This window comes from Amblyomma maculatum, chromosome 10 (assembly GCF_055883805.1).
Source record: "Amblyomma maculatum isolate TAMU_Amacu chromosome 10, ASM5588380v1, whole genome shotgun sequence".
NCBI lineage: Eukaryota > Metazoa > Arthropoda > Arachnida > Ixodida > Ixodidae > Amblyomma > Amblyomma maculatum.
The window spans coordinates 95,478,052-95,550,140 of NC_139353.1; the positions used below are offsets into that span (position 1 = coordinate 95,478,052).

At 44.7% G+C, this 72,089-nt stretch overlaps 1 protein-coding gene across 1 annotated transcript; it reads left to right on the forward strand.

The window, feature by feature from the left end:
* Nucleotides 1–12,160: 12,160 nt before the first annotated feature.
* Nucleotides 12,161–41,127, forward strand: LOC146177041 (monocarboxylate transporter 12-like). Its single transcript, XM_084581080.1, has 6 exons — nucleotides 12,161–12,379; nucleotides 13,226–13,335; nucleotides 27,717–27,957; nucleotides 29,797–29,940; nucleotides 36,443–37,420; nucleotides 40,975–41,127. Exons 3-6 carry the CDS (start codon nucleotides 27,735–27,737, stop codon nucleotides 41,094–41,096), a joined length of 1,467 nt encoding a protein of 488 aa, XP_084437206.1. The 5' UTR covers nucleotides 12,161–12,379; nucleotides 13,226–13,335; nucleotides 27,717–27,734; the 3' UTR covers nucleotides 41,097–41,127.
* Nucleotides 41,128–72,089: the final 30,962 nt, after the last annotated feature.

Sequence of the window (72,089 nt, forward strand, 5' to 3'; positions counted from 1 at the left end):
ATATAATAATTATCTTCACTGTGAATCGAACCGCATTCGTGTTGTCATTGCTGATTGCATGTCCTTATTGTACTCAGCTGAATACGTGTCATCCCCTCCCCCCCCTGAAGATGAAATAGGTTTGCAATAAGTGAATAATCACTCATTTCAGTCTATACAAGAGCAGTCATGTAGCTACAAAAGCAAGCTATACAGCTTTCTCAGAAAAATCGTACCTTAAGAAAAATTCGCCCTGCTCAAGAGACAGATCATCCGGTGATACAGGTGGGAAGATCACCAAGGATTTTGACATGAGCAAGAATGGTGAGGTTTATTAACAATTTTTGCCGCTATGGTGGAGCAATTAAGCAAGGCTAGTCCAACCTCTATGATGCTACCTCAACGTTTTTCTGTTACAATAAAAACAGTTGTTGACGCATCGAAATGCATTGGGTTTTAAAGGTGAAAATTTGAAAGGTGACAGCAATTACAGAGCAACTTCTTTCAGCCCAATTACTTTGATAGCAGTTACACTGCAAAGAGTTAGACTGAACAGGAAGAAAAGTGTGCATTCATCTGAAAATAGAAGATTATTTCTCGCCTACATTCACACGGAGTGGTGAGTAAGAGCAGATCGTAAAATTGTGTGGTATTGTTTTGTTGGCCATCTTGGCAACGTTACCCAGTAAGGCTCACAAAGGCTTCTACGCAGATTTCACCGGTGTATTAAGTGTATAGGCGCTACGCTGAAGCTCATCATCTGCGCATTCGCATTTATGTCCTCCCAAGCTCGTCGGTTATGCTTAGGGGCTACGTGCGCTCAGCTAAAGCTCTCTATTAGCTAGCGCAGTAAAATCGTTTAGCAGGTCACAACTTTTTCTGCGAATAGATCACGATCTCCATGACTATATTTGGACACAACTGAAGGCTCCACAAACCGTCACAAGCAAATTGCGCCCTGACAAAAGGTAGACTACGTTTAAACGTTTCGTTGTCTTAAATAAAAGCTAAGCATCCGACGAAATTAAAAGCTCGCGCCTTTTGATGCCCAAGACATGCTCGGTACAGTCGAATTTAAAATACTGCTCTCTTTTACTGTTCGGAGAGTAATGTCATACCGCGTACCAATGCCCGCAATTAAAACTGCTCTTTTTCTTTAGTTGCATCTTGCTATGCATATCAATTGACGGAACACAACAGAGCGTTGTTTTATATCAAACGTTTAGCGCTACTAGCCAAATGACGGGTAGAATTGAGAGGCATTACTGCAAAGAGTGCTTTCTGATCTTTTTCTAGACGGTGGGGGATAATTGTATTACCAGTGTTACGAGTACGAATGTTTCTTTTAAAATCAGAGCTAACCGCACCTTGAGTCATGCACAATCTTTGGCGTCACCAACTCTGTCGTTACCCGTATTTGTTAGAAAGACTGGTAGAGCTCAGTTCATGTCCATTTTTAAGAAAGTTGAGGAAACGTGCTAGGCTCAGCGGATAACAATTTTCGAAAATAAGTAGAGAGCTTATGTGTGCTCAAAATCGCATTGACGACTCACATTCGTCTCTAGCCTGATACCTTCCGTCGCTCAACATCATCTATAACGAGTATCAGGCGTACTACGGAGACAGCTCAATTGAGGAATATCACGTTGTTTATGTCAGCTCTGAAGACAGCATCTAATCACAATCCTGATCACTTCCCAACCTTCAGTAGTATTGTGCTTAGTTCCTTAATCAGCTTTCGAAGGCTCCTGATCCTGCCATTTGGAAAACTCCGCTTCGAAAAGGGACTAGCTTCAGCATGCATTTTTGGGGTGCTTATGAAGTGCGCCGCCATCTTGAAGCGACCAATAAAAGCTGTCTACTATTGCCGTATTGGCCTTGTGAAGTACGCTTTGTTTACTTTTTCTTTTCCCTTAGTCACCTCAACAACCCTTGTGCCTGTGAATTTCTACTATTGCACCTCTTCAGCTGATTTTATTTCTCAGGTGGATATGCGTTTGTCAACAATGTGAAAACTTATTACTTAGACAAAGCTAGTTTAACCATGGGCGCCGCGCCACTATCCGGGTACATTAAAATCTCCTTTTTTTATGCCTCGGCTCTATGTGAAGTTCCGCACTCGTAATAATAAAAGGCTCTGTTCGAATGTGGAACAGTTTCCCCTAAGACCGTAAAGTTTTTGTCTTAAGTGGGGGTAAAGTCCACATCAGATGCGAGTGGCCCGGATGTTCGACCCGTTCTTTTATTCTTCTTACACGCCTGTGATAAGGCACTGCTGATAAGAGAGTCCCACGTGCTTAGCCTCTTCGCTGGACAGCGGGTACCTGAAGAGGTGAGTTGGGAAACTGGGGCCAGTGACCTCTTTGAGGTGTTGGTGCTCTAAAAAAACATTTGCTTTGCGATATAGCCGCTTGCTTTCACGGTCAGCGAGGCTTCTGCCCTGTGCCTTGAGAGCACTCGCAAACGTCTATAGCCGAGAGGATGCCCACCAGTGAACCAACGTTCTACGCTGCGTTGTGTGAGTTTTATGTCCGACAATTCTGTAGGGGAACCGACGTATCACCGCATGTTGTTGAAGTCTGTCTTGCCTTTATATTCAGTTACTGCGTGGTTATGCATCTACCATTTCACCTCTAGAGGAACTACTCTTGCTTGTAGAGGCATTAAGTGGCGCTCATATCTCGTGTTCCTAAAAAACAACAGCTGATTTCTGAGATTAAAAACATGCGCAACCTTCTTTAGCAATACAATAGCCTATTATTATATCAAACAACATTTCTTCTCCGCATGCGAATGACTTGATTTAACGTAATCCCTGCAGCCATTTGTATGCAAGGTAGACGGAGAAAAGGAACTCGTGTTTTCATCTGTCCACCGCAGTCTGCGAAGTCTAATGACGCGAGAAAAGTTATTGAACTTTTCACAACATACCAGTAGAAAATAAAAATTGTCCAAATAATTCAACTCACAGGAAATAACATTTCTTTTTAGAAATACTTATAAGGCATTACAAGTTCATATAATTACTCTTCACACAATGCATCAATGCATAACACTCGCAAGCATGATGGGCATAGGCGGGGTTCTGAAAACCATCTAGAGAGAAAGCCGGTAACATTGGTTGCTTAAGTCTTTTCAAATTGTACTGTAGTGTCTCACTGTCATCAACCGACTCACCGATTTATGGTTAGATCAACTTTGGCCCAATGCCTTCGCTCCATAGGCGGACCGTACGAATCATATTCTAGATCTAGAGAAGCTTTTCTTCAGCAGTAAAGTGCTTGCTAAAGCTGTATAGTCTTTTCTCGTAGTCGGGAGGTTAACTTTGAGGTGCACGTTGATCATTTCGTGCGCCTTTATTACAAGTTTACTCCACACGCAGCCCCTAAGTTGTACGCATAGCTTCGTTCATATAGCTTCTACTGTCGAAAAAAAATTGAATTACGAACTAATTTCACATTCGAGCTCCTAACAGGCTCGCAAACCTTTATCAAATAATGAATATTTTCGGCTAAAACAAACAAGAAGCAACCTTGCTGTGCGTATAAGGTGCTTGGAATTTACCCGCTTATTATCAACTACAATGTTAATTTAAAATTCGCACGAAAGACATAGCCTACGTCGTTGCGTCCCTGTTGCAATAAAACTTTGCGAACTCCTGTTTTGCGCAAAACGAAATCATAGTGCTTCTGCCATTTACCATGTAGTATTCGACTACAACGCTTTTTTTTAGAAATGACACAGCATTTCGCCAAGTAATAAAATATCTCGCCGATGTTTTTTTTGCAATTCTGCTCTTTAGTTTGATACTTAATATCAACCTCACCCACAATGAGCTGATAGCTTTTTTTTTTACACTATGGAAAAATGTCTTCACAATATTGCCGGCCGAGGTGGCTCAGTGATGAAGACCCTCGGATGCCGAACTCAGATACATGAGTTCGCGGCGACCGCTCAATGCAGGCGAGACGCAAGGCCCGTATGGGTGCCGTGCGATTTCAGTGACCGTTAAAGATTCCCTGGTGGCCGTAATTATTCTGTGGCTGTCCAATATGGCATCCCTTTCTTTCACTCCTATCTTCCTCCCTTCACTTAAAGTACAATTAGGTGTCCATCAGTGAGAGTGACCAATACTGCGACTAAGACGGAAAAGCAATCGTTGCGCAGGCAAGGGCATTCCCATAATTCTCGCTTCTAAAGCGAGCGTCGTCTCGAAGACTAATCTGAAAAATTGCAACGTCTCTTAAAGGGTCATCCAATATATTATAGCTTTGTAGACTGGCAGATAATACTGGACCCTATTATTATATTTGTGAAATTTGAGAGCCCTAGACGCACTCCTTATTTCGAAGTGGCTGAAGTTGACACCGCGAACCTCCTCCCACCGACAGCGATCACCATCTTGAAAGCCTTATTGACGTCACCGAGCGGCATCGACCACCGCATCGTCTGCTGCTGCGCCGGCGCCGATAAGCTGCCGATACACTGTACTGTGTTCGTGTTTCCTAACATGACTCCCAATAGCGTGCTAAGCATGTTTCTGAAAGTAGAACACAAACTGTAGTGAAGCGCGATTTAGTTCTTTCCCAGGCATCCACCTTCGGCGCGACCGCCGCCAACGTCGAATGGCAGCACAGCCCCTTCCGCGCAAACCATCCGCACCAGCGATACGATGCATCCCTTACCCCAGTGTCTGAAAAGCATGCTAACATTTGGTTTTCTGATAATAATAATAGGTCCTCTAAAAAAGATTTAAAAAAATGATTTCTTGTGAAAGTTTGACCAATACGGTGGGCGTTTTTGCTCACAGCCGGTGCGGTGCCTGTTTTCTTGTACGCTAGCTTCGTTGCTAAGGCGTAGTCGAGAATAATTTCCTTTACTACGAAACAGTGGGGTTAAGAGTAATGTTTCATAATTTAGTGGTCACCTCACTAAAACCTCGCCGATATAATAAAAAGTGCTGTCCGCTGTGGCTTCAATGCGAAGTAATTTAGGCCTAGCGATAATTAGGGACAAGCAGAAAACCAGAGCACCGTCGTCTTTCGCACTCGCGGGCGACGCTGCTGCAAGCCTGCGGCATCCGGTGCTGTAAGCCTCATCACCTTATCGTCTACTTTCATGGTGCGGCTAGGGCCAGATTCGGGCCTGACAATGAGCATCGTGAACAATGCTCATTGATGCTTATACCATGCCGGGGTACTGATGCTAAAACGATGCTCAAACGATAACGTGTTATTGGGTGCCTCGGTGTAGTGCGCCGCGCCCTATATACATTACGCATGCTGCGCTGTGTAGTGGTACTCGCAGATTCTACAAAGGCGTCGGACGGCACTGCAACATTACGCGTTTTATGTATTGCTTTTCAGACGTTTTTCAGTGTACAATGTGCACGCTGTTCGAACGAATAAGCTTATGCGTCTTTCGTACTCGGGCGCCGACGTACACCTGAATCCAGCCCACAGATGCCGCTATTGCCTAGGTTAAACGGGCTAACAGAGGTCCACGAAAAGCTCATTTTGCTGTAGCCACGGTAAGCGGCATGCCTGCTGTTTGGCCGACATTACCCAGGCTTCACCTAACCGCGGTTGACGCTGATGGTGCGCAGAATATGGAGCAGAGACGCGAAGTCAGACTATGTCGTCACCGGCGGCGCCGGTTGCCAAATCAGCAAGCTCTTCACGAAGAGACGGAAATGCCAGCTTAAAAAATATCTGAAGCTCCGAAGCAGCCGAAACCTTGAGCTTTAGCTGCTTGGCAAGTCAGGAATACGATGCAATAAACTGTTTATGTTCCAAAATTAGTGTCATGGACTCATGGCCCGTTTATGATACCTCTTAATAGGTGAACGGCGGAAGTCTATAGTTAGCAGTAATAGTCATTAGCAGTCATTTAATAATTACTGCATATTACTAAGTATTTTAGTCATTCTTATTTAATTGTAGTCGCTAAAACATTTCGTTAGACACATTGGTCATTACAAATCATTAGTGGTCATTTATTCATTACTGCTCATAACTAAGCATTTTAATCTATACAATCAATGTAGTCGCTAAGTAGTCATTAGACATATTGGTCATCACAAGTGATTAGTATCCATTACAAGTCATTATAGTCATTTCAGTCATTACAACTCATTACTAAGTATTTTAGTCATTGCAATTTGTTGTAGTCGTTACAAGTTGTCATTATACATATTGGTCACTACAAGTAATTAGTAGTCATTACCAGTCCTTAGTAGTCACTTTAGTCATAGCTACTCATTACTTAGGCCACTTCTAATGAATTGCAGTCGTTACAAGTCGTCGTTGGACCTACTGGCCATTACAAGACATTAGTAGCCATTTTAATAATTACTACTCAATACTAAGCATTATCTGTCATTTCTAATCAAGTGTAGTCGTTACAAGTCGTCGTCATACATATTTGTCATTACAAGTTGCTAGTACTCAAAGCCAGATAGTATTGCTTATAAGTCATTAGCAGGTCATTTTAGTCATTACCACTCATTAGTGAGCATTTCAGTAATTTGTAATCAATTGTAGTTGTTACAAGTTGTCTTTGGGCACATTAGTTATTTTTTAAAGTCTTTGCAAGTATTAGCCATTACAAGTCATTAGTAGGTAAATTCAGTCATAAGCAATTTACTCCTTTCATATCAATTGTACTCACGGGTCATTACATGTCATTAGCAGTCATTATAAGTCATTACAAACTAAACCAATCTCTAATATAACCTATAATAATCACTATCACAATCAATCGTTTCTCCTTTTATCTGTCTTCATACGGCGTATATTTCCTGGTCACGTGCCCGGCGGTGACGTCCGGCAGTCACTTTCTGCCGACGAACCATGAGCCTAGAAAAGCATTCGACTTAATTAAAAGCCACCCCCGTGAGTCATCCCATGTATCAAGGTGCCAAAGACAATCTTGCTTAGGTGTCACAAAAAACTGCAACTCTTGTCATGCGCTGTATATAATTCGAATGATACTCTTGCAAGAAAGAGCATACATTTGTTATGATTATCCTAGCATCTCCGTGAAAGCTCTTGTAATTTCTAACTGCGCAGCGTGCTTACAAAGCACTCTCTTTAAAAATGCTATGATTAACCAATTAAGCACCGACTGCTCTTCAGCAACCATACAATCCCAGCGTTACGGTTAGAACAAAATGCTATATAGTTTTCACACTAGCTTCGTACTTAACCAAACATTAGTTATAATCTGGTGTTCTAACACCTATATTATGGTGAGGGAACAGCGCAGGGGACTGGACACAGTACACAAGGAAGCACAAACACTAACGCTATGTATTTGTGCTTCTTCGTGTCACTGTGTACCGTCTCTTGCGCTGTTCCCTCGCCCTGCAAAACCACTATCCCGCCAGCTCGCTCTTATAAAGCTATACTAGAAGACAAGCATATGAAATGGTGTCGCGAGAGCGAGTTGACCAATAAATCGAGTTAGGAGCAGAGTTCCAAATATGAAAGGGTTATGTTCTTTGAGCAATTTGTTTTTGTTATGTTATGAAAAGGCGAATGAAAATTGTCCCACTTAAAAAGCTTGATCTCTTACTGAAAATTTTCATTTAGTTCTAAGGTAGCTATGTGCTTTTGTCTACTCACTGCCATGTACCAGTTAAAACAAAGCATGCTTGTGCAGCTAAGGGTCATTAGAGTATGCGTAACAAGTCAATATCAAATGAATTTTATTATCTCTAATACTCCAGTATGTACACCTATTAAATAAAGTGTACCGGTGCAACTATCATTGAGCTAAGTTTATAAAGAGTTAGCCATCGGCAGCAGCCTCCGCCGCTGGTGCCGCTTTCATCATCGCTCGCTTCCGCGCTTGGTAATCTTCTTGGTAACAGGCTTTTCTTGCTGCTCGTTGTTCGATGGTCCCGGCAGCCTGTCTGACGTTCCTGCAGGTCTTTGAGTTTAACCACATGGCGCATATGTATGGCGTATTTACCTAGGTTGAAGGAAAGAGGGGAACAGTTGGAACTTCATGAAGACAAGGATCTTTGATGCACAGGGCTAGAGGGTGTTGAAGTTTTACACAAGGCGTGGTTGGCTTCAGCGACAGCATAGCACTGGCATTCCTGGGCGCAGCGATGAAGACGACGATGTTTGCTACACAGTGTCAGACGAAACAACATGCAATGTACTAGAGGTACTATATAGGCTATAAAGTAACTCTACGGTAAATGAGTACGTAGCGCCATCTGTCGAAGCATGTGGCAGGGGGATCAACATAACGCTAAATGCGCAAATAAAAGCAGTAAACGTAATGTCTTAAAGGCATTTTCCTAGATCGATGCCTCATCCAGCGCAATTTCATATGTGGTGCGTCGTTCAGTCCCTGATACCAGAATAAGTACATCCCCATTCATTGAAATATATCGAATAAAGCCCAGAGGTAGCTTTTTTCTCAATATAGTTACGTACGCTACTTTTATTGTTGATGCAAGAACAGAAAATACAAATGTGCACAGAACCAACGTGTTACGAAAAATATTGTGCTGAAAAAAACACGAATGAAAATTATAAATAGGTTCGATGAATTAACTCGGTGATTGCAGTGAAAACAGGGCCCGCTTGCACAAAACATTCTTAAGACTGTCTTAGCTAAGTCCAGACTTAACTGGAGTCTAAAGAATAGGCCACTAGCATGGACGCTTAAGACTGGAGTCAAGACTGGGCTTCAGTCGTGACTTGAATAAGTCGCTTGTATGATTACGACTCTAATGCTGTCATGGTTAAGACACAAGGACGCCAGGTGTCTAAGTAGAGAAATTAGGGAAATACAGGGATGCGCTGGCACTGTCCCTGCTGTAAGATGTACACATTCCGTCAATTTTGCGTTGTGCAAAATCCGTGCCATTGCTTTTTGCGGCTTAAGATTGTGTTACGAGGAAAAATTCCCCAAGTGGTTGCTGAGGCCGTTCTGGGAAGCCACTCTGGTGAACATGAACCCGAAGCGTTCGACGTTCGGAACACGAGCCGTCTTAAATAAGCTTGGTCTTTCTAAAGACACCATTTAAGTCTGGACTTAGCTCGGACTTTATCGTGCAAGCCGGTCCAGTTCTTCACTTTCACCTCATAAAAGCACAATGAAGCGAAACCGGTCTCGAGAAATCGAAGCGCAGTCCGATGGCTTGCACAAACATAATTGCTGGCCACGCCTTATTTTTACGCAATAGGAAATAGCAAATAGGTCTAACTTGCACCCCTCGCAAGCCACCCGAGGGCTTTAACAGAGTTTGTATTATTCCCATGCCCCCTTAATCTGATTTCTTACCACTGAAAGAGCAATCATGAAGGTTACTCAGTCTTCTCAGGGTACTTAACTGTTTACAACCCATTTCTACTTCCCAACATGCGTGTTGCATTCAGATAATTCACCAACTGTAACAGATGTATAATTGAGGACTAACTACTCTTGACCGTTATCCCAAAAGCAGCCGCACGAACCTAAGCATATGATACATCCCTCTCACCAGGAGCAGTATCATTGCACATTGCCGCTTCTTCTCTCGACTTTTGTCTCACTTCGCCTCGAAATCACTATAGCTGGTCATAGACCCACGCCTATTATGATTAACTATCCTGAAGAGTGTTGTAAAAGAATGTTGATATTTGTCGCAATTATATTGTAACAGTACAGAAGAAGATGAAGTTTAGAACACAAGTGAAGGAGAAAGACGTTGGAAAAAGACTCTCGTGCCGGACGCGCTGCCGTTGACCAACTGAGCTCCCTACCCTATCGTCTTGTTGTTCAGCGCTTCGACGTCTTACCCCCTTCGTAACAATATATTGTTACGAAGGGGGTAACAATATAACATTCGTATGTATACAATATATTGTTACATAGGGGGTAACAATATATTGTAACATTCGTAACAATATATTGTTACGAATGTGATGAGTTTATTCACAGATAAGGGGAGATTAACTCGAGGCAGAGCAGGTAGCCAGTCCAATGTTCTTCGCACTTCGTCAGCCTCCTCCTCTGAACCACACAGTCAGTTTCACTTCTTTTACATCAGTTCCCTCGTAGTGCATGACAATTTAATAAGTATAATATTGTAAGAGAATTTTAATACGATGAAAATTCTGAATAGGTTTCTAAAAGAAATCGATTTCCACCATGAATATATATTAGGTAATCCCCCTAACAAAATCACATAATCAACATCATCACAACATATAGTCGAATATTTTTGATTAAATAAGCGATCTTATCGGCGTAATGGCATTGTGTCACAAGGAATCCATCCTCGTACATAAAATTTAAAAAATGTTCTATTTTATTGTTGAAAAAACATTGACAAATTCCCCTGAACTATGGCAAATTTTTTTATTTATTGCATGGTATCGAGGGCATAATACACAAGCACTGATGGAAAGTTTGAATACTTCAACTAGCTCTGATCTACATGTGACCTCGAAAGTTTCAACCCAATTAGCTGTACATGAGTTGAAGTAATAGAACAACTAAACGTTTCCCTTAACCCACTATCCTCTGTTGTACCTCTAGCAGATGTTGTCTACGGGGTTGCGGTTAGGGCATTCAACTGCTGCACCCATCGATATGCTGCGAATCTCGTCTGGGATAGCCAGCTTCCATGCAAGCGAAGCTGAAAACGTGCTCTTCGATTTGAGTGCACTTCAGAAGCAAAAATATCCGGAGCCCTTCATTACAGTGTCCCACAAAGATGGCGTCACTTTGGTGTGTTAAGCCTCACAGACCTAACTGGCAGCTGGTGACACTTATTGGACAATTTATGTACTGCACATATCATATTCTTCAGTTAGCTTAGTTTAGTTTATGGGCTTTAACGTCACAACGCGGCTGTGGCTATGAGATACTCCGAAGACTCCGAAGTTTGACCATCATCTACAAATTGTGGGTGCGACGAGTCTATAGGCCATATTCTTTGTGGGTGCCCCATTTACAGTGAGGAAAGACAGTGACTATGCCGTGCGCTGGAGGATCTAGATGGACGCCCATTGAATGAAATTAAGATTCCTGGCCACGGCGATCGTTTGCGGTGAAGGCCTCCCAGGCACTGCTCCACTTTATGAAAAGCACAGGCTTCATCGAAAGACTATTATTTTGCTTTTATGTTACGTGATATGACTATGACGTGATGTGATGTGACATGTATGTATGTGACTGTACTAACTTCACCCATCCCTCTCTCACACCTTTTATATTCACTCACCCCTTTCGCCCAGTGCAGGGTAGCAAACCGGTTTCTTTTACGGGTTAACCTCCCTGCCTTTCCTCCTCATCTTCCTCCTCCTTCTGACCAACCCGGATTATTTAAACTGCCCTAAAGTTGTACAGCAGACGGGTGCCTTGCTTATCGCCGCCGTCAAAAAGCGGCCGGAATTCGGTCCCGCATCCTTGGGCATAGCTGTCGAACGCCGTAGCTACACCACCACCACGGCGAGGCTATCGTCTTTCCATATATTGCCATACGGTGTGCGAAATAACAGGTCGGGGCAGGGCCTTGAGGTGTTGCAAAAATATTCGGAATACACATCGTTATTATCTTATCTGCCACAAGCAAAGACCTTCATTGACACATTAATACGTCAATGAAGGGAGTATGAAACTCCAAAGATGCTGCGTGGAGGCTCCGCCGGTATGAACATCACACAAAGCGCCACTTGAATGCCCCTGCAGAGGATCTCGTCATACTGCACTTTAAATGTACAGTGCTATGTCCTCCATCTGGCACTGATAAACATTTCAAGATCTGCTATCAAATTTGGTGAATTCGCTAGATAGGTAATACCTGCCCAATAACTTTCTTGCATGGCTTCATGTCTGTGTACTAGCTTTCTACCAAGAAGATGCTTTAGCAGTAGGGCGAACCGACAGATGGAGATATGCAATTCTCATTCAGCCTTCTAGAGGAAATTGAACTAAAATACGAGAAGTGAGGAAGACGATTGTTTTAAAGTCAAAACAAAAACGTTCATAGACTTTGCTCTTCGTAGGCTACAGTTTCTTTCTCTAAAAGTATGCATCAATCCGCTCGCTCCAATATCTCCGTAACCCTCGCGCTCGCGTTGTTCTTATCTCCGCCTCTTTCGCACCACTCCTCTGTACGAACGCTAGAAGCTCCTCCATGCCGCCAAAAGCAGGACGCACACGTGTATCTTGAGTGCTTGATAGGCCAGCTGACGCATCCACGCGTTTTTCATTTGTTGTTTAGCCAGGTTATTTCTCCTGCGTCCACAACACTCGGGTGTTACTGCTTGCTTCGCATCAAGCGTCCATCACCTTCTGGGAGCGGCTGTTGCGTCCGTTCAAGAGGCACACTTTCAGAGACATCCCTGTATATTCGGAGCGCACTAAAACTCAGAAGCTACTGTCCGTTTAGGTGAGCCCGTGCTTAAATGTGTAGTTGTATTATTGCCTAGTCAGCTTCTGTTTTCCTGACGCACTTTGACTGCGTAGCTCTTTTTATTACGTTTCTTATCAGACGTGCTTGGAGGATGCTTGAAGGCATTACGTTTATCATGTTATCAAAAGAATAGCATTTCTGTGTTTATATACTGAGGTTGGTCGTAAATGTCCTTTCTGCAGCAGTAGTTTCGTCATATTTGTTTTTCTCTTGATACTTCGCTTAGTTAGGCACGTACTGTTTTTCTTAAAAACGTTCTTGGTAAACCAGGTGACGCTTTTATTTCCGCTCAACGCTGAGCCTAAGTATTACACTTTATAAATGCGAAAAGAATAATTTAATTAGTTATTGGCATAGAAAGGCACAAGGCGTTTGCATATAGAAATTCTTTAAGAGGCTCAGACGTGCAATAGATATATTCCGGAAAGGCCACTGCACACATTTGCCTTAACCTAAAGAATAAGTTCCATGATGCAATTCTCTCGTACCGGTTTTGTGATGCAAACAACTTATGTTATCGTAAAACTGTAATATAAAATGTATGACCAGATTATGACATTGTGCAACGTTCGGGCAGTATATTTTATAATGTTTATAATATAGTTCTGATATACCCTTTGTGGGGTATTGCGTTATAGGCCTTATTCAGTAGGACAGGTATGATGAACTACAGTCTCTGCCATGATTGCACTCCTTGGTATGACATATGGAAGTAGATTTTGAAAAGTAATTTTTACCCTCTTTCTCAATTTCTTCTAGCGAACTGCTCCACTTATATTTGTTGCTTTGCAAACAAAAATATCTTTCCTCCATTTCATTCAGATGCATCAATACCAACTGAACTGAACGAAAGGATGTCTCCGAAACAGCTCTCCGCCCGTCCGTGCTAGGAGGCTTGGAGTTTCACGACTAGGGTACAAAACACCGTAAAGGTGGGTGTGTAAATCAAAGGCACGCCAGCATGCACGTAGATGTGGATTCATCTTGAGCGATATTCAGCCTGCAGACGGCTCGAGCCATCGGCTAAAAAGCATCAGTGACCCAAACGATTTCATCATGAAGCCCGCCTCGTTCGCTGTTAAATTTTGCTGAAATTTCTTGATTAATCAGTTGCGGGTGGCCTTGCGGCATGGCGTAGATCGCGTACACAGTTTTGCATTCTGTTGGCCAGTGTGCTCCATATCCGTTCAGCGAGAAAACGACAGGCGGAATCATGTTTTGCTTATATGTACAAATGCCAGTTTTGGCGCCTTCGGGAACCTTGCTACAAAACACCCGGTGCGAATTCTAAATTGAGCTTTAACATCACTAAGGCGACACTTCGAAAGCAAGAAAAATTGGATGCACGTAAAAGATTATGCATAATTGGGATTGCGCAAAAAAATTTGAAGGGTAGCAGTTTGGGCCATTTTAAACTTTCTTAGATCTTAGAAAATTCTCAGATATTCAGTGTGCAGGTTAAGGATAAGCATGGCTACTTGGAAATAGTTAAAAATACACTTTCTCGGGCATTAAATATTGTTGATTTAAGTGTTATACAGGCTTGTTGGTGCACATGAGGGAAAGTGTTTTGGAGATTGCTTTGGAGCAAACCTAACGACCTGGATGCATTTGATTAATAGCAATTATATGTTCAGATCAAGAATGATTTTGTGTAAGGTCAACGCATAAGTATTTCTGCTGTGTAGAGACACCCAATATGGTAGTGTCTGTGTTGTAAGCAAAGTTCTCATCTGTTAAACTGCTTGCGAAAGGAACGATGCTGCATTTAAAGGCTTACGATCATTTGTCACATATTGTATCCATGAAAAAACCGATCAAGATCACAATGTAGTGAAACGTGTTCAGAAGCATTTTTTATGGTTTTGTAATTAAAATACTCATCAGCAAACATGCGTGTCCAAGGGGAGATGTTTATTGGCATATCATTAATGTAAATTAGGAAGAAAAATGGGGTAAGGACGATTCCTTGCAGCACGCCTGATGTCGCATCGTACAGCGGGGAGGAATAATTACCAACAACGGTGAACATTTGGCGAATTGAAAGATATTTACAGATCCATGAAAAAGTTAAAGAATCCAATTTGAGCGCGGAAAGCTTGGATCTCAGTCGGCAGTGTACTGCAGGAACAAATTATTTAGCAAAACAAAAGAATAAAGATGAAATTTGCTTGCAAGTCGCTGTTCTTGTTGTAATGCAGGTCAGTAGTGAACTCAAATAACTGCGACCCGCAGGAAAAGCGTTCCCTGAATTCATGCTGCTTAGAGAAAAAAGAAACGATTAGATTCACGGTGATTGTAGATGTGTGAAGCGAAGCTGTTCATGTGCATCTGGATAACCTATCTCAAGGTTCGGTAACACGCAATATTAAAACCCAAGAAAGTAGAAGGTTGGACAGCCGTCGATTTAGGGCAGTTGGTAAAAGCAACGGGCGCAATATTCAGAGGTCGTGGGTTAAGTTCTCACCGTCGGTGTGTTGTTTTTCCTTCTACTTTGCACTTTTAAAATTGCCTTTGCTCCTTAAAATAATTACAACTGTAAGTTTTCTGTACGAATTTTTCTTGGCCTCGCTGACGTTTCGCTAGGTACATATATATATATATATATATATATATATATATATATATATATATATAAGCAAGGAGGTGACGCACGGAAAAAACATTTCACTCCTTCCATTCCATTCCAAAACATGACATTCCTTGACAAAGGATGGACCCCGGCCGAAACGTCGGATTAAGGTTTACTGTGTTTCAACCGTGCGCCATCTCCTTTACGTTTATGCCCCATCGCACCCATTCGAGCTTCAACCCCCTCCCTACATATATATATATATATATATATATACATGAAGAAAAGAAACCAACAGTCAGCGAGGCCAAGGAAAGCATTGCGGATTGTACTTTGTCTTTTTGTCTTTTTTTATTTTTACTTCGATAATCACATAAATTACTAATGTCATCTGTTCAGAGAGAAGCTAAATAAACTGAGCTACATCGGCCGCTGTCCCCCCTGCTACGTTCTTGGGTATTAATGTTGTCTGTATACGAACACTCAGTTGGAAGAGCACCGAACGCGATATTCGAAGGTCGTGGGTTCGGTTCCCACCATCGGCAGGTTGTTTTTCTTCTACTTAGCGTTTAATTAACTTTCCCCTGAACAGATTACATCAGTAATTTGTGTGATTATCGAAGTAAAAATAAAAAAAAATACAAAGTACAATCCCCAATGCTTTCCTTGGCCTCGCCGACTGTTGGCTTCTTCTCATCATATATTATAACCAGCACCTTCATTTCCCCTGCATATATATATATATATGTGCGTGTGTGTGTTTGTGTGCTTGTGTGTACGTATATATATAACCTAACCTGACCTAGCCTAACCTAAACAGTAATTTTTCTGCATGAATTTCTCCTGGCCTCGCTGAGTTTTAGCTATATATATATATATATATATATATATATATATATATATATATATATATATATATATATATATATATATATATATTCCAACAGTAATATGCATTCTATTTAGCGGCGCTTCTGATTCTGTCGCCGAGTGTATCTGTGCTCCATCTCGCTGAATACTGGCTGATTTTCAATGCCCCTGTGTTCATGTTTCTTTTAACATCTCCCATGTTGAAACACAAATATGATACCACTTGCCGTTTGCCAGGTGGAAAAGAAAAAGAACAGGTGGTACCTGAGGATTTTAAAGCGGTCGTAGAGCCAATGAATGGCACACTTGCATCTTGCATCCCCAGTGCTGTATACGTATGCATGCTTCTATTAGAGCTTATTCTTGCTTCCGAGAGAAAGCGCTGCATAATTAGGCACTTCCTAAAAAAAATCTTATTCGGCGAAGCTTTCCCAGATAGAGCACCGCGATATTGTAAACAACACAAGGTGCCATGTTGTGAGCCCTACAGCAAAAACAATTTGTTTAGCTTGTGCGTTTGTGTTGGGGGGCAGCGCGCCAAGCAACAAGGCTACTCGAGCCACAAGGTCAACAGGCAGAGACTGCGCTCCCTTGTGAAATGCGTTATTTTTCTTGTTAGTTTCCCGGAAAGACATCCCAGCGCGGTCAAGAGGTGAAGGTTCAGATTATCTATTTCCGTCTTATCTGTTTTAGCTCTCGTAGCACTCATAAAATCTAGTGCATGCATGGGCAACGAGTTTCGGAGATAAGTGTCTCGAGTACCTGACCTACGAATATGGGCTGGCGGGGAGAGACTGGCCTGAATCACCTGTCCTTGGTGGTCATTTGGAATTGGGTCGCTTTTATGTCAAGGTAAAGTCAAGTCGCAGAATGTGGATGCGATTTATAAGTGGTTTTTGTTTATATTGTTACTATCTGACACGTGTGAGCACATTACCTACTATCTAAAGTTGAGCAACATTAGTGTCATATCTCGGTCATGTACAAAACGGCTTCCTTCAATGCACTCTTTTTTCAAGCAGTTGTTAGGTGTAAACAGGTCTCATGCTGGTAAATAAAATACCACGCTTAACGACAGAATTGACAGTAATGCATACGTTCAGAAAAAAAAAAGCAAAAAATAAAAGATATGGGAGCACTTGTGCTCCACCTTTAAAGGTGTGGCGGGATAGTGTAGGCTATCATCCGACATATGAACACCTTCGATTTCATTTGCAACCACATTGACAGCTAAAAAAAAATTCCAGTTAACCGTGAAAGAATCGTTTCTAGGTCCGTCCAAAAGTATGGTGCCCAACTGAGTGATACAAAGTGTCCGCGAGACGCTTCACTCTAAAAACATAAGTGTAGTTTCTTGAACGTTGCAGCCTAGCTACTCCAAGTTGTTTTCAATCCGAGATCTGCCGCAGAAAAAGGTTAACGTCCGAAAACAAGCAGTTCGGCGGTGGATACCTTGAGCAAGCCTCAATGGATGAAGAAATAATGCGCGTGTAGATGCCGAAACACACAACCAAGACTATTAAATCAGCGATTTCCAAACGAACTTGTTCACCTTATTCCCTGTAACGGAGATCCTATAGACGCGTCAAAGCGCAGCAGCATGGCGCTGTCATATTTGACCACATGGTACCGTCGCTTTTGAGCGCCTCTACTTCTGGTGGCTGATGGCGCGCACGCGCCTTGCGACAAGGCGCTCTTCAAGTTTTCCGGGAGGTTAGAGCAGAAAGACAGGGACAATCGTATGAATGAAAAATGACACAACGCTACTGACGGAGCTTGATTTGCGAGCACCACTTGCCTAATACAGCGGTTTTTCCCAACAACAAAAGGAAATGCAACAGAATGCCTATCATAACGCCTGGTTACCACTTTTGCATTAGGCGAAACTGCCCTTTCCAGTGATACTGATTTGTGAGAAAATTGATTTTTTTGTCAGTGAAATGGAAGGAGTGCTAAGGCAGAAACCAACCAATCTTTTTTTTTTTTTTTTTCTGTATTGACCTGGTACTATTCACAAGTTCGAAATTAGCTCTGCTCACAACTGCGGTGCTTTCAAGCGCAGGACAGCAGCCCTCGCATTCTCGCATTTGATCGATCATATTGCCACCTCTCATATTTTCAACATCTGTGGTATTCTTCCTCAGTCACTCGTTATGGCGTCTTCCAGTTTGGTGTATGTACCTCGTGCCGCCAGCCAGCGGTATGGAAATATTAAAGCACACTGCAGAATCTGCATTGAAGTTACGCGAAAGCAGGGATGCTGCTGTTGGTTTCTTGTGGTTGCTTCTAGTTGCTTAATTAACTTCTTGTTCGCCCATTTTAGTATTTGGTACTTTCAAATTGCGCCCCAATTCCTTCATATTCCCTTTTTCGGCTCTACTTCCGGTTGCGTGACGTCACATCATCTACGTCGCATTATTCACTTCTTTTTCATTCATTTTAGTCCTTGGCACTTTCAAATAGTCCACCAATCTCTTCCTATGACCTTTTTCAGCTCTACTTCCGGTTGCGTAGCGTCACATCCTTGACGTCACATAATATCATTTCTTGTTTACCCATTATAGTCCTCGGTACTTTCAAATTGCGCGCAAATCCCTTCATACGCCTTTTTTCGGCTCTACTTCCGGTGGCGTGACGTCACATCCACGTCACATTAATTCACTTCTTGCCTATTCATTTTAGTCCTTGGTACTTTCAAATCGCGCGCCAATCCGTTCCTACGTCCTTTTTCGGCTCTACTTCCTGTTGCGAGACTTCCCGTCCTTTAAGTCACATTAATTAATCACTTCTTGTTTATTCATTTTAGTATTTAGTACTTTCAAATTGCGCGCCAATCATTTCCTATGTCCTTTTCCGACTCTACTTCCGGTTGCGGGATTTCGCATCCTCTGCGTCACATTAATTCACTCCTTGTTTATTCATTTTAGTCTTTGGTACTTTCAAATAGCCCGCAAATCCCTTCCTATGCCCTTTTTTTGGCTCGACTTCCGGTTGCGTGACGTCACATCCTTGACGTTACCTTAATTGACTGATTTAATTAACTATTTTAGTATTTGATACATATAAATGTGGTGACAAGCCATTCGCTAACGAGGCCATTTTCGCCTTTACTTTCTCATTTGTCTCTAATAACTTAAATAACTTATTGGCCTATTTTTTCGCACACATTATGTCATTCTCTATCGATTGACACCACTCATTCCCCTCTGCGACTTTTCAATTACTCAGAAATGCTGCGGACAATTTTCCCTGTTTTGCCCTTAATTAATTACCTGATAAGTTTATAGACCTAATTATTTTTTCAGACACAACATTAAATCACCCTCTATCTATGGACATCACTCATTAACCTCTACACCTTCTCAATCACTCACAGCATGGTGCGGACAACTTTTACATGTTCGGCCTTTATTAATTACCTAAATACTTTATTGGCTTTATTATCTTTCTGCAGCAACATTACGTCAGCTTCTATCGATTGGCACCACTCATTAACCTCTACCACTTCTGAATTACTCGCAACTACTGCGGACACGATTTTTCAGACGCGGCTTACAGACACAGTGTGCGGACAGAAATCTGTGAACATAGCGAAGTAACGTTTTCGCGTTAAGTCGCACTTTGGTTGCATGAAAAATATGTGGAAAGTATGAGATGCCACAATATGATTAATCAAATTAAGGAATACGAGGGCGGCAATCCTGTGTTCTGACCATTTTTGCTACTCTACGGACGCGAACCTTCCTCTCTACCAGAAGCGATCCTCTCTTATCAGCATGAGGCATCCGAAAGAAACACACTCTCTGAAGCTTGCAATCACGCTGAGGAATGCCGTCAGTTTGCTCGGTGTTTGACGCAGGAGAGCAGGGACGCCGAAAAGCTCGCTTCTACTCTACCCACCCTCCTGACATCTTCCGACCCGTTTTTCTCGTATGTCTCCGCGTTCCATCTATGACCGCTGGTCTCTCTAAACTTCCGCCAAAATATCATTGACCCTACCGAATCCACGAGTGCACTTCGTCAGTCAACGACATCGTGGAACCCGTGACGCCACCCGTTGACCTCCGCCCACGTAACCGACAAATTGTCCATGTGTGTCGCCTCCAGCCGTACTATGGCCCATGTTGTTATCGCCGTGAGCCGCAGAATGACTCGTCTTATCGCCGAGGATAATTGTAAAAAAGGACGATGAGTTCCGGCAGCAGGCGCACCGCGAGCGCACGGCGCGAGATTGGAGTTATGAATACGAAACACTAGGACTATCGCTGTGGTGAGGTCTCTCTCGGGTCCTCTACGCTACTAGAAACCCCGTTGCAGGCTTAATAAAACTTTCGTTTATAGCGCTCGGTCCTGCTGTCTTCATTCTCTCTGTTGTCCCTGTCTTCCTCCGCTTCCCCTTCCGGAATATTCATGCATCACCTAGTCTGCAAGGATTATCGCTCTTAGAGCTTACGGGTGCGGTACAAAAGCCTCCAATTAATGGCATCAAAGGCTTGCTTAAGCTGCTAACTTACTCACCTCCTTCTTACTAGCATTACGAAACGGAAGTGCGAGCACCCCTTCCACATACCGCCAACCGAGTCAAGAACATACATTCCACCCTTTTGAAAAAACAATTGACAATCTCCACCACATATAACTTTACATTATATAGCTTTCAGAGCATTAGGAAGAGCAAGGAGTTTGAAACAGTTGGACAATGCTGCTGCGACAAAGGCATAGTATGTCTGTGTTGCTGTTCTGTTTAGCGATTGCCTTTTTTTTAAGATCCTACGAGCGAGGAAATTACTCACCGGAAAAGATTGAACATTTTTATATTCTCTTACTGGCCCTATTGTTAATACATAAATACAGAAAACTACTCTTTAAAAACTAGTGTGAGCCACGAAAATCACCACATATGAGTTGCTTCGTCCACATTTTTGCCAATCCGACCACATTACCGTTTTCCGCAGCTTAATCATGCATTGCTTTAAGATTAAAGGCAGCTGTTCTGGTTAGTGGTAATGAGGAACATGATAACCCTGCTGCCTTACCAATGATGAGAAAACGACGTAGCACAAAGAAACTCACCAATGATCACATGTAAACTCAAACGCTACATACTTGAGTCGACAGGAAAATACATGCCTAGGTTTAATCACGAGTCAATCACACGATTAATTAAAGTCTTTGCCGTGTTTCTTGGGGCTTCATGGAGGCGTTCGGAGAACCTGAATGATAGGGCCCCTCGATTTTGGGTTCGCTACGGCACTGTACGCTAGATTTCTGTAACGTAGTGCTCTTGCGCATTTTTTTTAAACGGCGATAAGAGAATGAGAGGTTGAAGGCATTGCATTTATTTAGGTTATCACCTCTTTTTTTCTCTTCATTCCACGCCCCATGGTGCCTAGGGAGGCGACGCGACCCACCATTTGGTGGTGGTCGCAGCGCTAGAAAAGGACAACGAGATCGCCCGACGCTGGCATTAGCAACTATATGTTTAAAACGCCCTTGACACAAGACACAAGCAGAGCAGCAAAGGTTCGCTGCCAAGAGACTATAAATGGGTGGATATGGCGGCGGTTCTAGTGGCGCCATCTGATTTTCGCAGACCGAACTGCCGCTGTAAAGTGTTTATACCCCAACATTTTTATGATAAATGGCAGGTTCTAGTAGAAACAGCCCCCGAAAAAATGCCCTAGGTGTAAATGTATACGAATTAAAACTACCCCGGAATAGAAAACCCAGATTTTAGAAGTAGGAAAAACGTTCCAGTGTGGCCGCCCCCAAATAAAACCTACTGAAACATGAATCTTTCGCCTCGCATAGTGCCTGGCCTATGATAACCGAATTGCGTTTACTGCAGAAGTGAAAATGTTTGGGCGTGTGGGTGTATATATATGTAATGAAGAGGGGTGTATTGAGGGTTATTCGGACGACTGGAGACGACGACCAGTGACACACGACGATCGTAGAATAAGGCACCCTCTCGTCCGAACAAGTCAGTCCGAGCTTGAGTGCGCGCGCCAGCTGATCGGCCAGGAATCCACCCGTCTACATCGTCGTTTGCCTGGGCGCTGAATCATCGTCTTCCTTACAATTGCGCCGCCGGAAAAAGGGAGCCATCCTGGCGACTTAAGGCGAGGGGACGACAAGGGGATCGTAGTATGGTTTAAGTCGACTGACATGAACAACTTCTCGACCGCGGCGACGGTGGTCCGAAGAAGGCGTTGCCGGCTCCACACCGTAGTTAACTGGAGTTGTACGCTCTAATACACGATAAGGGTCATTATACTTTACAGACAATTTGGAATCAGCCGGAACAAAGACCAAAACGAGGGTGTTGATAGGAAAGTCAGAAGCGGGCTTGCCGTAATCGCTCTCATGTCAGCGAAGATCTTGAATGTCCAACGTGAATGAACGAGCCAGCTGACGGCACTGCTCAGCATTACCGACAACAGCAGAAAGAGAAGTGTACTCTGAATTGTCGGGGTGGTATTGAAGTATGGTGTCCAGTAGACAGGAATGCTCACGACCGGATAGAAAAAAGAATGGAGAAAATCCAGTCGTTGCCTGAGACGCTGTGTTATAAGCATAGGTGACGCGCGGAAGCACCTGATCCCAATTAGACGCGTCAGAAGAAACCTACATGGCGAGCATGTCACTAAGAGATCGGTTAAACCTTTCTGTGAAGCTATTGGTTTGAGGATGGTAAGCTATGGTGATTCGATGTATTATTTTGCAAGCTTCCAACACCTCGTGGATCACTTGTGATAGGAAGATGCGGCCGCGGTCACTGAGACGTCCACGAAGAGCCCCGTGACGTAGAAAAACGTGGTGTAGGATAAAGGAGGCGATGCCACGAGCACTAGCCGTAGGCAGGGCTGCAGTCTCCGCGTAGCGAGTGAGGTGATCCACGGCGACTATTATCCAGCGGTTGCCTGATGTCGAAGATGGAAGGCGGCCATAAAGGTCGATGGCGACACGATCGAAGGGTCGCGCTGGACAAGGCAATGGCTGTAAATGGCCGGCGGAGGGGCGCGGAGTAGACTTCCGCTGCTGACAAGCAGTACAGGAGCGAATATAGCGGCGGACAAAGTTGTACATCCCCCGCCAGTAGTACCGCTGGAAGGAGATGCTCGTATGTCTTCAAAAAGCCAGCATGTGCGCTTTGCGGGTCGGCATGGTGATGAGCACAAATTTCTGTGCGAAGATGGCGAGAAATGACCAAGAGCCATTTGCGACCATCCGGGCGATAGCTTTTGCGATACAGCAGACTGCCCCGGATCATAAAATGGGAAGCTGGGCGACGAGGGGCTCGCGGGAATGAAGACGTTGAGGACGCGGTGAGGACGTCTAGGAGTGAAGATATCCAGGAATCCCGGCGTTGTTCAAAAGGAAGATCGTCGGAAGTAAGGGCTGCAATGGAGGGTTCGGATATCGAGTCCGAGGGTGCAGGAGAAGGCAGAAGCGAGCGCGACAAGGCGTCAGTGTCGGAGTGTTTGCGTCCCGATCGATGACACCAAAATGTGTCTTACCTTGCGTAGTATTTTATGGTTTCAGCTTGAGCCTAATTTTTATTTATTTATTTATTTATTTATTTATTTATTTATTTATTTATTTATTTATTTATTTATTTATTTATTTATTTATTTAAAAATACTGCAAGCCATTTCGGTCCATGCAGGAGTGGTGCAACACACAAAAACTAGCTGCCAGCTTGATACACGATACACATTTAAAAAACGCGCAGAAACATAGAAAAATATATTGGAGAAAATCATGGTGAATGATACAAATACAGAATACACATTAGAAAAATTAAATGAGATAATATCGAGCTCCTAAATAAATAACTAAATAAATATATGTATGTTTCCCGACATGTTCTGTCTCACGAGCTGCATTTCTTCCTAGGTCGTGATCTCGGGTCATTAGGCGTAGAGTGCTCTTTTCCATTACATGGTGCAATGTATGCTTGAGCGCACTTAGACCGTTCGGCTTAGAAGTGGCCAAGGTGTGGGCGTTCATGATCGAGGTGTTATCTGGAGCTCCAACAATAGTATCGTCGACAGCAGCCTCGATTTTGCTTTGTTTGGGGGCCAAATTACGCTGACCACCGGCTTCGGTGGGCTGCACGCTGGAAGCAGTACTTCAAAGCGGCTATGGTCAACGACCACTCAAGTACAGTATCTCAGTCACGACAAGAAGTGAGATGACAATTACATCATCGTCGCTGCATTGTAAGGCCTCGTCAGCCGGAAGGTCCGTGATGGTGTTTCCGTAAAGGCTTCCGGTATGAGCAGCTCCGCATGACTGTCAGTGCTCCAAGCTGATCGTACCTTTCTTAATGACTAATGTTACCTAGTCGATCAAACCAGTCTTGATGGAAGATATTCTCCTGCTGGAGAGATGAGAACCTCCCACTGGATAGAAGTAGCCATTCGGCAGGCTGTAGCGGATTCTTTAAGCATGATTTTTCGTTATGCCTTTTCCGGTCCCAGTAAGCAAGTCAGGCAGGCCGAGGACCAAGGTCCCAAGTAATAGTTATATCTGTTGTCAAATTCAGGAGCGAATTGAAAGTGCGATTTTTACGAGGCGACGTCCGGATGATTTCATTCCTAGGGCAAATTGGGGACATTTGTCTTTTTTTCCTCTGGTAGCGCTTTTACCTTGGCCTTATCTTTTGGGGGGAGGAACCCTCAGCTGGAGTGAAGATTGCTGGAACCTTAGATATGCGGATGATACCACTTTAATGGCAGAAAGTGTTTTAGTGGAAACCTTCCGGGTGCTTTCTTCGTGAACTTTACTAAAGGCTGCTGACAAATTACTTTGTGACTTTGGAATCGTGAGTTGGAACACAAAACACAAGGTCAGGAAGGTAGCAACGAGCACATTTGGTGCCATTCTCCTCAAAACCACTTTCATTTTGCTCTTTATTCCACCATTATTTTATGAAACAGTTACAAACAGTATTATTTCCTCAGCACAAGCAATACGCAGTTTAATGCATTAGTACACTGTCGCCTTCTGACAATAGAAAACTCCGCTTTCATGACATTTTTTCTGCTGCCTTGTACTCCTTTCTTTAAAAACTTCAACAGGAGCAATAAAGCTCGTAGTCACATTGTTTCTCGTAAGAGAATGCTATCCAGAATGTCCCGTGACTTCCGCAGAGCTCCTGTTGACTTGAAGGTGTCTAACGTGTTCTGTAAAATATGCCTATGTGTTCAGGCGCACGTAAGTATAAGGGCAACGTAAAGGCAGTATAGACAATGCTTCATTAAAACCTTCAGTATATGTTTGCAAAGTCGACGTTGTGTACTTAAAACGTATGCTTCTCCAGCAATTTATGTTGAAGGGGTGCCTCAGAAAATGCAGTGTTTGTTTCCAGGAACAGTTGCTGCTGACTTACCTTATTTATATGTATTTTTAACCTGAATATCTCTAAGTATTACTGATTGAGTTATTAAAAGATTACTAACTTATTACTTCACTGAAGCAATCGTAGTAACGTTTTGCTAATTCATGTAAAATTAATAGTTTATTACTCGTACAATTACTAAATACAACTTACAATGTCGATATGACATTTAGAGGGCAGAGCAGTACTTTAGATAAGTTGGCGGGCCGTGTTGAGATGATACAACGCAAAGACATAAATACATCGAAAGGAAACGGTTGGAATGAGGGCAAATCTTTAGCAAATGATATAATGATGAAAAAAAAAAGATCCTAGCCAAAACACCGAACTTGTGCTTTGTAGTATCATTCATATTCATACTGCTCCTAAAACAATTTTTTTCGAATCAATAGAACGTTCCTGGCAAACCTAGCATGTTCAGTAGCGTTCAGAGTACCATGCATATGAAAACTGCTTTCTTGTGGCCGCGTCGATCCCCCTTTCTTGTGGCCCTTGACGCACATATGAACATAGGATAAGGAGGCTGTTTCTCACAGTAGGTCTGTTGCAAAAAACAATGTTTTGTCGATTCTAACGAGTCGGCATTATAAAAGAGATTCATTTTCATCTCTCGACTGGAGTGATGCTCATTTGGTAGAAAAGAGATGTGGTGCAGATGGAGCTTCTTCTCGGTCATCTCAGCCATATTTTTTTTTCTAATCACCGTCTAATCAATGCGGGTTATTTATACATTTGGTATGAATAGGGGGAGAGGCTGCCTTCAAAGACTTGTACGCCTATGCCATATTACATAATATAAATACAATGGACATTGTTATGCTGCTTGTGTACGAGTAATGACAGCTTGCGTGAAAGGCATCGGAACGGGTTACGCACATTCATTTTTTGTAAGTACGCGAAGCTTTATCTTAAGTATATACTATGTATTGACTTCGGATCAGTAGAAAGCAGGTTTTCGGAAACGGTACTCTACTATAGATCATATCCATACCATCAAACAGGTGATAGAAAAATGATCGGAATATAATCAGACTTTATACATACTAGCATTCATTTATTACGAGAAAGCATTTGACTCAGTAGAATCCGCGGCAGTGATGCAGACATTGGGAAATCAGGGGGTAGACGAGCCGTACGTGAAAGTGCTGGAGGATATATATAGTGGCTGCACACCAACCATTGGTTTGCATAAAGAAATTCCCATAATGAAAGGTGTTAGGCAAGGAGACACAATCTCCCCAGTACTATTCACAGCTTACTTATTCACTGCTTGCTTAGAGGAAATATTCAGAGACTTGGAATGGGAGCAGTTAAGGATAAGGGTAGATGGAGAATACCTCGGTAATTTGCGATTTGCTGATGACATTGCCTTGCTAGCAACTCGGGGAATTAACTGCAAATAATGATTGATGACCTAGACAGGAAAAGCAGAAAGGTAGGCTTGAAAATCAATACTCAGAACACTAAGGTACTGCTCAACAGCCTCAGGAAGGGATAACAGTTTACATTTGGTAGCGAAGTACTGGAAGTAGTAGGCGAATATGTCTACTTCTGACAGGTACTAACCGCTGATCGGGACCATGAAAAGGAAATAACAAGAAGAATAAGATTGGAATGGAGCGCATTTGGCAAGCACTCGCAGAATATGACTAGCAGCTTACCGGTATCACTCAAGGGGAAAGTATCCAGGTAGAACGAAAGGAAGAAGATTGTTTGCACGGTATGAAAAAAAAAAACTGAACAAGGGTAAATGGGGTACGCCTCAGTTCGCAGATGAGCCAACGTTTAGACAAGTGGACTTGTCTTCATCTGGGCATACAAGCATACAACAGTTGCATCTTACCTGTACGCACCTATGGGGCTGAAACGTGGAGGCTAACCAAGAGGGTTCTACTTAAGTTGAGGACAACCCAGAGGACGAAAGATGGTAGGTGTAACATTAAGAGATAGGAAGCGTGCAGAGTGGGTCAGAGAGATAACTCGAGTTACCGACATTCCAGTGGAAATTAAGAAGAAGAAATGGGCATGCATGGGCAGGACATGTATTGCGAAGAGAGGATAACCGGTGGGCGCTTAGGGTAACAAACTGGATTCCAAAAGAAGGAAAGTGTAGCAGAGGCGGCAGAAAGTTAGGTGGGCGGATGAGGTTAAGACTTTCGCAGGGGTCAAGTGGATGCAGCTAGCACAAACCGGGTTAATTGGATAAATATGAGCGAGAGCTAGGCCTTCGCCCTGCGGTGGGCATAGTCAGGCTGATGATGGTGATGATGTATACACTGGTATATGTATCTTCAGAAGGGCGCCAATGGGGTGCCTCTAGCCTGCACTGACAGGAGGTGTTCTTTATGTATAGTCAGGCTGATGATGGTGATGATGTATACACTGGTATATGTATCTTCAGAAGGGCGCCAATGGGGTGCCTCTAGCCTGCACTGACAGGAGGTGTTCTTTATGAACTTCCCCAGGACCTCACAGGTGGGAAGATGGCGCTTTCTGTGACTCGTCTCAAGGACGACCGTCAGTTCGGCGTAGACTCCCGCTGGAGCTGGGTGACAGCAGGCTTCTTGAGCTGGGTGATGTTCACGTCGACGATTTCGCAGCAGGCCATGGGCGTCTTTTTCTACGGCTTCGTCCATGACTACGGAGTCAGCAGGGGCCTGGCAGCGTGGCCTCTGGTGTTTCTTGGAACCGCCACATCTTTGGCAGGTAGGGGAGAATGTGTGATGCGTTCTGTGAGGCCAATGCTACCAAGAAGGCACCAGCTAGGATTTTTAATCACTTCTTACCTGCTCTATGACGGGTTGAAAGGACTGCTTCCAATTGACGAGGTGCGCTAGTACGCGTAGCCGCCAAGTGTTATTTCTGGAACCCCAGTTGGGGGGGTCGAAATTTTCTGAGTTCTCCACTACGGCGTCTCTCATAGCCTGAGTTGCTTTGGGACGTTAAACCCCACAAACCAAGCCCAACCAAACCTCAACTTCATCAATTTCGCGCTGTGTATTCGTCACGACATAGAACTCGCAGATACTTGTTATGCACGCATATTACCTGTTACCTGCGCTACATGAAAAACTAATTTTACAGCTCAATAAGAAAAGCCGCCGAATGAACGAGGCCGAAATGCTTGATTTTCAGATATTGTCGAACGGCTTCTCGTTCCATTAATGGTTAGTACCTGGGGTTCAACATACCGTAATGCTGCGGAATGTAGACCTTTCTACAACCGAATATGCTCCGAAGTAATTTAGACTACATATGGGACTGCAACGTGAGCTGACATCGCACACTGCACGGGCGTCATGGGTTTCACTTGAATGTATCTCAGGGGTTTCATAGGTTTGTGTTTCATGGGTTTCGCCTGCAGAACCCAATCTTCAGACAGAACTTGAGTGGCTCAGCCACTAAAAAACCGCGGCTTGGTCTCATTTTTGTTTTTTAACGAACATAAAAGTGAATTAGTTCGAGCGTATAGTTACAGAGTGCATAAAGATACAGACGGGGGTTTCATAGGCACAAGACTGCTCCGGGAACCCCGATAGATCTGTAAAACTAAAGAACAATAATATTATAGTTAGCGAATGGTTATAAAATGCAAAACATGGCAAATCAGTGCTAGTGCACAAAAAAGGCTATCGTAGCAGCAGCGCATGTAACAGACCTAGAAAAGTACAATAAATCAGCATTCCAAAGAACACATCTTCAAGTTATTCTTAAATACGGGCAAGGACATTGACGCTTTCAGTGTTAAAGACACTGAGTTCCATGGATGAAATGGCTGCAAAAGATGACGTCATTTTTTACATAATTAGTACGATCTTCTGGGAGTAGAATATTTTTATTTGCTGCAAAGCTGGTAGGCGTTTAGATCTAAACCAGTATAGGAATAACAAACTAGATGGAAAGCGTCGCCCCGCGCGGTGGGGCACTTGTTAGGGAGCTCTCGACTACTGTTCCTAAAGATGCAGGATCGAATCCCGGCAGCGGTAGCCGCTTTTCGATGGAGGCCAAAAGCAAGGCACCTGTATGCTATGCGATTTCATTTCAGAGCACGTTAAATAACCCAGAGTGGTCAAATTTTCCGGAGCCCTCCCCTCGGCGTCTCTCATAGCCTGAGTCGCTTTTAGACGCTAAACCCCATAAACCAAACCACCAACAAATCACCGACCCAACCTAATGGACAGATTCATTTATTAACTTTAAGAGCATGATTACAAGGTGATAGTGCAGAAGTTGGTGGAGTCATAAAATATTATTTTCATAAAACAAGGACCGAGCATTAGTATAAAAACGGCAGGAAGTGACAATACGGCTGGCTGGATGGCAGAACAGATGCCGGATAAATATAAATAAGTGTTAAAGATTGCATATACCTCCCGGGACTTCTGATTTCCTTTGTCAAAGTCCCAGTTTCACATTTTTTGCATGTTGAGTATTTATTCTAATGTCCTATTTGACACGGATCAGCGATGGTTGGTACATCGTGAAATCAATGAAAACCTGGAAAATTTTGTGGAAGTTAATAGGTTGCAAAATATTTACGTGCAGGTCCAGCGATGGGATATTTCTGCCGACGCTTCTCTTGTCAAGCCGTATTGCTCGCCTCTTCATTCTTCGCAGCAGTTTCCCTTGGTTCTTGCTGCCTCACCACTGACATCACGCTGCTCACATTTCTTTTTGGCTTTGTTCAAGGTAACGGCGGGTTTTATCCTAATCGTCAGAAGCGTTGTAGAAGATATATTCTGCAATCATTTATAAAGCCGGAGAACTACATGTTCGAAAAAGTGACCCAGCGCATTGTCTCGAACCTATGTCTATGGGAGCTGTAAGCTGGAAGTCTGCAAACGTGGTTTGAAGTAGAAGTTGGGTATGAAATAGTTCACTCCACTAACCCATTTGAGTGTTGCGGATGGAGAAAATAAAAAACAATTGGCTTTGTGATGCGGGATTCATATTCGAGATAAGAATGTTCTGGCGAAGATGAATTGGGATATAGTGCAGAGAGATGACGACGCTGAAGAGTGTGCGGTTAACTGGGCGGCCATACTATATTTCCCGCTGTGCTACATAAAGCACAATGGGAGAACTCGTCGGCCATAACAGGGCATAGCAGGAAAAGCAGAGTTGCTGGGATTGCACCGTAATAATATGTGTGTGCTTCCTTGGCCGTGCTTGCTTGCGCTCTTGCGCCTTTGCGTGTGTGCGTGTGTGTTTGTCCTGACACTACGGTGCTTCAATGAATTCCTAGTTGCTATAAGATCCAGCACCGTAGTTGTCATCTACACGAGCTGCTGGGCTGGGGATTCTCCCATGTCCTTCCAATTAACCCTGTAATGCGCCCTCACGTCCCTCCCCCCCCCCCCTCCCCCATGCTCCTGTTTCCACCGCCCTTTGCTACTCTCGCCTTCCCTTGTAATCCACTTGGTTGCTCTTGCAGATCTTCAATAACTTTCCGCTCGCATTGCTGGCTTTGTCAATGGCCATTTTTATTTCTTCCTGATAGACGATCCAAGCATCGCAGGGTGGTGCTGCGGATGGATGGAGGGATGGAATATAGGAGCATCCCCTTTCAAAGGGGTGGTAGCAGTAGCTATCATGCTCATTTTTCTCCCTATATTTTTAATTGTTGATTTAAATTGGTTAACTAAACCATCATTCTATTTCTTAACTTTTTTGTTTCTACATTACTAACATTACGTCACTTCTCTGCCTTTAAGCCACCAATCTTCCAGTCGTTTTTTGCTAGTTTCCACCGCCAGTTTATTCACCCGGCCACTGTTATCTCTAAACCCCAGAGCTTCAGGAACAGTGAGTGCTCCTGCATCAACTTCCGGGTGGATACCATTACATTCGAGTATAATATGGTCAATTGTTTCCCTGGAGTTACCACATACAGCACATGCGTCATCTTCATTGTGAAATTTCTTTTTGTAGCTGCGTCTTCTAAGGCACCCTGCTCTAGCTTCAAAAAGTAGGCAACTGCCTCTTGAGTTATCAAAGAAAGCTTCCTTCCTGATCTGCCTTTTCCACTTTCGGTATAATTCCACACTCTGTTTCTTCTCCATCGAATTTATCCAATTTTCACATTCTGTGTTTTTCACCTGTTGCTTAATGCTCTTTATTTCTCCGTCCTTGTTACTAGCATACTTACTAGTTAGTTTCCTAGTTCTTTTCCTCCACTGTGAGTCAACGCTTTTTAGGTACAGGTATTTAAATACCTTAGCTGCCCATCTGTTACTGTCCAATTTCCTCAGGCGTTCCTCATATAATATTTTAATCTGAGCTTCCCGTACTTCGAAAGATGCCCAGCCCATATCTCCCTGTACCGCCTCATTTGTAGTTTTGCCGTGGGCACCTAGTGCTAATCGTCCAACGAATCTCTGATTTGTTTCTAATGTCGACTGTACCTCTGATTTTAGGCACAAAACCGCATTTCCGAAAGTAAGTCCGGGCACCATAATTCCTTTCCAAATAACCCTCAATACCTCATACCTATTGTATCCCCACAATGCCTTATGCTTCATTATCCCGGCATTCCTTCGCCCTTTGGCCTTAAGTGATTGCTCATGCTTTCCATTGTATGCCAATCCTTCGTTTACCCATACCCCCAAATATTTATATTCTGCTACTCTAGGTATTTCAAGGCCTTGAATTTTAAGACCCTGATCAGTTGAGCCGTTGAAAATCATCAGACCCGACTTAACTGCGCTGAAACTGAAGCCTAGAGCGTCCCCTTCGTCTCCGCAATACTTAACTAGAGTTTGCAATTCTTCCAGACTCTCAGCTAGCAGCACAATATCGTCTGCATACATCAAACCGGGGAGGCGCTGCTCTACCGCCTTTCCACCTAATCTGTATGACCGGTTAAAACCTAGGTTACTGTCTTGTATCCTCCGTTCTAAGTTTATCATATAAAGCATGAACAGCACCGGTGATAGAGGACAGCCTTGTCTTAATCCTTTGCATACTTTGGCATCCTCCGTACTTCTTATCCCTTCCCACGTAATTTCTACTTTGTTATCCCGGTATATTTCCTGTAGGAACTCTATTATCTCATAACCGCTACCTTCTTCTTTTAATATGTTCCACAGGAGTTCCCTGCTTACGTTGTCGTACGCCCCGTTTATGTCCAGGAAGGCCAAATACAAAGGTCTATTTTCCACTCTAGATATTTCGATGCATTGGGTAAGCACGAACAGGCAATCATCTAAGCGCCTACCATTTCTAAAGCCGTTCTGAAGTTCTCCGAGTATCTTGTTACTTTCAACCCATGCTTGCACCTTTAATTTCACCGCCTGCATGGCTAACCTGTACATTACAGATGTTATGGTAATCGGCCTGTAGGATTTTATGTGCATCCTTTCTCATTTCCCTTTATAAATCAAATTCATTTTACTCTGCCGCCAGCTGTCCGGAATTTGCTTATTCGCTATGGCTGTTTCCAAAGCTTTTAACAACGTTTCCTTACTTTTTGGACCGAGTTCATTAATCAGCTTGATCGGAATTCCATCTATTCCTGTAGATGTGTTTTTAGGAATATTTTTTTCTGCCTTTTTCCAGTTTAGATTGTTCAGTTCTAAGGTGTTTTGTATTCTGCTACCTTGTGTTGCTTCCTGATTTGCGGAGATTACCCTATCGTCGTTCTTAAATGACTCGGCTATAACTGATGTAATGTAGTTCACTGCGTTGTCTCCCTTTAAACAATTTCCCTCGTTATCTTGAATCCGAAGCGGGCGGCAAGGAACAGCGCCCTCTATGAGCGGCTCCGAATAACCTATCAGGCAGGCCGACGCGCGCTCCTACTGACTTGCGTACGTCTGTTCCGTCTTTACGTGAAAGGAGCTAGTTTCGCGCACGCACGCGCACTTTCTCGCTTGTGCTATGAAGCTGCTGTGAAAGGTTTACATGGTGTACACTCCAGTGGTTAGAAAATTAGCGTTTCGCACCTACCTCTAAAGCCATTGTTTGTTTGTTTGTTTTTTTCGCGAGGGAATGATTCCCTGGTATATAAAGTGAAAATTAAAGGGCTACCCTAAACGAATCTGAGGCACGAATTCTTGCGTTTCCTTTTTTCGTTTCTTCATACCGTACTTGAACGGCTCCCGCTGAGCTTGTTTCCGCCGTGTTCTTTTCCTTGTTGCATTTCTGTGTTATAGTTGCTTTTTTTGTTTCAGCGGTGCTTTATTTACTTCGGCTCCAGGCTGCTGACCCAAACTTTCCTGATTGGCTGTTGGCGCTTTGTGTTGGGGGCAAAATACAAAAATGCCTCTTGTGATGTTGCGCTACACGTCAATGAACACAGGCGGCTGAAATTCGATAGTTACGCTTCTTTCTTTTGTCCATGTCAAGAAAGCGGTGGTGAGTTGGATGTTCACTGGCCTTGAAAATTTGACGTACGCGACCCCCTAAGTCCACGCTGTGTGAAAAGCTCGGGAGGCGGTGTCATAATTCGATGGCATCAGCAAAAACTTCCCAGTTATTCTCGGGACAGACGGACTGAAAACTTCGACTGCCTGCTATTTCTAGCTGCATTAAGTACCCAGGACTCGTCGGCATGGTGCCGCATGCGGATGAGCGTAAGAAAAAGTTTGTCCATTTTCGTTTTCTTGGAGTCGGCTGCACTAGCTAACTGACCGACGACTGGGCAAAGCTGTGTCTCTCGGACCGCACGCAATGGCATGTTCGCGACTTTAAAAGAGCATTTAACGTGGAAAACCGGGTTAATTCATGTGTAGATTCAACACACATAGCCTAGCGCATATCAAAATGATAAAGGGAGGGCACAGACACCACAAACGCTAGTGTGGTATCTGTTTTCTACCTTCGTCCCTGTCTTATGCGCTAGAACTATATCTGTTGAATTTGAAAGGGCCGCTTATCTTCTCCTCGGTATCATGGCGCAACAATTACGTCGCGTGGGCGATGCGATGTGACTGATCTTAAACAATAATCACACTTATTTACGAGCCCGTCATCACTGTTCCGGGGTCGGAATCTTGCCCGAAGAGGAATGCGCCGATGACGTATCTGCTGCATGTTTCGTTATAAGGCCGCGCGCATGACTAAACCGAAATAATAACTAATTAGGCGTAATATAGGAAGCAAATTCTCCCCCCAGGGACAGGAGCACCGGGAGCCCCTTAAGAATGGGCTGGATTGTTCTGCGTTTCAATGTTCATCATATATTTGTTAAGCGCTCGTTTAAGATTTCTAAGTACGCGAAACCAAGGACACTCCGGCATCATACGTTTGTTCTATTAACATGAAGCAGTTATATCGGCTTCCTTTAGGCACATTGACCGACTAGTATTCGTTACCCGAAAGCGTTGGCTGCAGACCCTGCACTACCTTCTGATTCTCCTTGTCAATTTGCCCAAATAATTTAAAAGTACCGTACCTATCTACCCTAAGTACACGCATTTTGTACCACTTTCAACGCTTTCGTTGCTCATCGCGAGTATGGTGAGTTATTTAGTTTGTTAGCTAGTTAGCTGTCAAGGTAATTAGCTAGTTACTTAGTTATTTAGCCAGTCAGTTTGTTAGTTAGGCTATCAGATGCAAAACACAACGCAAACATGGCACTTTATTTATAGCATATCCTTTCTTCAGGATCATATACGTTCGCGATTGTTCGACTATTACCTTTATTGAAGAGTATAGGCTAAGGTCTGAATTAATTTGCATTCTATAAAATACCGTGATTGCTCATTTCTTGGCTTCTACAGGCTTCTGATCTTTTGCTTTTATTGCGACCACTTCGCCACAGAGATGACAAAACGCTCTGCTATTATTTGTGCAATAATTTTGGTCTATCATGCGCATAATGTTTGTTTTCCTGAGATATCTATCTGCATATACCAGACCGAAATACGGACTGCATTACGCATGCATTAGGCCGATTTTTATGCAGGTTGACTCTACGAACCATCATGGCCTGTGGGCAGCCAATGTGCTGGGTCTAGAGCCTTAACACCTCTCAAATTACCACAGTTTGTTTTCTGCTCAAATATCTTTTTTTTCTTACAGGGACATCCTAGAGAAACACCGAGTGAATCAGAATATATTTAATCTCATTTTGATCTGTTAGGAAATTTCCGTTACGATTTTTCCAGAAGCCGCACCACTCTGCCTTTCTTTGTAATGGGCTACATAAACATTAAAATACGCCGCTACCCAAAAGCGAACTACCTCACTTATACTCAGTGTCTAGGCACCGTTATATTGATTTCATAACTATGAAAAACATACTACGAAAGTCGTCGAGTAGATGAGAATTGTAATACGCAGGATCCCTAGCCTGGTATACTCAGATGAGCTTCAACGTTCGCGTTGCTTACATTTCTGCCGACTGCAGCATATCGGCATAAAATTGAAGGCAGTGTGAAGCAATTGTTCAGTTCGGGTTAGGAGAGTTTAGCGAACCAAAGTATTGTAGGCTATAAGGAATGCTGTAGTAAAGGGGTCCCTAAAGTGGGACCACCTGGAGTTACTGCACTAACATTTCACCTCTCACGGTCACCCTGTGTTTCGCCTCAATCGAAAAGTAGCAGCTGCGGTCGGGATCAGAAGTCTGTGGTGCTAGACATCAAGCCCTCGCTACGAGGCAGATGTAATTTGCCGTATATATATTTTTCTTTTGATGGTGCAGAATTTGTGCTCCTAATCTGGCAGTTCAAAGCACAGCATTCTTTCTGTCTTGAACTTTTACTACTCTTCACAGAGAAAAGCGTTACTACGTGTGGAGGATGCGTTTAGTTATTGATATATAAGCCTTGCCGCTTAACATGTTTGCGGCTTTATCATCGATCATTCATTATCTAGAGTCACTGCATTCGAATTATTAAGCAAGAATTTTGTTTTCTTTGATTTTGGAGTTCTTCAACAAGGAACCTTTAACTCGCATCAAGCATTGAAGCTTAAAATAAGTACTGGGTATTATGATTAGGACTTCAATTTTACAGAGCACTTCTTTGTAACCTGCATTTCCTGTCAACAGTTTAGAGACCAATGGTTTGATTCGAGGCGCGCTGTGTGGCTTGTGGTGCACCAGCCGGATTCAAGACTATTGAAATTCATAGTAACTCGCGTTCTCAAATCTCCAAAACTGAAGTGTTCAACGTTGAGCACTTTGACAGCACAGCTTGGCACCACTTTTTAGAAAAACGCTTCACCTGCCGTCTATTACTCTTCGCAGGGGTCGCAATGTCGGGCGCCTTGGTGGCCATAAACGTCCTCGTTTCTCAGCACTTCGAGAAGCTTCGTGCGACTGCCTGCAGCGTCATCTTCTTCTTTTCTGGACTCAACATGTTCTTGGCTCCACCGCTGGCCGAACACTTCCGCTCTAATTATGGCACCCGCGACACGTTCCTGCTGCTGGGAGCGCTTACGCTGAACGCGTGCCCCGCAGTCATTGTCCTGCGAAGCCCAGACTGGATGAAAGAGCGACGCAACTCGTCGCACAAAGAAAAAAGTGTCATGCTGGATGACGTGAAAATTGCGCAGTCCAAGAGTGCTCTTTACAATGAAGGTTCAAACATGGAAATTTCTCTCCAGACTCCTGAACCGGCAGCACAGAAACTGCTATCAACACAAACTCCGGATCACACATTCATTCAACCTAACAAGCAAAGTGTTGGCCCATCGCGCTTGCTAACTTTGTGGTGGAAGCTGTTTGGACGGAACGGTGAAAGCCAACGCAACATGCCTCCTATAGTAGGACAGTTCTTAAGCTTTGCATTCGCCATCAACGCTTTAACGTGCATAGTTATATTGTTTGGACTGGCAACCTTCCTGCTGCTCTCAGTAGACATCGCGAAAGATCGAGGGGTGCAGTCTTCAACTGCGGTGTTCCTTATGACTGCGTTTGCCGTCGGCGATCTCGCCATGAGGGCCGTGACCGGTCTTGTAATTGACGCTCGATTCTTGAGCTTAGAATCGGTAATGTTTCTAGGAGCCTTGCTTCAGGCCATCGCTTTCGAACTGTTCGTTTGGTTGAGGACTTTCCCAATGATGATGGTCTGCTCAGCGCTCATAGGAGCCAGTATCGGCTCCAGGATTAGCTTGCAAGCACCAGCCCTCGTGAAGGACTTTGGTATTGAATCTCTGCCCTTGTTGCTTGGCGGAGTGTTCTTCTGCAATGGTCTGGCTCTGCTTTCAAGACCGTCGTTGGTTGGTATGTATTTAGTTTCATATCTCATTTCCGGGATTTGCACCAGCCGCCTTCAAAGCCCTCTTTTCTTGACGAATCGCGTAAAATAAAGCATGAAAGAGCTCTGAAAAAGGGTAGAGGGAGAGAAGCCTCAGTTCGCAGGTCGAACCAACGTTTTGACAAGTAGACTTGTCTTCGCCTAAGCAGAGCGATCACCACTGGCAGGTGTTTACATACACTTTTGCTTACGAAGAAGAAAATCTGGGGAGGGGGAAAGTGGGTGAGAAGAAAGTAGGTCAAGGAATGCGGAGGGGTAGGGTGGGTGAGAAAAAAGTTGGTCAAGGAGTGAAAAATAAATGTTTTCTTCAATATGCATTTCGCAGCCTGGAACAGGTGATACTGGGCTATGACAAAGAAATAAAATTCGCAGTACCAGGAAAAACCAAATAGGGGATGAAGGATTAGTCAAACAGGCATTCTGTTTCCTTTTCAAGAAAGGTGTGTCTCCACTGAGCCTGCTTTAGGTGCTGACTAATCATTCATCCCTTATTGTAGTTTTTCCTGGTACTGCCGCTTTTATTTCTTTTTCAGGACACAGGACCACTTGTGCCAGGCTGAGAGATACATACTGAAAAAAACGTTGTTTTTTTTTCACCCGACCTGCTTTCTTCACTCCACTCTCCCCTTCCCCAGCTTTTCATCTTGGGAAGCAAAACCGTAATTAAACCCTTGCCAGGGATTATCGCTGCTGCCCAAAGGAACACAAGTACACTTGTCGAAACGTTGGCTCGACCTGCTAACTAAGGCTTCCCCCCCCCCCCCTACCCTTGTTCAGTACTCTTTCATTACTGTGTAAGTCATCTTCTTCTTTTCGTTTAATCTGTATAAGGAAGCAGTTACTAGTGGCTACAGTGACCTTGGCTGACCTTTGTATAAGAGTGTTTATGTAACATAAGCCTGCTTTTGCGCATTCTTGACACAAGGGACCAGGAACGTGAAGGTGGTTTATTTTGGAAGCAATAATTGACCCATTGAAGTGGGAATAATATCATTTGGAGAATACTTATTATACTTTTCTCCAAATTTACAAATTTTGATCCCAGCTCCGCTGGCAAAATGTTTAGTTGGTTCAATTATGTGTTTTAACGTTTTAAACCGACTCAGGCTTTGAGATACGCTGTAGTGGAGGACCACTGAAAATTTCCACGACCCAGGATTTTTTTCCTTGCTTTTCGACATCCCTTTTCGCCTCCATTGAAAAGTGGCCGTCGCAGCAGGGATTCGATCCAGCATCCCTTAGGCGCAGTAGTCGAACTTCATAACGACTGCATCACCGCGACGAGTTTGGAAGCAAAATGTATAAAATGTATAAAATGTACCCACCGGTAAAAATGGGTACAAGCGTTCCCAGGCCTGGCGCTCGGCTTTTTCAGGGGTGTGCGTTTGGGAGAAGCTCCGTAAACCCCGCTGCGCGCCCCTCCTCCGCAGTGGGCCCATACCCAGTTCCGAACCTCGCAGCCTGCAAAGGTGGCTCTGTCTTGCAAAGGTACTTCCTTTGAGCCTCACCTGAAGTTCTCCCTTAGAGCCTCAGCTGCAGCAGTCCTTTGCTGCAACCATGGCCTTTGCAGGCCATGGTTGTTCGAAACTAAGCCCCCGAAGGAGCACAGGAGGGTTAGCAGAGCCTCTTCCAAACGCAAACCCCTGAAAGAGCCGGGCGCCGGGCCGGGGGACGCTTGTGCCCAATTTTGCCGGTGGGTGTCCGGCGGCGGGTTTCGAACTGACCACCTCCCGCAGCCGAGACGGGCGCCCAAACCACTCGTCTCCCAAAGTACCACGGCTCCGACTGCTGGGTCTCCACATTCAACAGGACACTAGAGGTACCTACACCATACACCTCCTGCAGCGCCAAATCAACCAGATAACACATCTCATTCGTCGCATTTCAAGCCGCAATCATGGCCTCAAGGAAAAAGACACTAAGACTCGTAGATGCCCTTATCGTCAGTCGACTAGCTTACCACCTCCCCTACCATCACATCACCAAAACCTAACTCAATAAACTTAACGTCCTACACCGCTCAGCCGTTAAAGCTGCCCTCCATTTACCTCGTCATACCAGTACGATTCGGCTCCTTCAATTAGGCATTCATAACAATGTTGAGGAGATCATAGAGGCGCACCTCTCCAGCCAACAACGTCGACTCCGCACAACATCTACAGGCACTCATCTCTTGCGCTCAATGGGCTACAGTACCCCTGATCCCTCACTTCATACTCATATACCCATCCCTCCGCATCTGCGGAGCCTCCTCGATCTCACACCCCTCCCACAAAATATGGATCCCGAACACCACAAAGGTCGTCGCGCAGCCCGTGCCTCATATTTCTCCAAACAGTACTCTACACGCCAAGACATCATCTACACAGATGCTTCACACAATCCGGACATTCCTCACATCTGCACTGCTGTATTCACGGACATTCGCCGCTCAGCATTCAATACCGCCTCCATCTACTGCACTAGCATCGCCGAGGCCGAATGCTTGGCCATTACACTCGCAATTGCACACATCAGTCAGTTGCAGACTCAGCACACCACAATATGCACAGACTCCCAAACAGCATATAGATATCTACTGCGAGGAACCCTCCCACAATCATCTGCTAAAATATTATCTACTCTACCTACCCCTCCCGATACCATCACCATCACATGGGTTCCTGGGCATGAGGACATCCTCGGAAATGAGCGCGCTCATGCGCTTGCCCGAGAACTAAGCTTCCGGGCGCCGGTGGATGTCCTCCCCAAACCTTCATTATACACCACCATCGAACCTCTTGACTACACTACAATTGTTCAGTACTATCGTCGCTGCCTTGCCACGTTCCCACCACCACATCCCACGCTTTCTCACATCGACAGCACACACTGGCGACAACTCCAAACACATTCGTTTCCATCTCCTCAATTAGCCCGCATATTTCACCCCACGGACTTCCCACCGTACTGCACCACATGCAATGCCACCCACCCACCCTCTACCACTACTTATGGAAATGCCCACATCCAATCCGCGTTCCTCCCGTCAAACACCCCACACCCTCCTCCAGGGAGGCTGCCCTTCTAGCCACGCAACCTGCAGATCAGTTACGGCTGGTCGAGCGGGCTCAGCTAGAAGGAACAGCCAGAGGGCTCCTGGACTAAGAGGTCGTCCTGGGAGTGTTTACATTTTTTTTTAAATAAAGTTTTTTCCTCCTCCTCCGCTGTGCTGTGCTATATAACGTTCGTCTAAACAACCACTGCTGATCTAGATTAGTCCACAGCTTTCCGCTAGATCTTATCTCATAGCCTGATAGTTTTCTACGTCTTCTTTCTACGAAGTCCTTATGTTTTTTTATTCTGGCAAATTTCCTTTTTATTATCTTATTTCAGCTGCAAAATTTATTTGCACCTTATTTGCAGTGCAGTCTCTCCGTTTACTTACTAACATTTTCTTTCTGACATGTAGCTAGTCTGCTGTTGTGCGCAGATGAACTTTCATTTGTGTTGTGAACAAAGTATTACTGTGTTTTTACAGGTTTTTGTCGGGACAGCCTCGGATCCTACGATATCCTCCTTCACCTGGTGGTGGTTTCGAGCATCGTGCTCTTCTTCGCGTGGCTCTTTAAGTACTTTTCCAGGAGGCGAGAACAGACGTAGGAGTTTAAAAAAATAAATGCGATTAAAGAAATAAAAGGTAAAGAAATTAGAGTCTGAGTTCATTTACACGGCCGTCCCAGCGCACTGTATATAAATATATGTGCGGCGTTTGATGACCAGATGTCTCTGTAGTATCCAACCAAATTTCACTTGAACACTTCGATATGTGCAGCAAATAGCGCTTATCGCTTGCGTCATTATTTTATTCCTGTACAAAGAAGAGCTAGCTAGATCCTTCGTCGAGCATGTAAAATTTTCTTGTTGCAGAACAAATTCCAATGAACACTATAGCCGAATACAGGTCAGGAAAAAAGCCGCGTCCATCTATCAAGGGACCCCCCTCCAACCAATAGCTGCCAAGCTATAACATGATGCCATGGCCAACCGTCTTGCACCTACGAGTAGCGCTTGGAACGTGGTTTCTTCGAGTGAGCCCGTGCTGGCAAATAGTTCCTAAATGCATCGTTAGTTCCAGCACAAATGCATACCTTTACTCCATTCCATCGATAGTCGTTTGCTCATCAGAGTACAACGGGTAAAACAGCGAATTCTGAAGGTGATTTTCAAGGAAGATAATTCTGTAAGGCTTTCAATACTCCTTCGAAAATCCACCTACATTAGTCATGAAAAGCATGAATGCCATAAATGTCGTTCCCCACAACCGGAACGAATACATAATAAAACTATGGACACTAGAGTTTTCTTTAATAGACAATTCGGCTAAGCTTGTTAGCATAGTATTGTTTACTTTGGTTTAACTTAACGTTCTCTTACCAGTGCTTAGCATAAATTAAAGCTGTACATGTATTTCGCCCATGAAATGTCAAACTCTAGAAACGGTAATCAATATTGCTGTGATATGACGAGTATGTTATGATTTTATTCATTTGTTATTGTAGCCTGCCAAGTTTTAATCATTGATTGTTTTAAATATTCCTCAGACTATAATGCAGTGAATAAAGTGGGATAAGAAGACAGAATTATACTCCGGCAACATTATGTCTCTTGAGACGAAATCCTTGAGTTTTTAAATAACGCCTATTACTGACGTAAGTTTGCATGATATATAATCAACATGTTCGAACTACACACCTTTTCTGAAAAAACAACCCCCACAGTTCTATATTCTGCGAAGATTTCTTTGTGGTTGTTTGGATAGGGGCCGGATCAGGTGCAACGGCTCCATTTAAAATGTAAGGTAACCGGTTTTGTTGTAGAGACTATAAAATTAACAAATATTTTGATCTGATTGTGCATATTGTTCTGATAAAAGAGGATTATCTACCTTAACGAGTTTCTCCCGGGTATCATAAATGAAAAAAAGATTGTTTGCGTCGCTGTTGATTAAGAATTTAGCCCTATCATCAACAGTAACAATGTTATACAAATATGTGTTGACTCAGGAAGGTCCAATAAAGCTGCCATGGGGCACTCAAAAATGTACCTGTGCCTTGTATCAAGATACGTCGTTCATATAGACGTTCTGAAAGTAAACATTTGATGCAATCTCTGATTTTTCACGAACGGTATAAGTTGTTGAATAACAAAATTATTTTGGCTCAGATGGTCCAATGTCTTAGAAAAAGCAAAGTTTTTGTGTCCACAGTTTTATTATATATTCGTTCCGGTTGTGGGGAGCGAAGTTTATGGCATTCATGGTTTGCAAGAGTAATGTAGGTGGATTTTCGAAGTATGATTGAAAGCCTAACAGAATTGTGTTCCTTTTAAAATTAGCAGCAAAATTAAACCGGTCATTTGTTCGTTTGTTTCTATAACATTTTTGTATATTAGTGTGATTATCGCTAACTTTACTTCACTAAAAAAAGTTCCAGTGCTGGGACATAGGTCGTAATTTCTGTTGCATGCATTGAGGTATAACATGTATAGAAGGCTCGTGCATGATGTGAAAGATCATTGTGCTAAATATTTCCAACGCTGTCTTCCATCGTTCCATGACTGTGTGTTATTCTGTTGTGTGATCCATTGTATATTTTATCGAGTCCATGTGCACACGCATTCCTTCGTTCGTGGCAGTATGTCCAAGCGTCTATATAATTTAAACTGGTTTTTAAACGCACTGTATTCGTTTTCAACTTGTCGATGTCGTAGGCAACCGCGCCTCCTGTCTTTAGTCCCGTTAGCTCTCCTATTGCAGGGTGTCATTCGGTTAGAATTCGATAAACATATTGAGTTCGGTGTTCCAAACTTTCGTAACCGTGCTGGTTGCTCTATATTTGAGAAGCAATTCAGCGTTTAGAACCGAAAATTGAGTGCTGGAGCTCTGTTGTACCGACCCACGTTGCACTGTACGTTTCCTTTCAAATTGTTGCATCAGTGTAATTGTCTAGTGCGTTCAGCCGGTCGTAGACGTTATGAGTTCTAAAAACTTGCCAGTGACTGCGTTTTGCCTTCCAATAGGTCGCTGTGGCCTTTGTGGTGTTACCGGCGCTTCCCATGGAGCTGATGTCTTGGTCCTCAAGTGCCCTCGGCGCACTTTGGTCGATTCGATTGTCCCTTGTCCTGATCTGCTTCCCTTGTGTTTTTCAGTAGGGACTGTATTCGTATTTTCGATTCGCTTTTCATGTCTAGTATGGATGCTATACCTAACATCTGCGACATAATAAAAGACAACTGTTATATGTAGCAACACCAATGCCGTTTTTTTATACATTTTTATACGATAGATAAGAGCTTACTCGACTGCAGGAGATGTTGGAGATTATACTAACGGCAAGCGTAGCGTACACTCAGCTTACACTTTATAAGTATTTTCTCGCCAGACGCGAAACACTCAAAACAACTCTGCTATGCAGCATTATTCGAACTCTGCCCTTGACCGAGTTTTATCGGAGTTTGCGCGACGGCAGTCGCTGAACTCAGTTAGCGTAGAAAGCGCACCGAGATAAAGCCACACCAGCGCACCCTGCGCAGGTCACTTTCACGTTTAAATCCCCCCCCCCCCCCCCCTATAGCATACTGAGCAATAAAAAAACGGCAGCGCCGCTCATTGCTATCAACGTAACATCAAATATCAAAATAATAAAACTCACATAATATTTCATTTCATATCTCTACACACTAGCTAGAGCACGCTCGCAATGCTCGTTTTGTGCAGGTCGTGGGCGTTTAATCTCCTTTCGGTCATCATCTGTCTATCCACTCTCGGGAGACAAACAGTGCACATGCATTGTAGTCTCGCGCCAAGACTTTCTTTTCCTGTCTTGCCAATACTTTAAAGGATAACGTAGACTATTACGAATATATTATCTTAGTACTTAAGTGTTTTTTTTTTTTTTGCTTTGAGTACAAAGCAAGATGTGATGAATAACGAAGCGTGAGGCGAATGCCAGACAGTTGGAGTGGCACCATGCAGTGTGGCCACAGTGAACCCCACTATATATAAGCGGCCTAGTACAACGTGTCATACACACAACAAATCTTGTAAGACGAGACGCCGCGGGATGCGCTGCTTCCTATTCTTGTTTGTAGCTTTCGCTCCAGGGGACAGTGGCTGTCTACTAAATGCTGATTTTGTTCTCTTATTTTTTTCTGTCGATGCGATAAACCAAGAAAGCAGCCAGCCCCCTTACCAAGGCGCATATATTCAGAACCAACAGCACACGAGAACAGATAAATGTTTTGGCGTATTATACATGCTGGATTGAAAAATCACTTCCGGAATATACCATGCTCACGGGATGAAACTAAGTACAAAGGAGGAAGGACTTGAGTCTCCAGAGATGTTTATGTATGCCTTCGCACTGGCCACATATTTGTCAAAAGTATTTACAATAAAGGAAAATTCCCCGTCTCAGTACGGACCAAATAATCTTTTTTCTTTTCCTTGGTAAAAATGACTTGTTCCAATCATTGGTGTTGCAGGACAGAGACGGCGACCGCAATGTTTTACCGTGCTCAGACTTACTACCTTTGTTAGAACCCCCAAGCACACTGACAGGTGTGTCATCTACATGCTAGAGAATTACCAGTGCTCTATAGCACCAATAAGTCGCCGACGTCCTGTGCGCATTGCGCCTTGGAAATGTAAGGCTTGACTTACGTACCGTTTTACGCTGTGTGCTACACTGTTACAATGCATGTTAACACGATCGGTGCCATTCTGTGGAAGTTTTACGGGGCTCGGGCTCTGCTCTCAGAGCCAAACGCCACACCCCTATCTCGGGCCACATTCGTGGCAAGGAAGAACGATGCACCCAGGTATAGATATCCAGCAGGCCAAGCTGTTTATTAGGAGTTCCTAATGCTCTTCGGTTCTTGGTTCCAGCATTCGCGTGCTCCAACGTCGCAGCGTCGTCTCCCTCACATGATGCAGACGCTGTCCGTCAAAAATTAGAGCGGAGGGGGAAGGAGTGGCCACCCGGCCAGAACTTGTCTAATGGCGGATTTCAGCGGGCGAGCAGGAACACTCAAGAGCACTCTAAAAGTGCTTTCAGAAGAGTGGGCGCTTTCCAATGGGAGAACAATAGTGGAAGCAGTTTCATTCAGTGGTAGAAGAGGGATAGTTTTGCAGCGCCGAGAGCAGCTCAAAGCAGTCCGCACTGCTCCGTCTTCAAACGCGAGGGTGAAGGAAGTCGCATTAAATGACTACGCTTGGTGACGTGTAGTACTGCTCTCAGAGCGCAGGGATCGTTCCAGTGGCGGAAGAAGTACTCCCTCAATAGGCGTGCTACTGAACTGCTCCTCCCTGGTCGATGCCTCTGCACCGGACACCAGTACCTCTCATCCCCTCCGTCTCCACAACAGTTCATTGAGAAAGAGGCCACGGGGGAAAGGATGAGAGCTCCCCATGAAAGGAGGGGAGAGGGCATTCGCAGCATCCTGAGGGAGAGGGTAGAGATGAATTCGTATAAGCGCTGTTATGCTATCGCAGCCAGAGATAACATACCAGCTTCAGCAGATGCTTCATGGGTGCTCGATAATGGCTCTCAGGTGCTTTTGCGTTGGTGTTCATGGCGCCTTTTGAATTTCCAAGGGGAAATTTATTACATAAGGGAGCATGGCAATGCTGAAGCCCGAAAGTACGTCGAGTGTGACCCGGTGGTAGCAATTTCACACATAATAGTTACACGCTACACCCAAAGAGGGAGTTATAGTTCTGACTGACAGGAGAACGGCGAAACTCGTGAATTTTAAGAACTACAGAGTTCGATTCAGGGCTATCATGGCGGGAGCAGCAAAGAATGGACTAGTACTTCGAGTAACAACAAGCGCCGATGTTACTGACGTACAGTTCGAGCGTCACTTTCGCCTTTCTAAAATGCGGCCGGACTGCCTGTGCAACGAAGTATACGACGACTAAAGTGTGAGGGGATAATGTCACGGTCCTCATATGACCAGAGACGAAAAACAAGTTCTCTGCGTTCCCGGGTTCTATAGAACAGGTAGATTGTGATAAAGCGTGTACACATGCAGGTACATACATTCGACTCACACACCCCCCCTGTCATCTGTACAAGTGACGCCGCCGATGCGCTTATCGATACAGTTGGGCAGAAGCAATGGCTCGCCAAGTTTACAGGCTACCGGTCGAGCATGTTTGTATTCAATAAAATTTCCTTCTTTTCTGCACTACCATGGGCTTTGTAAAATGTACGAAAAACTAAGTCAATTAAGGGACGAGAGTACCAGTAGGAGCTTGGAAAACAGAATTTTAGAGGAAAAATATGCATTAAATAGCTTAGCTTTGCTCAAGACACACGGAAAAAGGCAACCATTGGCCGCTTCAACGTCACAGCCACAGTGGTGTATAACTGTTCCTACATGACTCAACCAACTAACGTTCGGAGTCATCGCTTCTTTCAAATCACGGGTGCATGCAGTCTGCCAGGCCATGTAGCAAGCGGCGCAGTGCATTTTTTGCGTCGGGCGCCAATATGATCCAGCGAGCGTAGCACTCCCTCGCGGACAAAAAGATATGTAATATATTACATTCCGTGAACAAGCGCACTCAGTGCACAACTTGCACGCAATAAAATGCCTGTAAAGTACCGTAAGGCGCTTAACAAAACCGCGCTAGAAATGTTCCGTTTACTTGCATAAGTGCTGCACTCGGTAAAGCGAAACACAAGTGAAAGAATCCACCAGCGGTGTGATCACGTGAGTAGTAATTTGCTGACTGCACACGAAGCCCATTAAACGGAGTTCATAATATCAAGCTGGCCTTGTGGTAGCATCCGCGTCGCATTCAGGAGGTACCAGGTTCAATCCCTGGTGCCGCCGGGTACCCACCGGTTTCCAATGGGTACAAGATTTCTCCCGACCTGGTGCTAGTCTCTTTGTGGCGAAATGCTTGGGACAGGGGTCAAACACCAAAAACGTTATTTCAAAAAAAAAGACCAGATAAGGGCTTCTGCCGCACAAGGCAGGCTTATGGTTGTCCGATGGCGGAACGAATCCCGGTCCATCGGCACAACATTTTCCGACAAACTGATAGACAAGTGAAACTGCAAGGCGCTTTGAGGATTGATGTTGATGCATTGATATCAATATTTTGTCAACTAAACGCGTCTTCAGAGCTCGCTGACTTCCCGAGAGAATGAATCTCGATTCATCCTGCTATTGCGCCTCAGACAAGAGGAAGCCACTACTGAGAACAATGTGCAGCAGAATTATAACACCTCATAAGGCGCCCCGCCGTAGTGCTGCAGTGGTGAGGGTGCTCAAAGTTTGTTCCCATGGATGCGGGATTGAACTCCGGACGCGGCGGCCACTTTTCGGTGGAAGCGAAAAGCTAGGCGCAGTGTACTGTGCCTCGCCACTGCACGATGACAATCCCAGTGAGGACTACTATTGCGACACTGATGCAAGGTAACAACCAAATACTGTGATTATTCGATGCCCCACCAGATGCAGGCAAAAAATTAGGTTTTGTATCAAGTGACTTAGCCAGCATGTTATACTTCCACTTGTGTACCGTGAGGATGATTGTGATGTCAATGACGCTGCAATGAGTAATAATGAAAACGATGGTAGTAGCGGTTATAATGGTGAAACATTCAGTTGATAATGATAATGAGAACAAACTTGATGCAGCCTGTGCAGCAGCAGCTCTCAGGGTTTAGCATTTCTGCAATGTAGGTTCAACAGAGCTCTCAGAATTTTTTCTTTGGTAGAGGTGTACATTTACAAAATTTGGCACTCACTTGTCGAGTATGTAAAAAAATGAACAGAATATATTCTTTCTCGCTCGTGGGCAGTGTGACGTCAGTACACGTTAAAGAACCTCAGGTGGTGCAACTTTCCAGAGGCCTCCTCTACGGCGTCCCTCGTAGCTTGAGTCGCTTAGAGACGTTAAACCCCAGAAAGCAAAACCAAACCTCACATGAGGTTTCACGCCTTTTCAGTGAATACAAACTATTAAGCGTAGTTCGCATGACATGTCCACACTAGCACACCATAAGAGCAAGCGCCCCCACAAAGTGATAGCGCCATGTTTCGAGTAGTGCATATGAGGTCGACTGGCAATGCGCAGGTTTCCAGGATGTGAAGAATCCAGAACCTACACGAATATCCCTCCTAATGCCCCAAACAACAGTCAAGATCGAGTTACCCCTTCTGATCCAATAAATGTTTTGTTCATTCACAACTATGGAAAAGGTGCACAGTTCTACGGCACAAAAAATATTAAAGATGGCTTCTCTGCTATGGCTTGATATAAGTAGCGAAAAGCAGTGACTACCTCGGGATCAGATGAAGTTAATTTCTCCAGCCTTCTGCTCCGTTCGCCAGCAGCTAAACTCTTCTTGGCTTCCATGTCGGGTGCGTCTAAGTTCACCTGCGTTCTCTAATTTGTTTACAGAAAAGGAAAGGCGCAGCATCTGTTACTCGCGGAAGGCAAGAAGCGCCGCCGAGGCGTTGGAGCTCACTCGTTCCCGCTTGGTCCTCATAGCTGACGGCAGATGGGTGACGTCACATCCTTGACGTCACCCTAATTGAGTGTCTTAACTGTTTTAGTCTTTGGTACTTTCAAGTTGCGCGCCAATCGCAGTATCTGCCACTCGCAGAATCCCGCTATCATCCTCACAACAGACAAGCGGAATTATGAAGAACGCTTCACGACCCGGGGCGTGGCACAGTGGTAAAGGGCTCGGCTGGGGATGGAAGGTATACAGGTTCGATTTATGTATAGAGAATAATTTTATTTTTTAATGAGGAGGAGTCGCGCACCTCTTAATCGTCGGCAGTACTTGGTTTTGGGGCTGCGCAGCTGGGCTTGGCTGTGACATCCCGGCATACGCGAAACTTGGCTCCGACTCTCGTAGTGAAGCTTTTCGTTTAAAAAGAAAACCACGTTGCTTAAATCTCTAATGAAGGCAAAACTAAAAACAGAGAACGAAGTCCAACAGTGCCCATGCTACTCTTGCTAAAGTAGAATTTAACCTAAAACAGAAACAGCCGTTTCCAGCAAAAGGACGCGGCCGCTTGGTGCTGTGTTATCTGCTAGCCATTCAAAACGGTGAACTATGTCAGCGCTTTCGCACTGCACATCACTCAATAAACGAGCGTAAGGCACTGTAATTGCCAAGGTTATAATTGTGCCATTAGATTTTATTCATATGATCAGGTTGAAAGAAACGACTTAGTGTTTCGTTCTCGCGCAGAAAATCATTGTGGGGATTATTAATGTAGGGGGAGCTTAACTGCAAGCCGAGCTTGTTTATGACCTTCCTGATCTGTGTCTACAGATGCTGAGCCTACGAGAAAAACAACTATATTGTAATTACAGCTATTATTTCTTCAGTTACTTAAAGTTCCTAAATTACAATTTGTTGTACTGCTGCGTGCTCCATGTAGAAGCTGCTAGATTGTTTAAACCTCAAAAGCGCTGTCAGTAGATATCACTTCGGCACAACTTATCAGGTTCTAGGAATACTGCCCGAGGCAAGAAGGATGCAAAGCTAGATTTTGAGCATCATACCACTGCAGTAAAATTCGATGTAAGATCCCCGATAAATATGATTGAAAAAATGCATTGCGCTAAAAAATACGACGTAGGTTTTTTTTTTTTTTTTTTTTTTTGACAACCTGGTGGTTCCGCGCAGGTACATCTGTTTGTTTTTCTATATATATATATATATATATATATATATATATATATATATATATATATATATATATGTATATATATCTCGTCTGTTTGTACGAATAAACTTTGTTGTGAGTCGGCGCTTGTCCAGTTCTTTAAGTGTTTAGTCGTCGACTTTTTTAGGCAAGTGCATTTTTTCAATCATGTGTAACTACCAACTCGCCCAACTTTCTACCTTACTCCCGATAAATATCGCATATAAAAAATATCATTGGCATGACGATGGGATTGGCTTTACGGCTGAAGTAGAAGACGAATACAACTGCTTGCCGATACGGGGATGTCCGACGGAGCTTGGCCCAGCCCGCTTTCAGGCCACAAGTTGCCCAAGACCCGATGGTGGAGGCCAAAGCACGCACCTCAAGGCGTGGACAGGGGTTATGTCTTCGAGTGTAATGGCGTCTTGGGTGGTGGGGTCTTAGTCATTAGGTTTACGTGGAGCGTGGAAATTTCATCATCATCATCATGATCATCATCAGCCTGATTATACCCACTGCAGGGCGAAGGCCTCTCCTATATTTCTCCACTTAACCCGGTTCTGTGCTAACTGCATCCACTTGACCCCGGCGAACTTCTTAATCTCATCCGCCCACCTAACTTTCTGCCGCCCCCTGCTACGCTCTCCTTCCCTTGGAATCCAGTTTGTTGCCCTCAGCGACCATCGGTGGAAATTTCAGCAAAGTTTAAGCGCTCCCAGCTGCCACTTGCGACCACCGATCGGTGCGACACATACCCTCGCGCACTTCGCGCAAAACGTCCCATGTGACGTCATGGGTTCGCTGGGTGCTCCCGCTCATTGGACGCACCCAAGTTACGCAGGGTGTTTCAGGAGCAGCCTCATTTTCAATCTCGCCCATATGATCAGTGCAAATGAAGGTAGCTTAAGTTTTTTTTTTTTTTCGTTCCGCTGACGATTGATGAGATGCCTAGTGCTCGTGCGCGTTCTCTAGTTACCTAAATAGTTTTTTATTGGCCCTTTTTATAGTTCACAGGGCTTAGCTCTTTGAAATCACGTCAACTACGAAGGAAACCGTAGTAGAGGGCCCTGGAAATTTCTATCTCGTTGTGTTCTTAAACATACTCTTAGATCGCACAGTACATGCACGCCTTGCTTTTAGCTTCGAAAATCCGCTGCCGGGATCGAACTCACTCCTTGGGAGGCGGGTTCGGAGAATAGTCGCCGTTGCCGTCAGTTTTCATAAGATTTCCTTTCACCGATCAAGAAAGGTAGCTGCGTGAGGCTCTTCATAGTTCGTAGGACTAAAGTAGAAAATATGAGGTGAGAAGTTACGCTAACGCCGTTAAGCAATTTTTTTTTATATAAACAAATTCCTAAAGGCCCCAGATAGGAGCTTATTACATAGCGGGTGGCAAAACACCAACATATGAAAATACAAGAGGGAGTGTCTAACAAGAGAAAGAGATCAATAAACAAATCAGAAAACCTCTATGAGTTAATAGGCAACAAGTATAAATATATAGCTGAATATCACCTCGCAGATGAGCATAATGAAAAAATTAATATAATGAAAACAATTAAAAGCATATATACACCGAAAACATGTATCCTTAGTCCGAGAAAAACATAAAATTCGTCAATAAATGGACATCACAGAGATATTTAAAGGAGCGGTTAATGAGATTTTGTGTTCGAGCCTGTGCTTCAGATGAGTTGTCGCTTAGCCTAAGGGTAGCAGCGGAGGCACCTCTAGCACTTTCAAAAACGCCGGAAAAACATTGGCCTTGCTTTCTGAATATAATTAGGTCTAAGCAAAACAGAGGGATTTATTTCATGCTCAGCTACTCATTCCATGACACTTGGAAAATAAGATTTCCGCATTACTTTATGCGATTGTCCAAAAGTTATTCGAGTGCTTGAATTACTTCTGTGACAGAGGTCTCGGAATATATTACTGTGATTATCATGGTTCCCCTGCCAGGTTTCCTGGGGTACTAAAAAGAGGTCAACAAACTGCACTGTTGACAAGTTCAGCTCACAACGGCGGCCAGATGCAAGAAGCGATATACCACAAACGGAGAAAGATAGGCGTCCCATTGCTTGTAGAAACATATTGATATGCTGTTGCAAACACGACACGTGTGACTTCCATTGCTACAGCGCAGCTGCCAACTCACTGTTATTCCTAATCGGGAGTGCTACTTGCTTTGAATTAAGGATTTGTGAGAAAACAGAATGGTATAAACTTATTTCTAGATTTGGCACTCATGAATGGCCAACCAGAACAGTTTCTTTATATGTAGGCATCGTTCAGAATATGGCTCAATAAAGTTCACTTCGGAACAGATGTAACGCGGTAGCTATCGGGAACCCTGAAAAAGTTGTGGCCGCTGTTTCACGAGCCCAGGAAGCAAGAAAAACCAGTGCGCAGGAAAAGGATTGCACGCTGGAAACTACTCAGAGTTGGTCTCACGGCTGCGCGTGTAGAACTTCGAGCTTCAGCAATGAGTTTTAATCTTTGAGCTGCAGTAACAGCCTGAGTCTCACTTCATGGCGAGAAGCTTCTTACAGATTCGCGCATGCGTGAGCAAGCGTGAGAACGTGAAGGAAAGAGGGGTTTGGCACTGCGTAGCGCGATTAAGACTGCGCCGTATTTACAGCCGTAGACCACAATTAAAAGCATTTATAGGCGGACAAGTGGTTGCCCTCCTCCTTGCGCAGAGTAAAATTGCATGGGGGGTCACTTTGATAAATGGGACGCCAGAAATGACTAGATGGTGGGCTCCCTAAATTTCGGCTTTCCACAAGCTATGCGTGTGTTTTCCGTATCTATATCGAATGGTCAGCCATGCCCCACATACAAAAACGAGGTGGCGTCAAGGCCCCTACACTGGAACACATTTGTACCACTCATCTACTGAGAGCAGAGAAGAGGGGCTGGGAAGCATAAACAATGCATTATGGAGACTCAGTTTAAGGCTGTAAAGACCGTTAATTGTGCACGCTTTCAGGCACCTGGGAAAACGCGTATATAGTTGGAACTCAAATGACTGTAAACAACCACTGTTACGTAGCCGTGAATACAAAGCGCTTTTCTGATAAGCACAAATATGCACAGTCGCATCATACCAACGGTTCATAAAATTCAAAGAGAGGGAACGAAAAAAATATGTGTGTGAAATAGTAGTAGTAGTAGTAGTAGTAGTAGTAGTAGTAGTAGTAGTAGTAGTAGTAGTAGTAGTAGTAGTGGTAGTTGCAGAAGCAGTAGTAGTAGTAGTAGTAGCAGTAGTAGTAGTAGTAGTAGTAGTAGTAGTAGTAGTAGTAGTAGTAGTAGTAGTAGTAGTAGTAGTAGTAGTAGTAGTAGTAGTGAAAGACTATTGAAGCGCAACACTTACGTGCCTAATACATTGATGGCGTGCTGGACGAGCAGGCGCTGTTCTTCCTCACCCTCAGCACCAAGCCAGTCCACCTGGGTCCAGATAGTATGAAAGGAAGTGGGAAAGAAACCCGATTGCAGTGCAACCGGGCATGAACATAGGCAGTGGGAAAGGTTGGCATAAGGGGAAGGGCAGTTTGGCATGATGGATCACGACGAAATTTGTACAGATATAGCCGTGCAGAGGTTATGAGCGTATTCAGCTGTATCTACTGAAGGACATGAACGTTCCGAAGGGAAATATTAGGATGAGGGTCGGGGCAGAGCTTGTGGTCTAAGGCAGCAGCATTGTTATTTTCGCTGATGATGGCACCGAATATTAACATCGATTGATACTTTCCCGGTATTTCGGCCATACTGCAATATAAAAGACAAATGACTTATTTATTGCCGCCGAGGCAGCAGTTCGCATACTCAGTACCGAGCATATATGCACACCTCTAGTGACGCTTATTCGGGTCGTCAAGAGAAAGCACTGCCTAATTAGGCAGTCCCTCTAAAAAAAATACTTATTCTGCAATGCTTTCCCAGATAGAACACCTCGATATTGTATAAAACGCAGCAAGGTGCTATGCTTTGAGCCCTCTAGCAAAAGCAATTTTTTTTAGCTTGCACGTTTTGCGTGGGGGGGGGGGGGGGGGGGGAGGGGGGGTGCGCAGAGCGTCACGGCGGCTCGAATGCACAAGGTCAATAGCCAGAAACTGCACTTTCTTGAGGAAGGCGTCATTCTTTTTTTTTTTAGTTTTCCGGAGAGACATCCTAGAATAGTCAAGAGGTGAAGGTTCAGTTTATCTGTTTCCGCCTTATCTGCTCTAGCTCTCGCGGCACTCGACAAACTCTAGTGCATTGGCAACGTGCTATCTAAACGGGAGCAAGAGGAGTGTCACATCTCTGTCGTGTATACGGAGATTATTTCGAGCATATGTTTCCATACACTCTGTTTTCATGCAGTCGTTTACTGTAAACAGCACCCAGCTGTTAAATAAAAAACCATGCTTAACGAGAGAATTGACAGCAATGCATATCATCAGTTCGACAAAATAAAATAAAAACATTAGAAGGGTTCAACTCTGCAGAACCGAATACGAAGCGAAAGCATTAGGTGCGGGTGACCGAGCGTTCATCTTCTTGTTTTTGTTCTTCGTCTTCTTTTTTCTTCTTCTTCTTCTTCGCCAGCCCACATATAAAGCCCCGCTTTAGCCAAGCCGTATGAACATGCCTTTGTGGCCTATAGGGGTAACATGAATGCCTGGGTCCTGGCAGGCTGACTCTGACATAACGGTCCCATGTGAAACAAGAGACCCAAGTTTGCAGCTCCTGCCAGACGACCACGGACACGGACTCGTACAAGGACACGGACAACACGGACACGGGCACGGTACACAGCGACGAACGGTTAGATCTGGAGTAGTATGGCTATCGCTATAAAATATCGGGGCATTTAAGCTGAGCCATTAAATATATGACACAATAGCACTCGATAAATAAATCCCTGGCTTTAACCGAGCAGTTCGAACGCGCCTGCTTTGCCTAGGGGTGATGTGCCTCACTCAGAATGCAAGGGTGCTGGCATGCTGATTCTAATATGGCACTACCGCATGCAATAGAGGCCTGATTTGCAAGTCTGGCCAAACGTAATGTAAGATTACCCTGAGTCCAATCGGTAGCGGCCATTTCAGCTGACAGCTACCGCCTGCCGGAGCCATAATCGGGGTTTTCCGCTGACAGCACAGACACCGGATTTTTGGTGAACGAAGCTTTTAATGCTATAGCGTAAAAACATGGCGCTGGCGATTTTGTTGGCTTTAACAGGTAGAATACCGCCAGTCAGCAATCGAGGAATATCTCTTCTATGTTCGCCCACACGCTTCACACTAAAAGGAGAAGTGCATTTTCTTGAACCTTGCAACCCTACTTCAAGGCATTATCAGTCCGACATCTGCTGCAGAAAAGGTTAACGTCCGAAAACAAGTTGTCGGGAAGCGGTTATCTTCTCTCAGAACCAAGTAGGAGAAGAGCTATTGCGGTCATAAGTGCCGCAGCTCACAATCAAGCCTACTGTTTTATCGATTTCTAATCGGCGTTCTTCACCATTGTCACTGTAACAAATATCCTATAGACGGTTTAGAGCGCGGGAAAATGGCGCTACATATTTGATCACATGATGCAGCTGCCATTGCTCGCCTCCGCTTCCGGAGGCAGCCGGTTCTCCCGTGCCTTGAGGCAAGCCGTTCTGCGATTTTGCCGGAATGTTAGCGCAGACAGACGGGGACAACCGAGTGAATGAAGAGAGAACACAGTGCTACAGAGTGAAATTTTGTTGCGAGAAACGCTCGTTTCAAAGCAGCGGCGTTTCCCAACAACAAAACGAAATGTAACATTAATGCCTATTGTATCACTGTTATGATGTTGATCGTGGCGAGTGCGCGGGTTGCTCGAGAAGAAGTGAAGTGCGGCAGCGTGTGGGGCGTGCCAGTGCGCGTGCGTTTGTTCGGTGCAAGAGGACGGGACGGAGGTTCCTGACCGTGGCTGGTGGTTCAGTTCGTCGTCCTGAGCCTGGCGTAAAAGGCCGGCTCGCCAACACCTGCTTGGCACCTGGTCCGGGGTCTGGTGCCACATAGCACGTCGCTGTCCCACGCACTACCCCCGGCGGCAGCTCGACTGCTCCATCGTGCCTGGCCGCCGCACTGGTGCCGTTGCAGTACCCGGCGTGACCCACCGCAGTACCTCGTACGAGCACTGGGACGTCGGGCGTGGCCTGCCGCGCGACTGGATACTCGGACGCCTGGGCGGGAACAGGGCCCGCGTCACGCCGCGGCTACCGGTCTCTCCTCAACCGGACTTCAATCATCGTAGGATTCCCTCAACCGGACTCCGGGCATCATCGTACTCGCCTGCTCCGGTGTCGAGTCCACGACCGGACTAAGCAAAAGTAGGACGTTTTTGGTGTGCACCGGTAGAACTTAGCTAGGCTGTAGAAGTGCGAAAGGAATTTTGTGTGGTCAAGAAATAGGTGCGTGTGTCCGTGAATCTGATATGGTACCTGCCCAGAGCTCCTGGACAGACCTGGGTCCATAACATAACATCACCATTTGGCGAAACAGCCAGGATTCCTAGAATTTATTCGATTCCAGGAATTATACCGTCAGAGAGAGGGCAGAGTATCGAGGACGGGTGCACGCGCATCGCTACGCTTGAGCGAAGATGGACCTTGAACGTCTAGCCGCGCTGGGCGCGCAGCTGGGTTTCTCCGGCGCCGAGTTGCGGGACTCGATAGATAAGGAACGCGAGGAGCAAAGGGCCGAACGCGCTGCTGAAAGAGAACAAAGTCGTCTAGCCGCAGTGAGAGAGAAATAAATCTTAGAATTGATACTCAGACTCCAAGAAGCAGCGAGGAGCAACGCGACAGAGGATAACGAGCCCGTAGGGTCAGCGCCACAAGTAAAGCTTCTAAACCCTCAAAAGCTGCTACCCCTATTCGATGAGCGACGGGATGACCTGCATGCCTATTTGCAACGGTTTGAGCATGTGGCAGTGGGACAGAATTGGCCTCAAGATAAATGGGCTATGGCCGTAAGCATGTGCCTAACTGGGAAAGCCTTGACCCTGATCGTCAGGATGTCATCCGCACATTCCTTAGACTACCAAAAGGTCAAAAAGGCTCTTCTGCCGCGTTTTAAATTCACGGCTCAAGGTAACCATGAAAAATTTCGAAAGGCTCGAGCAGAAGATGGCGAGATGGGACAGCAGTTAGCCGCCAGGCTTCCGGGTTACGTCGACCATTGGATCGAAATGGCGAGTGTTCCTACGACATTTGAAGACCCCTGCGTGATCATGTGATCGGTGAACAGTTCCTGCGGTGTTGCCACCCGAAACTCGTTGTGTTTTTGAAAGAACGAAACTGCAAAACACTCGACGTAACGGCAGACGCAACCGATCGATTCTTGGAAGCTCAGACATGTTCGAACATCGGTAAATATCCTGACGAAGAGAAACCTCATACCAAGAGTTCCGTCAACCTGCCGAGTAAACCCCAGTTGCGGTGTATGTTGTGTAACCGTCAAGGACATCGGGCTTTCTATTGTCGTACCTCTACCAGAGAGGCACCAAGAAGTATTTCTTGCAGCAAGAGCGGGCACAGGACGGAGGACTGTAGGAATCAGCAAACAGTGGAAGGACATAGTGCCGCTTGCTATGTAGGCCCTGTTCTTTACCTGCCGCGCCAACGGGCAACAGACTGCAAAAACCTGAAAAAGAAAATGGCCCCGCCTCCATGGTTCATGATCAAATATCAGGACATGCGCTTCAACCTAAAACAGGGACTGTGCCAATTACAGAAGGACTAGCGGCAGGAAAGCACATCCGTGTTCTTCGAGACACGGGTAGTAATGTGGTTATTATCCGTCGCAGTTTGGTCCCAAATAACTTCTTAACAGGGTGCACGGGGAGATTGTCTCTCCTCGATGGTACATCAATCCAGTTACCGGTGGCAAGAGTACAAGTAGACACGCCCTATTTCATAGGACGATGACCGCGCTTTGCATGAGGCGACCCTTGTATGATCTCGTGCTTGGGAATATACCAAGTGTCAGGGCTCCAGATAATCCCAATCCCGACTGGATGACCTCAAGGAGCTTAGAGCTTCATACCTCGCAAGATTTCCAGGAACAGGAGCGACCTGTGAATTTTAATCTGTGTTGCCGCCTTGACCTAGCCGACAAAAAAGAAAACGCCGCTGTGCGTGCAAACCATTCTTCTGTGTGACATGACGAAGGACCAGTTAGCGGAAGAGCAGCAGAAAGATGTAGCCTTAAAACGACTCTTCCATAAGATGAATAAGAAGTTCAGATCAAGTAAGGGTGATAAGTACTGCTTCCGTGAAGAAGAAAAAGTCCTTTACCGTGACTACTCCACGGCGACTGGAAGGATTGTCAAACCGGTTGTAGTGCCCCAGGTATTCCGGCATCAAATCTTGCAAATGGCGCATAAGTATACCATCCGGACGGGTTATTGGCCTAATATATGCGATGTCACAAGACTTGTTAGGGCATGTACTAAGTGCCAAAGAATGGCGCCAATGACACCAAGTCACGACCAGGTATCATGCAAAAGCAAAAGCAGGCAAAGTACTGCAGCAGCAAAGCTCCAGCTACACCTCGAGTATCAGCCGCAGCGGCATTTGCGCGTATCAGAGTGAGCCTGGAGACATTGGACGGTGACTCCACTAAACAGCTGCCTGCGAGTCTGCGTCGTAGGATTCCGTCAAGAGCTTCGAGGAAGGCCAAGTCACCACCAAATTGTCACCACAACCAGAAGGCAGCTGTGCACGTGTGGGTTTACTACCCACGGGAAGTACGTCGGTGCTAGTGCTGTGAGCTGTGAGCTGTGCGGAAAGTGTATGGCGGTGTGTTTCTGATGACGAAAAGGAGTCTCTTACAAGGAGTCGACGGCAGCAATATGAGCCCTCAAGTATAAAAATCGAAATTTCCATTTATGTGATGGTTTGTGAAGAGTTTTGTGTGCTTCTGATTTGTGGTTATTGTTTGTGCAGTTTGTTCATCACTCACCACGTCTTCGCCCTCCCCGGCGCCAGAACAGTTACAAGAAACTGTCTTGAAACGGGGGGAGGTTATGATGATGTTGATCGTGGCGAGTGCGCGGGTTGCTTGAGAAGAAGTGAAGTGCGGCCGCGTGCGGGGCGTGCCAGTGCGCGTGAGTTTGTTCGGGGCAAGAGGACGGGACGGACGTTCCTGAGCGTGGCTGGCGGTTCAGTTCATCTTCCTGGGCCGGGCTAAAAGGCCGGCTCGCCAGCACCTGCCAGGCACCTATTCTGGGGTCTGGTGCAGCACAGCCCGTCACTATCCCACGAACTACTCCCGGAGGTAGCTCGGCTGCTCCATCGTGCCTGGCCGCCGCACTGGTGACACCGCACTGGTGCCGTTGCAGTACCCGGTGTGATCCACCGCTGTACCTGGTACGAGCACTGGGACGTCGGGCGTGGCCTGCCGCGCGACCGTGTACTCGGACACCTGGGCGGTGTCGTGACGCTGGGACTAAGTCGACCTGGCCTTCACTTGGTAGCATGCAGAGACTCGGGGTTGTTGAAGGATTGAATCTTCGAAGTTGCTAAAATATATACAAGCAGGTTTAATGGCACTTTGAGAAAACTTATTTACATGAAAAAGGGTATATCAGCAAAATGGCAAGCGTTAAAGGAGCCGCGAAGCGCTTCGTAATATGATATCGGTTATGCTTCAGGTCAATTCTTTATGTCACAGGGATACTAGCTCAAAAAGAATTACAAGAATCGGTGCACAGGAACGGGAGTTATTCAATGAAGAAATTTAAAAATAGAAGCAAACAAAAAACTGCCCTCAACTCAAATTTTGCGGGGCTTCCCATTCCCATCTCGCTCTCCCATTGACGTCATTGGGTGCGACCAATCAAAAGACGCAAACCGATGACGTCGCGGAAGTTATCACTGCATGGTTGCCTGTTTGCTTTAACTCGTTCCTGCCAAGGATGGTAGCGTCGTTTCTATGGTTACAAGGAACACGTGGGCGTAAGTTGACAGCGTCGCTCCCATGTTGATAAACAGGTGGATGGTCAGCGACGCTTCACCATCCGATATCAGCACTGCTAGCACCTTAGGAGTGCATAAGAAGTCACCGTAAATGGACTTGCCAGACTAATCGGAACTCGAACGCGAGATATCGCGACGGAGCGACGATCTGCGCGTTATTCCGTGCGGGGATACGCCGAAAGGGGACGAACAGCAGCCGACCAGCGTCGTCGCGTCCACCGCGCGGTGTTGACGACGATCGCCCAGCAACGCTGCCAGACCACCACCAGGCTGACGATGCGCACTGGTAAATATGAACCGCAGCACTTTTTTTGCATCTTGGGACTGAAACGAATTCCTGTAGAATGCAGTGGCTCGATTAGATCGTTTCCGCCAAGTCGTTCTCGGTACGCAGGCACGCCTCGCGAACTTCGAAAAACAACATACGTGTATATTGACGAAATGTGCCTTGTCCATATCGCGATTAAAAACGTGGTGATAGAGCCACTGTGGTAACATTACGTTCAATTTTAACCCCGGAAGTCACGCGAGCGGAGAAAACACCACACTGATGACTTGAAACTGTTGCTGCGTCCAGGTGTACGGAGCCTCTGTGCTGCCGAGATGTTGAGCCATGTGGTTCCACATTAAGGACGTTTGAACCTTTCCAACATGTGTGCATGCTGTAAAAGCACAGTATTTCACTGGATTCACTAGTGCAGCTTACTCATTTATTATCATTGCATATGTGTAGAAAGCACTATCAGTAATGTAATGACTAATCTATAGCAGAACTTATTAGATCTATGTGCAACCTTTTCTTTTATATTTTTTTATTCCCTGAGGCGAGAAAACATTAAAAAAACACTCTACTTAGGGTATTTTGTCTCAAGGTATGGAGGTGATTTGTGGTGGTACTCTTTTTGCAGTAGACATTTGAGTCAAACCAATGTGGACTGGAGCTTTGTAAATCCCGAGATTGCTCTTTCACAGATGTCTCTCTTCTTTTCATTCTAGAAAATGTTATGTGGCCTACCACCAGTTTGCAAGATGGATTTGGGGGAGAGACTGAACTGGAGAACAAAGAGTGATCCCTTCAAGTGCGGTGACCATGATTAGGAAGATGTTTCCATCGGAACGCTACACAGGGTAAATTTCCCAACTGTGAGGGGTAAAAAAAAAAATAAACCAGTTTTCAGTTTTTTCAAGCTTCATTTGTTTATACAGTGCACAGCTTGCAGCACGGATTACAGCATGTGGTACTGTTAAGCCGAAAAGAAATTAGTATGCCAGGCAAAGACAGAAAAGGGCAACACAGATATACAACTTTTGAAACACTTTTTTTCAGGGCTCTTCATTTTTGGCCTTACACTTTCCGGAACCATGAGGCCAAACTACACCATATTGCAACACCGGGAAGAACCAAGAAAAGCAAATGCTTCCCCTGTGGTCATGTTAATGGCAATTTTTTAAATTCTCCTTAGCAAAACAGTGCACAGGGTGACGGAACAGAGTCATGAAGACACCAACACAGAACTCGCTAGCAACTGAATAAATATATTGCTTGCAGGCAAGAAATACTGCATGCTGCTCCACAAAGAGACATGCACCAACTGGCCAGGCTACTTTCAGTGATACATTTTGGAAAGGCTCTTGTGCCAATGGCACTTCGGATACACATATAGGTGTCTGTTCCAAGGCTCAGCCACAACAATACCTATATTCTGATAGTGAGGCAAAAGTTCTGGCATTGCATAACTTTGACCTGCAGCTATGTTGACGCATGGAGTATTGCAGTAAGGTATGAAGCAGATCATGTTGAGCTTCCAATGTCGAGAGTATACCAAAAAAGAAAAAGAGGTTCATATTCTTGATGTGCAAGATTCGACACCTACTCCTTGCTGCCAAGTATACTAACCCGGATAGCACTTTTGGAGCCACATAGATGATAGGCAGCACTAAATGCAAGCAATGGTCACTCCAAATGCAGCAAGGTGCCAGTGACCACTTACTTCACTTGGATGTTGGATGAATGCAGGGGCAGGTCTACAGCAGAGGCTGAAGGATAATAGGAAGCGTGGCTTCTATCACTGTCAACAATGTCTAGAAGTTTTCACAAATAGGAATCTGTGTTCTTATCACCCTGAGAGACGGATAGAAATTTAAATCAACATGTGATCTGAGGAGATGGGCACCAGTTACAAAGCTACAGTTAAAATTTTATGTGGAAGTACATACAAAGAAACAACAGAAAGAGCTTGTGAGCAGAGTTGTATCCTCACAGCTGCTACTTTAATGACGTCCAACCAAAGATTGGTGATGTTATCAAAACACACATGCGGAATTTTCTGGAGTATGTATAGCAGCGAGACTTATATCAGAAAAACAGTTTACGTGGCAGTTTTTATCGGTCATATATCTAGACAGAGATCTTCCTTTTAGCAAGCCAGTTTCAGAGAGGGCCACAATCTGGATCACAGGTTTTGTTCAAGAATATTTTCAGTTCAGGTTCGTCCCAGCGCAGCTGCACTGCATTACAACTGGCACATTTCACGTGTTTTGAGTTCTGAAAAGTTCAACAAGGTCATATACAACACAGCAAGCATTGCTTTCTAAGTGCTAAACATTAACTACAAGAAAAGCACAGCTGTAGGGAGTTGGTGAAGGTTCCAGGTAATAGCGCTGGACATATGAACACAGGGCTTCGAACAAAATATAAAGGAAGGAAGGACAGATCTTCATTTCTGAGCTCCGTAATTTCCACATCATAATCCCTCAAACCGTCGAAAAAAGATGCTGACTGGGACACACTGGACCACAGCAGATTGTTTGCATGCCACTTATGACGTCTTGCAGTGGCCTGGTCCCTCAAGAAGACGAACATTTTTGCTACAGCCGTTTGAACTTGTTTGCACTTAGGGGACAGTGGAGACTGGATCAAATGCAGTTGGTGAAAAACATGGACACACTTTGCAGATGCAGAAAAACATTCATCTTCAGCACACAGGTCATGCACAAGGTCGACACGGCACGGTTAGATTTTGGGACTGGCAACAAGGAACTTTCAATGGTGTAGTGGCAGCCAGTAGGAGCAGCTATCGAAACCAGCTGGATGATCACCACACCTGGCATAAAGTCCATTTTGCAAGTTTTGAAGTCATGGATGAAACCACACAACATGCAGCAATGATTCTTAGTACAAAACTTTGTCTAAGACATTTTGCATCTAAAGCAATGGGAAAGCATTTCAGCAAGCTCGATGGCTGCGTGCTCTTTGAACCCGCAGTCAAATTTTCTGTGGCATATGCTGTTATGGCAAATGTCAGGAAAACACAGTAGAACAGTGCACAAACACTTTGTAGCAGTCAGTGAGCAAGGTCATTCTTCATGTATCATGTCATAACACCTTGATAACACATCTCCTCTTATGCGGCTTGCAGAAACCAGGCTTTCACTGTGATGTTGGCAATACGGGATGAGAATGTGACTTGATCTTCTGTACGAACATTCATGTGCAAGCCCTTGCATTGAGAATCAGCTGCGAGTCTGTGCTGATCCCAGTACTAGTACTATGGGCTCATAAGAAACATGATGAAGCTTTGCCTTTTGAAAATGATGCCTTTCGTCGTTGGAGTAAGTGTCACCGAAAACCACGACATTCATTGCTTCAGACTCTTATTGTCCACATTGCTATACCAGTACCTATACTATCTTGTCACTTCTCGTGATCGTTGAGTGATGTGGCCGCGCTGAATTGTTGCTCATTCTCATGGTCTGGCAGCTCCATTAACCCACGGCCGATTCCTCAGCACTGGCCTGCTTTGGTTGTCACTGGCCTCTTAGAAATGCTCACGCTGGAGCAGCCATATCCTTCCCATAGGGACAGCACTGCCTTAAAGATGTGGCCATATTCCAAGTCTGCAAACACTACAATAAAATTGCAAATATTACCCCCCCCCTCTTGCGTTTACCCACAGCCACAGCCAGTGTGGCAAAGGAACTACAACTGGCAGCCAAAGTAGCAGATGCGCTCATAATGTGAGTGCATCGCGTGAGCGCACTTGAGAGCTCGAGCGGTGCTATGAGGAGGAATGGCAACGAAATTTTAAGGTCGAGCGCTGCGTACAACCTCTCGAATTATATAATATTGGTCAACTGTCGTCGCGTGGCTTGTCTGAGAGTTCGCGCAAGCTTGTTTTTTTTTTGTTTTTTTTTTTTTTTCAGAGCATGGCTTGCCGGAGCTCCGACCGCATTATCGAAAAAAAAGAGCAGGGGGGGGGGGGGGGGGGGGAGTAAAAACGCGTTTCATCTGCTTTGTTGCGTCAACAGACCTTGTGGCAAGGGAAAGGGGAACGCGCGTGCTAGGGATGTACTCCGTCCCCCCCCCCCCCCCTTTTTTTTCGATAATGCGGTCGGAGCGCCAGCAAGCCATGCTCTGAAAAAAAAAAATCAACAAGCTTGCGCAAACTCTCAGACAAGCCACGCGATCGACAGTTAATATTATATAATTCGAGAGGTTGTACGCAGCGCTCGATCTTAAAATTTCGTTGCCATTCCTCCTCATAGCACCGCTCGAGCTCTCAAGTGTGCTTACGCGCTCACGCGGCCCGATGTGTTGACAGTCGAGAGAACAGTGAGCAGCTGCCAAGTTCGTTACTCGAAACGATGACTCTCTGAGAAAGTATACAGCAGTTAAAACATTGAATCCTTGATCGTGTATGAACTTCGACAGACTCGCTGACCAAAAACGTGGTCATTGGCACAACATTCACTGCTCAGTCCGTCGCGATACTTCCGTCTTCGCTGTTTTTCGCAGAGCGCCTGGCATCGTTGGCACCGCGTTGCTGCGTAGCCGCCGTTGCTTGTAGCCTACGGATGCATAAGCTACCGTTGAACACTCGAAGGCGTCTGGAGTGAAGTGCGCCGAGCACACACGCCGATTCGATTCTTTCTCAATGCCCAGAGCTTCTAACCACATTCTTTTTCGTTCATTATGGGAAGGAAATCTGTGGTACGACGCTCCTCCAATGCCTTCGCTGCTCGAGCAGCCTGGGACTGCGCAGAATTTCTTCATGACAGCACGAAATATAACCAGGCTTCACCAGCGAAAACCGATCGGTCTAGGCAGGACAGCCTACTAGGATACGAAGAACCACCTACAACAAACCAAGAGGAATAAACAAACGGCAAACCACATGCAAAGTCTGGCAAGGTATACGCAAGTATACGCGAGGCAAACACAGGGCAAACAGGAGCTACATGAGCAACTATTTCTACTAGAGGGGCGCAAAATTCTTAGATTCGGGAAAATAGACAGAGCCTCTAGCGTTATTTTTTGTAACATTTTATTTGAAGTGCTTTAATCTAAAATAAATATGTCGGCTTTGTAAGTATATTAGAAAACGCAAGACCATTACAGAGCGTATCATTAATCATGAGTTCATTTAGCCGTGAATTTATTGTTCGTCCAATCATCAAATCGGACCCAATGTCGTCATATCCGCTGCCAAAAAATGGCCGCTATGTGCCGGCACCATCAGTGGTCCGAACTCGCTTTCACGAACAAATTAAAATATTAAATACTGGATAATACACAAAACAACCACCGTTAATAGTGTCACTATAACTCAATCTACGTAACCAAGAGGCAAAACAATGCGCTTAAAAATCGTTTCGGGGCTCCTTTAAGAGTTCATAGCGAGAAGCGTCTGGATGAGCCGTTTACCCAGGGCTCAGAGCATCATTTGGTGCTCTGCAACGTCCTTAAAACCCCCGATGTCCAGCCCCTCTCTGAAGATGCTGACCAACCAGTTCCAGGGCACGCCCCTCAGATATCGGCATCCAATCAAACACATCACTGCACTGATGGTCTGATGCACTGACTGGTCCGGTATTGTTTCGTCGGGCGTGGTCACTTGTTGGCGGGTAGAGCTTGGAAACGGTGAGAAGGTACATTTCTGCAAAGATGCGATATGGTGGTTCCGGCAAGTGGATTTCCTTCTCAGAAACCCAAGTGCACGAGCGCGCCATATACTGCTCCCAGCATTGTCCCTTTCCGGCAATTGCAAATCTTTCCTGCATTCCCGGGAATTCCTCTAATGGCCGTATTCGTCATGCTCCTTTCTTGCCCTGTACGTCAGCGGACGTGTCACTCTATCGTCTCCTTTGCACAATAGGCATTCCTCACTTGACAATAGCGCTTCTCGACGGGAAGGGTGAACAATTGAACAAAATCACATCCGGCTATTTCTCACAGGGCAACGTTTCTTTGTATTTTTCTTGACGTTCAATTGACAGGGCCAATTTAGCATTTGCAGGGTCTCGACAAAGCAAAGCAGGCTCACACAAAAAGATTCATGGAAACAGGCTCGCTTAGAGCCCTTGCACCAACAGCACATATCCATGCTCACAGGCGAACAATAGTGTGCGCAAGTGCGGACCATGCACGGTCATAACAGCGGGAACAGGGCCCGCGTCACACCCCGGCTACCGGTCTCTCCCTCAACGGACTTCAATCATCGTAGGACTCCCTCAACCGTACTCCGAGCATCATCGGACTCGCCTGCACCGGCGTCGAGTGCAGGCGAGTCTAAACCGGACTAAACGAAAGTAGGATGTTTTTTGGTGTGCGCCAGTAGAACTTAGCTAGGCTGTAGTCGTGTGAAAGTGTCTTTGTGTGGTCAGGGAATGCGCGCGTGTGTCCGTGAATCTGATATGGTACCTGCCCAGAGCTCCTGGACGGAGTTGGGCCCATAACATAACATCACAATCAGCTAATTACCTCCGCTGCCTAAGCTGAACCTGTCTTTTTAGTGGATACTGTTTTCTAAGAAACTTGATTTTATTTCTGTCAATGAATTGGAAGGATTGCTGACGAACAAATGACAAGATTTTTTAATTTCAATGCCGTCTACTAATTTCCTTCCAATTTCAGATTTAGCCCTACTCAAAACTGCAGTGGCTTGAAGCGCAGGACGGCGGCAGCCCTCACATTCCCGAATGTGATCAATAATATTGCGGTCTCTAAATCTTTCCACATCTCTGGCATGCTCCATCAGCCTCTTGCTTAGTAATCTTCAAGTTTAATGTATGTACCTTACGACAACCCAGGAATAAGGAATAAATCGCGCTTTGACTACATGCCAGAATGCGAAAAATATGATAGGCAGCTAAATGACTGATTACAGACAGGAATGCGAGGTCTGCCACTTAAACCACTGCAGTTTTGAGCAGGGGTAATTGCGAACTTCCAAAGTAGAGGCCATTGAAATTTTAAAAATTGGTAGTTCTTTTGTCAGCACTCCCTCCGTATCACTATCAGAAAAAAATTCAATAATCAGTATCACTATAAATTAGGACAGGTTCCCCTTAGGCAGTGCAAGCAACCAGGCGATATGATAGGCATTTTGTATACATTTCCTTCTGTTTTTTGGAAAAGCCGCTGTATTTAAGCAGGTGTTTCTCGTAATGAAAGTTCAATTGTTACTGGCACTGTGTCCTGTCTTCATTCTGTGGTGCCGCGCTAACCTTCACCAAGTGCCCTGTAAATTACGCTGCAGTAAACAGTTTATTTAAGAGATTTCATGTTTAGCTAGGAGATATTAAAATTATTATTGTAATACGTCTCTAATAGGTGAGGGATGTTCTAACATGGAGTTTGAATCGCGCAATTTCAATGATGAGGATAAATTTCCAACTTGGTATTAAGAGGCCATCGGGGAAGCCAGTTCCTCGCAAGTGCCATTCATATAGACTCTTCCGCCGGTATGCTTACTCCTCGTTTTCAAAAGGGAAGGAATTCTGCTCCCCAGGTTAATGCATCACATCAGGCTTGACACAGAAGTATTCTGCGCTGCACCCAACTTCTGCCCCCAAAACATGTTTGGCCGCCATGTGAAGGGGTTGATGCTGTGCAGAGAAGCTGACTTCCAGAGTTTTGCAAAGGGTCTATACTATACCAACAAACTTAGCAGAACTGTCAAATAAAGAAACCTCTAGCAATGACAGGCGACATTAACTGCAACACTGGTTGGTTGGTTTGTGGGGTTTAACGTCCCAAAGCAACTCAGGCTATGAGAGACGCCGTAGTGGAGGACTCCGGAAATTTCGACCACCTGGGGTTCTTTAACGTGCACTGACATCGCACAGCACACAGACGCCTTGCTTTTCGCCTCCACCGAAAAGATCCCGGCCTCGGCGGCAGCTTTTCGGTGGAGGCGAAAAGCAAGGCGTCCGTGTGCTGTGCGATGTCAGTGCACGTTAAAGAACCCCAGGTGGTCGAAATTTCCGGAGTCCTCCACTACGGCGTCTCTCATAGCCTGAGTTGCTTTGGGACGTTAAACCCCACAAACCAACCAACCAGTGTTGCAGTTAATGTCGCCTGTCATTGCTAGAGGTTTCTTTATTTGACAGTTCTGCTAAGTTTGTTGGTATAGTATAGACCCTTTGCAAAACTCTGGAAGTCAGCTTCTCTGCACAGCATCAACCCCTTCACATGGCGGCCAAACATGTTTTGGGGGCAGAAGTTGGGTGCAGCGCAGAATACTTCTGTGTCAAGCCTGATGTGATGCATTAACCTGGGGAGCAGAATTCCTTCCCTTTTGAAAACGAGGAGTAAGCATACCGGCGGAAGAGTCTATATGAATGGCACTTGCGAGGAACTGGCTTCCCCGATGGCCTCTTAATACCATAATTGCGGCAGCAACAACAGGCAGAGGGGGGCAGGAAATGGACGTGGCCATTATTGTCATAAATAGACATCTTCTGCACTGCACCCAACTTCGGCTCTCAAAACAGGTTTGGCCGCCATGGTGCAGGGGTTTTTGCTGTGCAGAGAAGTTGACTTCCAGAGTTTTGCAAAGGGTCTATTGTGTACTTTGCTGTCTCTTATCAGTTCTGAACATAAATTAAAGCTTTACATGTCTTTTACTTGTAAAAATGCTATATTTAGAAATGTTAAACAGTATTGCTATGATATGGCGAGTATGTCACGACTTTAATAATTTGCCGTTATAACCTGCCGAGTTTTTGTATATTGATTGTTGCAATCATTCCTCAAGCCATGAAGTAGTCAATAAAATGGATTAAGAAGTCAGAGTTTTACCCCAGCAACATTAAGTCTCTTAAGATAAAATCTCTGAATTTGTAAAGAACGCCTATTAGCGACGTAAGTTTGGATGATATGTAATCTACCATTCTTGTCCTAAACATAGTTCTATATCCCTTTAGGATTTTTATGCAGGTGCCGGATCTGGTGCAACGGCTTTCGTTTAGGACTGAATATAATCGCTTCAGTTGTAGAGTGTTTAAAATTGATGAACAGTATGGTCTGCCCATGCACCCACTTCAGACAAGAGTGAATATCCACACGGATGAGCTTTTCCCAGGTATCATGCATACAAAAAATTGTTTCCGACGCCATAGATTAAATGTTTAGCCCCATAAGTGATTTGGTTTGGGGGGTTTAAAGTCTCAAAATGACTCAGGCTATGAGAGACGCCGTATTGGAGGGCTCTGGAAATTTCGACCACCTGGGGTTCTTTAACGTTCACCTATCATATTTGACTGACAATGTCCTTCACGTACGTGTTGATTCAAAAAGGTCCAATAATAATGCACTGTAGTCCCCAAAGGTGTACACTCTTGGTCAAAAGCCCTAACGCCAAATTAAAAATTAAAAAGCCATAAAATGCCGAGAGATAATTTCTTGCTGTGGCAAGAAAACACTTCCTGAATTTCAAAGGCTCTTTAGCCTTTAATGATGTCTTGGCGGCTCCATTTTCCAGCTGAGAGGAAAATCTGTTTGCTTATGAACTTTTCACCATTATATCAAGAAACGCCGTTCACATCGACATACTCAAACAGTTGTGAAATTTAACATTTTGAGGAATCTAGCGATTTTTCACGAATAACGTAAGAAGTTGATTTAAAAAAAAAAAAAAGCTATATTTCTGCACAAATAGCCGAAGGTCTGGCAAAATCTTCAAAGTTCGTTTCAAAACTTTTATGAGATGCATTCATTCAAGTTCAAGGGAGCAATTTGTGGAGAAATATTTCTCGATGTGCATCAGTAATGTAGGCGTGATTTTCATAGTGGAATAGAAAGGCCATCAGAGGTATAATGCTTTTGAAGATACCATGGAATTTAAACTATGCGTTAGTTTTTTATTTGTAAATTGATGTGATTATCGCTAATTTAACTCCACTAGGAAACGTTCCACTGCGGATTTCTTGTGCATGCCTTAAAATATGCCATATAGAGAGGGCTTGTGTATGATCTAAAATAGCATGTAGACAATATTTTCCATTGCTGTCTGTCATCGCTCTATGATAGTGTATTATTGTGGTGTGTGGGGCATTGTAACTCTTATCGAGCCCTGTACTCTTACTGTACTCCCTTCGGCCTCTTCCCGATGTCTTTAGCAACCGCGCCTCCTGTCATTGGTGCAGTCAGCTCTCCGATCGCTAGGCTTGATTCGATTAGAATTCGATAACCATACCCTGTTCTCCGTTCCGAAATATCTCACGTGCTTGTAGCCTTCGTAACCGCACTAGTGGTTAACCATATGACAATCGATTCGGCGTGTAAAAGGAGAATTTAATGCTGGAGCTATGCGGCAAATACCCACGTTACATTTACCCTTTTATTTCAAATTGTAGCGCCACTGTAGATGTCTTTTGTGCTCAGCGGTATTGTGACAGCCGTTCTCTGCATTAAGACTTACCCGTCATCACGTTTTGCCTGCCAATAGGTGACTGTGGCCTTAGTTTTGTTACCGGCGCCGCCCACGGAGCTAATGTGTTTGTCCCCAAGTGACCTTGGTGCACTTCGTTTGATTCGATCGTCCCATCCTATGATCTACTTCTGTTGTTTCGTGTTTTGCAGTCGACATCGTACTTGTATTTTCGCTTGGTTTGTTTTTTCTAGTACCGATACTATGCTTTATGTATGCGATAAAATAAAATGCAAAGGTAGGCGTAGGTTATCTGGAACAATACCAATTACGGTGCTTTACACTGTTGTATACTACGGAAGCGCTTACTCGACCGCATCAGGTGTTTAAAAACATAATTATGACAAGCGTATCGTACACTCATACAAGTTATACGTATTTTATTTGCAGACACGAAACTCTCAAACGGCCACACTATGCAGGATGATCCAATCGACTTCTGCCCTTGCCCGACTGTTATCCGAGTCTGCGCGACGGCAGTCGGTGAACTGAAACGGTGTGGAAAGCGCGAACACAGCAGACAATATTATGCCGAGATAAAGCCACACCAGCGCATTATGCGCAGGACGACTTCGCTTTTAATTATAGCAGACTGAGAATTACATCGCGGCAGTGTTGCTTATTACTATCAATGTAACATCAAAAATCACATTATCAAGGCTCACCTAATATCTCACTACACAATCGCTGGAATGCTCTAGTGACTCCCGCTTCGGGCAGGTCGTGGCCGTTTCCTGTCCTTCGGTCACCACCTCTCTATCCACATTCGATGGCGCAGAGTGCACATGCAGTGTACTCTCACGCCAAGTCTTTCTTTCGTAATTAACATGAATATTGTATGTATGTAATTGTTTTTAGTTTTCAGTGCAAAGCAAAATTGTATGGATAACGCAGCGTGAGGCAAATGCTAGGAAGTTTGAGGGGCGCCGCGCAGTGGTTGCAGTGAACCCCACCATGTTTAACTGATAAGTCGAACGTACCATACACACGATGAATCTTGTAAGATGAGACGCCGCCGGATATGCTGTTTGCAGACTTCGATCTAGAGGTCCTTGGAGTCTGCTACATGCGGACTTTGTTTCCTTCTTTTTTTTTCTGTCGATGCGATAAACCGACAAAATACCACAGTCCCCTTTGCGAAGCAAAGATATTCAGAACCAACAGCGCACAAGAACAGCTAAAGGTCTAGACGTACGA

What these genes read in the sequence shown, in the direction of transcription:
- LOC146177041 (XM_084581080.1), top strand. Translation starts at nt 27,735, where the DNA reads ATGGCGCTTTCTGTGACTCGTCTCAAGGACGACCGTCAGTTCGGCGTA. An exon ending in AACCGCCACATCTTTGGCAG is followed by an intron (nt 27,958 to 29,796) that starts GTAGGGGAGAAT and finishes ATTTACGTGCAG; the next exon opens with GTCCAGCGATGGGATATTTC. An exon ending in TCTTTTTGGCTTTGTTCAAG is followed by an intron (nt 29,941 to 36,442) that starts GTAACGGCGGGT and finishes TACTCTTCGCAG; the next exon opens with GGGTCGCAATGTCGGGCGCC.